Source organism: Bufo gargarizans, chromosome 3, assembly GCF_014858855.1.
Source record: "Bufo gargarizans isolate SCDJY-AF-19 chromosome 3, ASM1485885v1, whole genome shotgun sequence".
Lineage (NCBI taxonomy): Eukaryota > Metazoa > Chordata > Amphibia > Anura > Bufonidae > Bufo > Bufo gargarizans.
This window is the reverse complement of record NC_058082.1, coordinates 93,944,117-94,001,702: the sequence shown is the minus strand read 5'-3', so window position 1 is coordinate 94,001,702 and position 57,586 is coordinate 93,944,117. Positions and strand designations below refer to the sequence as shown.

The window sequence follows — 57,586 nt, the reverse complement described above, 5'->3', positions numbered from 1 at the left end:
AAAGCGCTCAAAAGCTTTGTGTGTCGCCAAATTCTCTATTTTTTTCATTGCTGCATCTGTGAGGGGGCATATTTTTTTGCAGAACGAGACCACATTTTTATTGGTACTATTTTAGGGTACTTTCACACTAGCGTTTTCGTTTTCCGATATGCATCAGTTCAGTCCCTCTTACGTTTTTTCGATGGAGAAAATACCGCAACATGCTGCAGTGAAATACTGAACACTTGCCGGAATGCTGGATCCGGCATTAATTTACAATTTTACATTGAAGTGTATTAGTGCCAGATCCGGCATTAAGTGTTCTGGCAAAATGGATCCGGCTTTTCGGTCTGTGCATGTGCAGACCTTTAAAAATGCCAAAACAATTAATACCGGATCAGTTTTTCCGGATGACACCGGAGAGACAGATCCTGTATTGCAATGCATTTGTCAGACGGATCCGCATCCGGATCCATCTGACAAATGCCATCAGTTTGCGTACGGATTGCCGGAATCCTCGGCCGCAAGTGTGAAAGTAGCCTTAGGTACATACAACCTTTTCATCGCTTTTTTAATCTTATAATTTAATGAGGGGTGAACAATAAATAGCAATTCCAGCAACAACACTAGCAGAGTACTAAAGGAGGAAGACCTGGGGGCCATTGTTACACCTCCCCCAGCTGCCAGGAAAACCCACTGGTGCCCCATAATCGCAGGGGATGGATGGGACTTCCTGATAGTGTGACAAAGGGAGCACCCTCCATCTGTCTAACAACTTTAGATGCCGAGGTCGCTATTGACCACAGCATCTAAGGGGCTAAACAGTCAAAATCTGTGTTATCTCTGATCCCAGCCATTGCAGCAGGAGCACGGCTATGTACTTCAGATATGATCTTGCTGCTGATTGAGCAGCTACAAGGGACAAGTGAACAGAACCCCATAATAGTAAGGCACTGGACCTCTGAGGACACGTGCCAGTGCTATACTATTGCCGCACTGATCCTTTAAGGGGGTTTCGAACCAGTTGTGAAATCTGCAAGGGATCAGCCAGTTTACAAACCAAAGAAATGAGCTGAGCTCACCCACTAAAGGTCCCTCCATTCGCAGGGGACCAGACCTGCAGCGCCAAAACGGAGAGACCATTAGCAGGTGAGTTCGGCTTTCTTTGCTTTATAAGCCAGGCTTTACAAGGAGTAGGACAACCTTTTTAAGGGGTTAAAATAATAAAGATGGGCACTGTCCAGTATCATACATTTAATATGTAGCAATAGTGCAGACTGAAAATCCCTGCACACCACATAAGTCTTGTTATTCCGATAGGCAGACATTATTTCCAGTGAGACCATGCCACCTAGTGTGCGCTGAGGGACTTGCATCATGATCACATCTCTTTATTAAATTGCAAACATGATAAAATATGTACAAAAATAAAATGCTGACAACAGTCCAGAACCCCTGTGAAGCCTGAAGGCGATTTTCTCCTTCCACTCGGGTCATAACTTCTCTATAATGACGCACCAGTTTCCCTGATCGTGGTAACTGTGCCGGACGGCGACACCGGTGACTTTTCTACACAACTTTTCCAGCTCCCCTTCGCGGAACACATGATAATACCGGTGATACACTGGGCCTGACAGCAGCTGGTTTTCTTCCTTGGCACTAGTGAATTCATTATTTCTAACTTGATTGCTTGATTTCAGATGCCAAGGAACTAGAAGGTCCTGAGAATCAAATGCCGTCCTGTTCGTGTGTACGGGGAGACTGGCGACTGGCTCCCGATGAGGCTGATCGCACGTGGGATTCTGGAGGATCTGCTCATTAGGAGTCTTGCCTTCCTTGAGGTACTTTGACTTGTTCTTCTTGTACTCCTGTTCCATAGCCCAGACGTAAATAAGAGCTTTCCCTCCTCTCTTAATTAGATGGAATAATTCTCGTATGGCTGCCAGTCTTCTTTCCTGCATGTAAATGAAAAAAATAAAAATCATATACCTCTGTGTGTAACTGTAGATGCATATTAATACAGTGCAGGTAGAAATGCTGTGTGTAGCTTGTGTATTTCGTTTATTTTCCTCTACATTATTTTTGTAAATATTAATGTGAGCTCTGACTGACCAGCAGCCTCCCCTTGCAGCTCCCTCTCCCCTCTCACAGCATCAGTCTCACACACAAAGAGACTGCAGCATCATCCCCTCCTCCTTCCTGTATGCTTTTAGTTGTCAAGTTAATCAAGATGTGCTTTTTAGTGACCGAGGAGACTTGTGAACATAAACAGAAAGCCCTCCGTCTTGGGCAGACCAATGAAGAGAAGCATACTAAGGCTACTTTCACACTGGCGTTTTGGCTTTCCGTTTGTGAGATCCGTTCAGGGCTCTCACAGGCGGTCCAAAACGGATCAGTTTTGCCCTAATGCATTCTGAATGGAAAAGGATCCGCTCAGAATGCATCAGATTGCCTCCGTTCAGTCTCCATTCCGCTTTGGAGGCGGACACCAAAATACTGCCTGCAGCGTTTTGGTGTCCGTCTGACATAACTGAGACGGACGGATCCATTTTCTATGACACAATCTGGCACAATAGAAAACGGATCCGTCCTCCATTGACTTTCAATGGTGTTCAAGACGGATCCGTTTTGGCTATGTTAAAGATAATACAAACGGATCAGTTCTGAACGGATGCATGCGGCTGTATTATCTGAACGCATCCGTCTGTGCAGATCCATGACGGATCCGCACCAAACGCGAGTGTGAAAGTAGCCTTACCTGCTTCCCTGTGCTGGCTCCCCACATGAAGCAAGGGGATCACGCCCCCGCTGTAGCTAGCAATTGGCAGCAACATGGACATTTACATCCTGGGAACACGGCACGGCAGCCAAGCCCGGGGTGAAAAGGAGCGAGGAACAGCACCAGGATGGAGATAAGTATGCTTCTCTGGCTAGAAGGGGGGAGAGGGTTGCCAAAATTCTCCCCCAACAAAGGTGCACAAAGCATTTGAGAATCTAAACCAGACAAATCCTCCCATTCCTGTAAGATATGCCATAACTGTCTGATGCAGGTTACAACCATTTCCAGGACGAATGGAGGTCCCTTAATCACCATTGTGCAACAAGTTCGCTCAGTTGCTTCTGTTACCGCCGCATTCTCCTAATGGATGGAGGAAACCTCCAAGATGTGGGACCTACCCCTATCAGACAATGTAGACACATACTATGGAATACTTGGTACATCTGATGTAGATGTTAAGTGTGAAACGTAGTGAATTCCAATTTAAGCAAACCTCAGTGGAAAAGTGGTGAATCACGGCTATGGAGATACATGCATCAAACGAGCCATTTCTGAAAGGAACCGACAATGCATCACAAACACAGGCCTCAAATCTTCTTTCTCCACAGATGTCCACAAGGTTCTTGCTGCGGTCACAGCCGACCTGAGAAAAGAAAATTCTAGTATTATAATCCACACTGAAGGATTCACCCATGGAGGATGTAGAGTCTACAAAATCACCTCTTTTTCACTCAATCCCTGAATATGTTGTGGACCACTTTCTTCAGCATTGCCTGCTTTTCCGTACTGAACCCTTAGGACACTGCTACGATCAGGGACTGCGGTATAGATACACTGCCCATTGAAACGCACCTCCTGTCTCACCAGAGGCTCAGACTGCTGTCCTGTCCCTCATCCATGCTGCTTGTTCTGATTGGCTACTGAGTACCAGCAATGCTCACCCGGAAATTAAAGGGGTTGTCCCATCTTGCTGTTTCTAAACATTCTTACCTGCTCCCTCCATCTTCCTGTTCCTGCGCTCTTTACATCCGGGTGGCTATGGGCATGGTCATATGCACTGCTTCAGCGGTCATTTCACTGTGGAAGCCAGTCATTGGCTGGAGTGGTGTGTGGGACCATGTCCATGGCCAGCCGGATTTAATCAGTGCTGGCACCGGAAGGTAAAGAGAATGGAGGCAGCACAGAGGACCGGAGCGACAGGTAAGTATGGATCATCTGTTTCAGGGTCATGCTGCAGGCACTTGACAAAAAATAATTCTTACCCGAAAACCACTTTAATGTGGAGTTGCAGGAGAACTGTAGTATTACATGCTAGGAGGTCCCAAGAGCCCCCCCCCCATGATGTCCATGTGCCCTATTAGTCTATTAGAGATATTCTGCAGGATCTGCTCCTTAGATGTCCAGTGACTTAGAATTCCTGGTCTAATGTCATTTTTTTTATCAGAGGAAGGTCCTAATGGGCTTTTCTGAATCTAATCGTAAATTATACGCTATATTACAGTTTTATTGGGGCAGTTATGTGGTCAGATCACGAGCCACAGACGCTGCCCGGTACTTCCATAGTGTCCTGTTACCCTACTGACTCTATGCCGCCATACAATGACAGTATTACCCAAACCTAGATATTCCCTGATGAGTCCTGGCCACGGGTTAAATGTGGTGGGAGCCAGTAACTGACCTCCTTGGGTAACCCAGTGTAGGGGCAAGATCTGGACTTGGCTGCCCTTCTCAGGGTGGGTACTCGGATTCACCCATAACCCATACTTTACCAATTCTTGCTCTACCGGCACCATAAGATCAGTCAGATTATTCTCCTCCTGGCCTGTTACTAGGGCAGATTTTGGTACGTTGACACTACTTGTTGCGTAGTACTAGGCTATCATCAAGGTCTGGGGGGCCGCTTGGTGTTATAGGATCTAGTAAAGGTTACATCTTAGGCGTGATTCAGACAGCCATTTATGTTGGGACATACATCAATCCGTGTGGACGTCTGTGTGCGTCCATTTTTTTCCTGCACCCATACACTTGAATAAATGAGCCTCGGATGGAAAATGGACTATAATGGTACGTGCTCCTGGTTCCTACGTGTGGACCAACAGTCTCACAACAAAGATGGATGTGCAAATTAAACCATTGACTTTAATGGGTCTGTGTGCTGTTCGAGTGCGGTCCGTTACCCACACGGATTGAAAATATGCCAGTCTAAATCAGGCCTTAGTTTGTTCTCACCTGTGCATTGGACTACATGGTGAGCTGGGCCACACACCCATACATATCCCTAAGATATTGAGAGAAGAGATTCACTAATAGAAATGTGCCAGAATTATGACTCCATATGATCTTATGAGTGCGGGACAATAGCCCCGCGGGCAGGCCGATGCGCGCAGCATCATAGTAACCTATGATGCTGTGCGTTCCCGTGCGCACGATGTATGCCACTCCGGGACATATGGCCCTAAATGTGAGGCAGGATTAGTAAATCTGCCCCATAGTTGCTGCCTTATTAGTTCTGGGCCAGATCCTCGAACTCTCTGGGTTATCGGATGCCGGAGTAATGGAATTCACTGCACGTGTTTTAATAAAAACTACAGAAAGCGAATCGATGACCTCAGCTGTCAGGAGCACCTTGGAGCAGAACTAAAATAAGAATCCATGGGTGCGGGACAGGAACCCGTCAAGATTATTTACAAGAGAAAAGCCACAGAATGAAGGCAGGCAAGGCTGAGCATTTAACCAGACGGTCATGTGGAAAATGTACTTATTATGTGAAACAAGAAGGGAGAGAGAAACGACCTTGAGAGTGATCCTAACACACAGAGAAATGTTAATGAATTGTAAACTAATTGAAGGGAACAAAGCATATTACTTTGTAATTTGCATCTAAATTGCATGAAATACATTTCGCCTCAGACTTGGTTTCTGTCCTTGTCTCTGACCACATAAAAACCAGAGAAAATGACAACGTGAGGGGGGGAGGTTGAGTTATGGGCCTCAATTATAGTTTACGGTAGCTGTTAATTATGGGTTAGTGGCGCTCATTTCCGTGCCCGCTCCTCAGTTTTATTTATTTAGAAGGGATTGAATTGGCAGCAAGTGATGATAAGGGAACGGAGAGCCAACCGGACAGGTGACAATAAATCCTCCAGGGTAGAGATGAGCAAGTACATTCATATGAATCGATTTGTTCATCAAACAGAGTTCTTGAGCAGCGGGGACAGGTCCTCACGGGGAGGGGGGGACCTCTTGAGCACAGGGACAGCCCCTCACAGTGGGGGGAGCCTCTTGATCAGCGGGGACAGCCCCTCACAGTGGGGGGAGCCTCTTGAGCAGCAGGGACAGCCCCTCGCTGCTCAAGAGACTGCCCTCCCCCCCGTGAGGAGCTGTCCCCGCTGATCAAGAGGCTCCCCCCACTGTGAGGGGCTGTCCCTGTGCTCAAGAGGCCCCCCCCCCTTGAGGAGCTGTCCCTGCTGCTCAAACGGCCCCCCACTGTGAGGGGCTGTCCCCGCTGCTCAAGAGGCCCCCCCCCCCACGAGGAGCTGTCCCCGCTGCTCAAACGGCCCCCCGCTGTGAGGGGTTGTCCCCGCTGCTCAAGAGGCTCCCTCCCCTGTGAGAAGCTGTCCCTGCTGCTCAAGAGACTGCCCCCCCCCCGTTAGGAGCTGTCCCCGCTGATCAAGAGGCTCCCCCCACTGTGAGGGGCTGTCCCTGTGCTCAAGAGGGCCCTCCCCCCCCCGTGAGGAGTTGTCCCCGCTGATCAAGAGCCCCCCCCCACGAGGAGCTGTCCCCGCTGCTCAAGAGCCCCCCCCACTGTGAGGGGCTGTCCCCGCTGCTCAAGAGGCCCCCCCCCCCCACGAGGAGCTGTCCCTGCTGCTCAAACGGCCCCCCGCTGTGAGGGGTTGTCCCCGCTGCTCCAGAGGCTCCCTCCCCTGTGAGGAGCTGTCCCTGCTGCTCAAGAGACTCCCCCCACTGTGAGGGGCTGTCCCCGCTGCTCAAGAGGCTCCCCCCACTGTGAGGGGCTGTCCCTGCTGCTGAAGAGGCTCCCTACACCTGTGAGGGGCTGTCCCTGCTGCTGAAGAGGCTCCCCCCACCTGTGAAGGGCTGTCCCTGCTGCTCAAGAGGCTCCCTCCCCCTCGTGAGGGGCTGTCCCAGCTGCTCAAGAGGCTCCCCCCGCTCCTCCCTGCTGCTTGATTGCCAGGGCTAGACATCTTGCCCAGCCCTAACAATCCCGCGCCACTGCTCCAAGTACCGGTGCAAGTGCTCAGGCTCTTCTGCTTCTACCGAAGACGCAACTGTGCATGCGCCACTACACTTCCGGTAGCAGCAGCAAAGCTACTTTAAAGGGGTAATGTCATCTCAAGCATGGGTAATATATCGCTAGTATATGCCACCAATGTCTCATAAGTTCGGGTCCCAGAGGTGGGACCTGCACCTATCTCTAAAACACAGCCAGCAAAGTGAAGAGCATGGACAGCGCATGCACAGGTGCCCTAAATTCTGAGCGTGCGGTTGGCTATTTCCACCAGCCCCACTGAAGTGAATGGAGTGGTGGGCGTGCTTGCCCGGTGCGCTTCCCATTCATTTCTATGATAGCTGATCTTAGGGAGACAAACTACAAAAAACACCATGGAGCCTCACTTAAGTCTCAACACAGCAATCCAAAGTGCAAAGCTCCCTGGGAAACAGTAATATGCAAAATAACTGTGGAGCCCCAGTTATGGGTCTTCAAATTTGCTTTGCTTGGTTTTCCTTCCCCAGAGGGATATCTGGCTTTCACTGTGTTGAATGCCCATAACCGGGGCTCCACGGTATTTTGCATATTACCATTCATTTTTATGGGACCTCTGAAAATAGCCGATTGCGCCACTCCACTATTTTCAGCATTCCTATAGAAATCAATGCAGGGCTTCTGCATGTGTACGGTCCGCTCTCATTCACTTTGCAGGCTCCTTTCTAGAGATAGGTGTGGGACCCCCATCTTTCAAGATATTGGTAGCATATCCTAGCGATATACCACCAATCACACAACTCCTTTAAACTCCGGCGCAGGTGCGAGATTGTCAGGCCAGGGCAAGATGTTCGGCCATGTCAATTAAGAGGTAGAGAAGAGCCTCTTGAGGAGGGGGGACAGCCCCTCGCTGCTCAAGAAACTGAAGAATTTGCTCATCTCTACTCCAATTCTGTGGCTTATTTTAGGAGAGAGATAGATGGTATCTATGGTACCTTGCTTCCGAATGCCCTTTACTAACATTACAGGCTGCCTATTACCAATGGGAATTCTAGACAGTAACGCAAGGAGTCAGAACCACCATTCAAAATTCTACTTACATTTCCAATGACAACAGTTCTTATTCATTTTTTGGAGGACAATGGCTGATGGCTATGTAGCAAAAAATAACGAATTGGCTCTATTCTACAGGCCAGCATACAAGGGTACAGTGTTATTTCAGCTTTTTGTATTTTTACACAATAAATAGGATGAGTTTTTGTTTTTTATTGGTACCATTTCCGGGGTATAAATAATTTACTGAATCATTTTTACTTTTGTTTTGCAGGAAAAAAAAAAAAAAGGTTATTTCATAACTATTATTATGGCATACATCCAGCCATATGAATAATAGGTTAACATTATTCTACAAGCCATTACAATGGCAGTGTGTTTTTTTGCTCAAATTTATTAACCTTTATTTTATTTTCAGTTGTCATGGTAACACAAAAAAACAAAACACAATCACAATGCAGGGGGCAGATCAGACCGAGTGAGCCCCTGTCTTTGTCAAGCTCCTTACATGCTGTGGTTGCTATTGATAGTGGCATAAAAGGAGTTAAACGGGAGGCCATGGGGCTCCGCTGAGCGCTGCTGTCTCTTCCTGGGCCTGTGAAGTCACATTCATCGGTCACATGGCCTAGGCTCAGCTCAGTCCCGTTCAAGTGAATCGGGCTGAGCTGCAATACCAAGTGTAGCCACTATCTAATGGACGGAGCTGTGAGCACCAAAACCTCCTCAAACAGCTGATAAGGTGTCGGAACCCCACTGATCTGATATTGATGACCCATCCTGAGGATAGGTTATCAATACCAAACACCCAGAAAACCCCGTTAATGTATGATGATCCATAATGTACAATTACGTCATGCAGGGTGTTAAACTGGTTAGGCAAAACCAGAAGCCAGCCAAACATCTGATTAAATGTTTTGCGACGGTAGCTTCTCTCACACTGGGCTCAGACGGGAGTGCATGCCTATTTTAATGGGGGGAAGGGAGACTGCAGAACCCTCTTAAAGTGAACTTACCCTCTACATTTTTTGTGAAGATCACTTACCATGTACAAATTCTTATTGACGCCAATATATTTGCCGTTGCCACAGCCTACGTCAGCCACGAGAGAACCGTCTGGTAGACTCATAAGGAAGTCGACCACCTTGGGCCACGGACTGTGTCTTGTGCTGCTGAAATGGCTAGCGATATCTTCATAGACCTTGTGAACGTATTCCTTTTCCAGGGATTCAGGCTCTAGGTCACTGACCAGAGGAGGGGTTTTCTTCTGTAGGACTTGCTGGCTATCACATACTAATGGAAAAGCTGTAAGAACACATAGAGAACACATAAGTATTAAGGCTCCATTCACACGTCCGTGGCTTGTTGCAGACCAGCAAATTGCGGATCTGCAACACACCCGCCCGGCACCCCTATAGAAATGCCTATTCTTGTCCGCAAGCTGTGGACAAGAATAGGACATGTTCTATCTTTTGCGGAGTTGCGGACCTGAAAATTGGGGCCGCGCTCCGCAAATGCGGACAGCACAATGTGTGCTGTCTGCATCCATTCCGCCCCCATAGAAAATGAATGGGTCCGCACCCGTTCCGCAAAATTGCGGAACGGATGCGGATCTATTTGCGGACGTGTGAATGGCGCCTTAAAGTGATACGATGTCAATAAGGTTTTAGGCTTTTACAGGTGTTGTCCTCAGGATAGGTCATCAATATCAGATCGGTGGGTGTCTGACAGCCAGCACCCCTACTGCAGGTGGCAGCGCCATAACACAGAGCATGAAGCCAGGAGCAGACAGCTCCTTCTGTTGTGTAGTGGCCATGCCGGGTTACGGACGCTCAGCTGTCAATCAACTCCCTTTCATTGCAGCTGCCATAAAGCACCTGAAGACTATTGTAATATAAATACAGACAATAAATACAGACAATGCAATGCACAACATCTGCCATTGGGACGTCCTCATACATATTAGACAGTCGGCTAGTTACACCAAAATCAGAGGGTCAGTGTCTATGACTAGTATAAGATCCAAAGTTATCCTGGTCTGCCACACTGTAAAAATGATTTTCAATTGTTGAAATGATGGAGGATAAGCGACAACCAACATGCCCACCATTAAAACGTCCACTGGAGTTGTTACCCAGCTAGTTACTGTATGTAGAGATTTTCCCACACTCCTGAATTTAACCAGCAGGAATCCGGGATCACTGGGTCGCAATTACAGTGGAAACTATACTTGTAGCCATAATGGTCGTCAACCAACTTTCTCAACTATCTATAGGATAGAAGATAAAGGACTGAGCTGCACACAGGCTTTGTGATTAAAGGAGTTTTCTGAGATTTTTATACTGATGGCCTATCCTTAGAATAGGTCATCAATATGTGATTGGCGGGGGTCCGACTCCTGCACCCCTGCTGATCAGCTGTTTGAAGAGGCAGCGGTGCTCACCAGCCTATTCCTAGGCCTGTAACGTCACTTTCATCGGCCACATGGCCTAGGCGCGGCTCAGTCCCATTCAAGTCACTTGGGCTGAGCTGTGATACCCAGCACAGCTGCTATCCAAAGGATAGACCTCTGTGACCTAGTCAAACAGCTGATCGTGGGGTGCTAGGAGCTAGACTCCCAGTCATGTGCCAAAAAACTGGTGTGTCATCTTAAAGGGGTTGGCGCATCTGCGCCTCCTGAGTATCAATATTTTACTCTTGGAAAAATTCCACACCCCTAGCATACAGCTACTTATGCCGAGATGGTGGTGAGGCAGGCAAGGTGCTTTAGGGGAAGATCCCTAGGGAAAATTAAAGAGGTTTTCCAGGCTTTCAATATCAGATGGGTGGGGGTCCGACACCCGGCACCCCCGCAGATCAGCTGTAGGAAGAGAAAGTACGTGCCGTGCACACTTGCCATCTTCTATCTCTCTTCCTGCTTGCCACAGACATAGCAGCGAGCAAGAACAGAGACAGGAGACGGCACATGCGCACAGCACGTGCCTTCTCTTCATACAGCTGATCGGCGGGGGTGTCGGACCCCCACCCATCCGATATTGAAAGCCTGGGAAACCTTTTTAATTTCCCCTAGGGATCTTCCCCTAAAGCACCTTGCCTGCCTCACCACCATCTCGGCATAAGTAGCTGTATGCTAGGGGTGTGGAATTCTAAAAAAATCTCTTGACAGTTTTTTTTAAAGGGGTTTTCCAGGAGTAAAATATTGATACTCAGGAGGCGCAGATGGGCCAACCCCTTTAACATGACACACCAGTTTTTTGGCACATGACTGGGAGTCCAGCTCCTGGCACCCCACAATCAGCTGTTTGACTAGGTCACAGAGTTGGTCCTAGGTCAGTGAAGTCACGTTCATTAAAGGGGTTTTAGAGATTTCCCAGGATAGGGCAGGGTTTGCGTTTTTTCATTCAGACGGGAGACTTACCACATTTACACGAGCCGGCTCTTATTTTCCTAAATGTAAAGGATGTCCTCGTACCCCTCTTGCTCAGGGTTAGCTCTTCTGTGTTCCCGCTGACCGTCCCAACTTTCTGTCCTTCTGATACTTGAATAACATCAAACTTTCTTGGAGTGATGCTGGAATGAAGCAAAGTTCAGTAATTATAGGGCAAGGATACGGCAATCATGAGTGTGACAGTGAAAAGCGCTGACTCTGGACGATCCCTCGGCGCCACTGACATTACTCAAAGGAGGAGAAAATTGCTTTGCTATTGAAAAGCAAATGAAGTGGAAATATCCATAAACAAGTAATGAACTGTCCAGTCTACAGGACGCTCAGCTTCTGGGAGAACCTATACTTTGTGTAGCTCATGACTGGTGTCTTCAAGGCGTTCCCCATCAAAACAGTCATTTTATTGTCATCCATAAAGCCAGCATTATCTTTACAGGGGATGGAAACTCTTCATTTACTCACTGGACTGGAGTGCAATCTGGCCAAAAGTTGTAACCAGGAGAGAACAATGAGGAACATGGAAAGAGCAATAAAGCCCCCCTACAGTGACGCCTAACCAAGATACATAGTAAGGAGCTGAGTCTTGGTCCTGCAGCATCCCAACAACTAAAAGCTATTGACATCAAGGGCTAAGAGTAAAATAAAAAATTTTGCTAATAGTTTTGATTATGAATATTCTACCGTTTTGTGTCCACAGCTTCTATGCAGACCTTTTTGCCTCCATGGTTACAGAAGACTGGAAATTCTAAGAAACATTGATTATCAAGAAGTAGGGGACAGATGGAAAGATTTGAAAAAGTAGCGCAAACCATCGTTCATCATGACTGATGGCAGACTGTCTGCCAAAAATGTAATCAGCCCTGCTGGAAAATTCAGGCCACCGTTGGCCGAAAATGCATATTTTTTAAAAATGATCAGCCAAATTCGTCCGATCATTTGCCACTGTGCTCAAGGATCAGGGAGTCGTTTTTTTTTTTAAAGGGCCTCTGTCAGCAGATTTGTACCTATGACACTGGCTGACCTGTAACATGTGCGCTTGGCAGCTGAAGGAATCTGTGTTGGTCCCATGTTCATAGGTGCCCGCAGTGCTGAAGAAAATTATATTTTAATATATGCAAATGAGCCTCTAGGAGCAGCGGAGGCATTACCATTACACCTAGAGGCTCCGCTCTCTCTGCAACTGCCGCACCCTCTGCACTATGATTGACAGGGCCAGGCAGTGAAAACGTCATCACACTTGCCTGGCCCTGTCAATCAAAATGAAGAAGACCCGGAAGAGAGCTGAGACTCTAGGAGTAATAGCAATGCCCCCGTTGCTCCTAGAGGCTCATTTGCATATATTAAAACATCATTTTTCTCAGCAATGTGAGCACATATGAACATGGGACAGACACAGATGTCTTCAGCTGCCAAGCGCACATGTAACAGGTCAGCCAGTTTTATAGGTACAGATCTGCTGATAGATGCGCTTTAAAGACTGACTTGATGCAGGTGGGATTATTCCTATGAACTATCCCATGGAAGAATGACTGTCAGCAGTGCGGCCAATCATTGTCTGATTTATATGAGCAGCTATAGGTCTGCATAGGAGCTGTAGACACAAAAACTAGATTTTTGTACTTACCGTAAAATCTGTTTCTCTTCCGTTCATTGGAGGGGACAGGCTTGACCATGGGTATAGCTACTGCCACTAGGAGGCGGACACTAAGCACAAAAGTGTAAGCTTCTCCCTTCAGCTACAGTCAGGTCCATAAATATTGGGACATCAACACAATTCTAACATTTTGGGCTCTATACACCACCACAATGGATTTGAAATGAAACAAACAAGATTTGCTTTAACTGCAGACTGTCGGCTTTAATTTGAGGGTATTTACATCCAAATCAGGTGAACGGTGTAGGAATTACAACAGTTTGCATATGTGCCTCCCACTTGTTAAGGAACCAAAAGTAATGGGACAATTGGCTTCTCGGCTGTTCCATGGCCAGGTGTGTGTTATTCCCTCATTATCCCAATTACAATGAGCAGATAAAAGGTCCAGAGTTCATTTCAGGTGTGCTATTTGCATTTGGAATCTGTTGCTGTCAACTCTCAAGATGAGATCCAAAGAGCTGTCACTATCAGTGAAGCAAGCCATCATTAGGCTGAAAACACAAAGCAAACCCATCAGAGAGATAGCAAAAACATTAGGCGTGGCCAAAACAACTGTTTGGAACATTCTTAAAAAGAAGGAACACACCAGTGAGCTCTGCAACACCTAAAGACCCGGAAGACCACGGAAAACAACTGTGGTGGATGACCGAAGAATTATTTCCCTGGTGAAGAAAACACCCTTCACAACAGTTGGCCAGATCAAGAAGACTCTCCAGGGGGTAGGTGTATGTGTGTCAAAGTCAACAATCAAGAGAAGACTTCACCAGAGTGAATACAGAGGGTTCACCACAAGATGTAAACCATTGGTGAGCCTCAAAAACAGGAAGGCCAGATTAGAGTTTGCCAAACGACATATAAAAAAAGCCTTCACAGTTCTGGAACAACATCCTATGGACAGATGAGACCAAGATCAACTTGTACCAGAGTGATGGGAGAAGTAAAGGAAATGCTCATGATCCTAAGCATACCACCTCATCAGTGAAGCATGGTGGTGGTAGTGTCATGGCGTGGGCATGTATGGCTGCCAATGGAACTGGTTCTCTTCTATTTATTGATGATGTGACTGCTGACAAAAGCAGCAGGATGAATTCTGAAGTGTTTCGGGCAATATTATCTGCTCATATTCAGCCAAATGCTTTAGAATTCATTGGACGGCACTTCACAGTGCAGATGGATAATGACACAAAGCATACTGCAAAAGCAACCAAAGAGTTTTTTAAGGGAAAGAAGTGGAATGTTATGCAATGGCCAAGTCAATCACCTGACCTGAATCTGATTGAGCATGCATTTCACTTGCTAAAGACAAAACTGAAGGGAAAATGCCCCAAGAACAAGCAGGAACTGAAGACAGTTGCAGTAGAGACCTGGCAGAGCATCACCAGGGATGAAACCCAGCGTCTGGTGATGTCTATGCGTTCCAGACTTCAGGCTGTAATTGACTGCAAAGGATTTGCAACCAAGTAATAAAAGTTAAAGTTTGATTTATGATTATTATTCCGTCCCATTACTTTTGGTCCCTTAACAAGTGGGAGGCACATATGCAAACTGTTGTAATTCCTACACCGTTCACTTGATTTGGATGTAAATACCCTCAAATTAAAGCTGACAGTCTGCAGTTAAAGCACATCTTGTTTGTTTTATTTCAAATCCATTGTGGCGGTGTATAGAACCAAAAATATTAGAATTGTTTTGGTGTCCCAATATTTATGGACCTGGCTGTATACCCTTCCTACAGGGACTATGCTAAATCAGTTAGTGCAAAAGCAGTAGGAGAAGCAAGACAAAAACAGGAAAACCAAACTACGGTATGTACAAACCCAGAACCACATAGGCCAAAGGGGCCCGTAAACGAAAATCTACTTTTCTCATCCGTACAATTGGGGGACACAGTCTTGACCATGGGACGTTACAGAGCAGTCCCAAGGGTGGGCATAACAAGAAACCCTCCTACCAATCAGAGAACCGCCGTCTGCAAAACTCGACGCCCCAGAGAAGCATCAGAAGATGCAAAGGTGTGTACTCTGTAAAATTTGGAAAAGGTGTGCAAAGACGACCAGGTAGCCGCCTTGCATACCTGAAGGGTCGAAGCCCCATGTTGCACTGCCCAAGAGGCCCCGGTCATTGATGGGGTATGCTTCCACAATGGCCAAACAAATCTATCGGGAAATGGAAGTTTTAGACGCAGCCAGCCCTCGTCTCGGCCCCTCTAGAATGACCAATAGAGAATCCGTGCGTAGAAAAAATGACGTCAGGGACAGATAGATGCAAACGTTTCGTACAAAATCCAGAGTGTGGAGCGAGTGTTCACGAGGATGAGACGGGCAGGACAAAAGGAAGGCAGAATGATCTCTTCTTGTCTGATGGAGGATCAGGAAGGGTGACTGACAGGAAAGAGACGCGAGTTCAGACACCCTACGGATGGAAGTGATTGCCACCTTGTAGGACAGGAAGCGAAGGGACACCTGCCTACTGCAAAGGCTCAAACGGTGAAGACTGGAAAGCGCTGAGCACTAGATTAAGATCCCAAGGATTTAACGGAGGACGGTAAGGGGGTGCAGCGTGTGCAACTTCCTGCAGAAAGTTCCTCACCACAGAGAGGGAAGCTAAATTCTGCTGAAAAAGAATAGAAATAGCCGAAATGTGCCCTTTTTGAGGGAGCTAAGAGCCAGCCCCAAGTCCACGCCCGAATGCAGGAAAGACAAGAGTCGCGGCAACGAGAAATGAATTGGACACAGCTGGTGATGCTCGCACCAACAAAAGTAGGACTTCCATGTCCGGTGGTAAATTCGGTAGGATGACAGCTTCCTGGCACGAATCATGGTCTGGACAATCACGCCCGAGATATCCTGAGCCCTTAGTACGGTGGCTTCAATGGCCAATCGGGGGCCACGAGAATGATGGGCAGACCTTCGGACATGATTTTCCGGAGGAGACGCGGAATGATGGGAAGAGGGTGGAACACGTAAGGAAATGTGAACTGACTCCACGGTATCACAAGGGAATCGTACGCCAGGGCCATGGGATCCTTGGACCACGTGACGAAGTTCTCTACCTTGTGGTTAAAGTGGGAGGCCATGAAATCCACCTCCGGCCGACGTTCGCAGAGGGCTAGAAAAACTTGCGGGTGAAAAGCTCATTTGCCGGGATCGAGACGCTCCTCGGCTGAGGAAGTCGGCGATCCAGTTGTCAATGCAGGGGATGTGAGCTGTCGACAGCGCTGGAACATGGCTGTCCGCCCAGCTGAGAATCAGTGTGTTTCTGACATGGCTGCCAGGCTCCGGATGCTGCCCTGGTGATTGAGGTATGCCACAGTCATGGAGTTGTCGAACTAAACTCAAACTGGACGACCCCAGAGATGGTCAGTCCAATGAAGCAGAGAGAGACGAATAGCCCTCAATTCCAGAATGTTGATTGGGAGGGAGCGCTCCTCATGTGACCACATGCCTTGAACAGAGATATTTTCCAACACTCCCCCACCAGCCCCGGAGGAATATGTGTAGGCTGTCCGCTGTTGCTCGGAATGCCGGACCCTTTATCAGGATATCATCCAAGTATGGAATCGCCACTAAACATGGAGCAGGGCCATGACCGCCGCCGGAATCTTCGTAAAGACTCTGAGAGCTGTGGCCAGGCCGAACGGGAGGGCCACAAACTGGTAGTGAAAGGGACCCATTGCGAACCGGAGAAATTTCTGGTGACTTATGCAAATGGAGACGTGGAGATAAGCGTCCTTGATGTCTATCGAGGACAGGTACTCCCCCGGTTCCAAATGACCGATCTCAGGGACTCCATCCGGAAGTGGCGGAGCCGAAGGAAGCGGTTGAGTGCTTTGAGGTCCAGAATGGGATGGAACATACCCTCCTTCTTGGGGACCACAAAGAGTAGAACCCGCGAAAACGGTCTTGCGCAGGAACCACGATGATCACTCCCTGCCGCAGAAGTGTGTGGATGGCCTGAAAAAAGTAATTTGCAGCGGAGGGAGAGGTCGGGGGAGACGAGAGAAAAAACCGGGAAGGAGGAGGGGACCTGAATTCCAGTTTGTAACCCTCTGAGATGACCTCTCTTACCCAGGCATCCGAAACGTGAGCCAGCCAGACATGACGAAAAAGATGAAGATGGCCGCCCACTCGATCAGAGGGTGGTGAAGACCGCAAGTCATGCAGAGGAGGTCTTGGGGTTAGAGGACTTGAAGCCCTGTTGACGGGGATGCCAGGAAGGACGGTGTTTGAAGAAAGGCTTGCGTTTCTGATCCGGGGTGGACTTGTCAAGTGTCCGCTTGGGGCTGGAAAAATTATGAAAGGGACGAAAAAGAAGTCTACACTTTTTTTACTTGTTAAAACGTGCCCTGTTTTGTGGTAAATGAGTGCTCTTACCACCTGTAGCATCAGAAATGATCTCGTCCAGGCGTTTGCCAAAAAGTCTGCTGCTGGTAAAGGGGAGGACTTTCAAGGCCCGCTTTGAAGCATTGTCTCCCACCCAGCAGGAGAGCCATAGGGTACAGTGAATAGCCACAAAAAGGGCTGACAAGCGGGTCATTCATCTGTCTGCATCCAGAGAGGCTTCACAAATATACGAACTGGCATGGGAGAGCTACAGGGCAATATCGGAAAGTTCCCTGACGTAGCTTGTTTGCCCGCTCACCCATAGCTTTGCTCACCCATGTAGAGGCAAAAACTGGTCGCAGTGCAGTGCCCACTGTTTCAAAGGATGATTTTGCGAAGGATTCCAATTTGTTATCCCTGATATAAAAGAAGGAAGCCCCATCTGCCATAGGCAAAGTGGTATGTTTTGCTAAGCAGGATAATGCCGGGTCAACTATAGGAGAGGATGACCACTTCTTAGCCAGATCCTCCAGAAATGGATAAAGGACATCTAAGCGTTTTGGTAAAGCAAAACGTTTATCAGGAAAATTCGACTCCTTGAAAAGAGAGGAATCAAAATCCGGGTGGTTGGGGAAATATTTGGGCGAGCAACGGGACCACCTGAAGGAAAAACTCGAAACGGCGTCCTCTACCTGTAAGGTTTCTATAACCGCTGTAATGAGATTGTCCACCATGGAGGACAGTTTGGAAGACTGGTCCTCAGGAGAGACAAAGTCTGCATCTGACAACCTTTCCTCGGAACATGCCTCTTCCAATGAGGACAAGTCGGAGTGAGACTCTCTGAAAGGTGTCGGAGAGGCAGAGGAAATGGGGGACGCAGACGCCCTTCTGGGAGAGGGTGGCTTGGCCCGTTTAGTGGGACGGCCGTGATGGGAATGAGCCCCAGGATCCCAAGAGTCGGACTGGTCAGAGGATGGCCTTGCAGACAAATGCCCCAGTAATTCCACAATGGCTTTGTTGGTATGGGAGACGTCCTGTACCATCTTTGACAGGGAGTGTGCCCACTCCGGTTCTACCATGGGCTGGGCAGCAGGGACAATTGAGTCAGGGGCAGAGCCACTTGGCGGTGGAGCAGAGCACGAAGAGCAAAGGGGATCTAACACAAAATTTTGTGTGACAAGAAGAACAGGCAAAATGGTGCACAGAAGTTGCCGCATGTTTTGGGGCTGGGGTCTGGGTTCGGACATAGTGCGTACCCTGTAGTGACAGGTAGAAGGATGAGGGTGGTAGGTTAAACCCCGTAGGAAGGGAAGATGGAGATTACCCGGCCTGTGTCCCTCAATGTAGCTTGTCCAGAGGTTCCTTGAATCAGCGTCCTGAAGAGGTCTTTCTGAAGCAGAAAAACAGAGGAAGGAGGGGGAAGCAGAGGGAACTTCAAGCCCCGCCCCCAAAATGGAGTCGGCCGCGGGCAATAATTCGAGGAAGCGCAGGCCCGATCCCTCTGTTCCTCAAAAGAGGCCTCACCCGTCCCCCCACTTTACATACGGCGGTGCATGCGATAGAAACCTCGGCCGAACGGAGAAGCCGGCTGAGTGTGAAGAGCCCGCAGGGAGCCAGAGCGGGAGTAGGCTGCAGAGAAGCCGGGGCCTCAATTACAAGTGGCCCCGGCAGAGGACGGGATCAGAACGCCACAATAAGTAGAGAGGGGCCGGGAGGAAAAAAGGCCTCCCTTCACCCTCACACCCCCACTAAAGGTAACCTGAGAAGGGATGGGAGGAGGAAGAAGGGGGTGTTTGGAGCCAGGAATACTTACCCGTCTGGTGTGTTCTGCCCCCCCTGGTTCAAGCCGGGTCACCACCTTCGGTGTGTGGCCCCTTGGGGAGGGCAGCTACACCGCAAACAGAGGGGACTTATCGTGGCGGCCGTGGTGACCCGAAGGCTGGTGGGATGCAGAGGCTTTGGGGACCTCTGATCCTCCTTGTCTTCTGGAGACCAGGAACGAGCAGAGGGCTTAGGGACCCCCTGGTCTCCCGTCTCCTGGGTGGGGATGCAGGCAGCTAGGACTGCCTGTAATCCAGCTGGAAGAAAGAAAAAAGGAAAAAAGCAGGGAGGTCTGCCACCTACAGAAAGTGAGCTAAAAACTGATTTAGCTTAGTTCCTGTAGGAAGGGTATAGCTGAAGGGAGGAGCTCACACTTTTGTGCCTCTTGTGCCAACAGCTATACCCATGGTCAAGCCTGTGTCCTCCAACGATACGGATGACAATTGTACTATATTGTAATGTGGTTAATGACAATGCATCTAGGAGATATAAAGCCCATACTTGCCTAAACCTTAAGCAGTTGTCCTGCCACCACAGCAATTTTAGTTATAGCTTCCACTGTGGCTAAAAAAAACTAAGCCACTTTCCTATTCAACAACACTCCACTCTAGCACGGACAGCTCAATCCCTCCTGCTTCCAATCCCTCATAGACCGGAAGAGTGACGTTCCATCCGTCTGCTGCAGCCATTCACTGGCCTCAGTTGTGACATACCTCTTGGGAACACATCACCTCTGAGGCCAGTGCCTGGATGCAGTGGTGCACACGATGACGTTCCAGTTTTTTAGCATACTGAAATCTATGCCAGGTATTAGATGGCGCAGAGATTAGCTTCTGGCGCACAGACCCGCCGAGATGCACTTTTTCAATAGTTCTGGCACAATTTCATGTCACTGCAAGACTGGGGTTAGACGTGCCAGCCTTGATAAATTCCCCCTCAAAGAATATGGATTAGTAGGCATGATCAAGAAACACAAGTTAGAAGTAAGTCTCATAGCTTGACACAAAGCACTCAATAGTACAGGTGCAGCGTGGGAGAAGTGTCTTACATGGAAGCAAGAAGCCGTATGACACACGACACCTCAACCATTTCACATACGTACCCATGTGTCCACAGATATCTAGATTCTCCACTCATCACCAGCAAACTGCGCTGGGGCACCATAACGGGGACATTAGTGCCATCCGGGTGCCTGAAGTCCATGACTATCTGCAAAGAAATAAGGTTGCTATTACTTAACAGATTATACAGTGATGAATAAATCCACTCAAGTGTTTCTCTGCTCAGCTTTCAAGGTCTGTCCAAACAGAAGATAAACGAGCAGAAATTAAGAATTTGGTTAATTTACCTAAGAACAATTACCTAATATTTGACTAAAAGATGAGAATTTTTTTTTGCAGCTAGTAACTTTTTGTAACTTTGATTAATAATATTGAACGGCGTCTTTTTTTCCCTATACCAGTAAAGCCTCCTGCACATGACCATATCTGTTTTGCAGTCTGTGTGCATCCCACAGGACCCACTGTAAAAAAGCCTATTCTTGTCTGTAAACGAACAAGAATAGGGCAGATTCTAATTTGCAGACAGCACGTGGATGAAATTCGGGTGCTGTCAGTTGCCTTTGCGGACCCACAGAAATGAATGCAATCTGCAAAAAGTGAGGATTGGACATGGATACAAAATACGGTCTTGTGCATGAGGCCTAAATGTGTGCAGTCCAACCCTGGTAGGCTTTGACCGTTTAACCATCCAGGTTCCCTTTTGCTAGGGCTCTACAAAGAGCAGACAGAAGTCACTGAACCCCCAAAACCCAGGCTATTAGCAATTCAGTAAAACCAGAGACAACAGGCATGAGCTTGGTGAGACTACTTACCCCATAGAGCTATATAGCCTGTACTTCACCTTTCCTTTTCTTTCTATCACTCTATACCTCAAGTCCTAAGGTTGGGTTCATACATTCATGCGGCTGAAACCATTCCCACCTGCAGTAGTCAACAGTCACACAATTTAGAAGGTAAGACCTCAGCCATACCCATAAAATGGGTCTTGTGGGCAAGCCTTGGCCGCCAGTAGCAGCCGCAAGGTGTAAACCTGGCCTAGTGGTAATTTCAAGTCTTCAAAGGGTATGGCTGATGCTGGAGGATTTCACATGTTATGAACTAATTAAGCTTTTTAACCACTTTCTGATATACACAAAACCTAAAATATATAATAAAAAAAAAAATCATATTACATCCCCCATAACCACAGCTTTGATGCTTGCCAGGGCTGTGCAGTACATATGACTTCAGCCCAGCAGGCATCAGGGCTGTACTGCGCATGCACAACAACACAGGGCCAGACAAGAGCATATCGCCTCTGCCTGGCCCTGTAAGTTAAAGTTGGGGAGGTTCGGACAGCGATAAAGACTGGAGCTTTTGGTGCAATGAAGAGTAACGGTGACGCCCTTGTTGTACCAAGCAGCTCATTTGCATATCCCAAAATCTAAGATTTCTCTGGAATGCTGGAACCAGTCTGCATTGGAATCATGGGGCCATCTAACACTGCACTTACTATTGAGGTACGTGGTGACAAAATCTCTTTTTGTAGATTTTACTGGCACTGCATTGAGCTGCACACTGTATAGTTTGACTACTTTTTATTTAAAAAAATTGAGGGGAATGGAAAAAAATTCATATCCCAGAGCGTCCCCAGCAATTTGTTTGCACATTTGTTAAAAATTGTAATGTTTAATTCATCAAGTTGTTACATTTGGGATACCATATAATTTTTTTTTAAGGTTTACTATATACAGTCATGTGAAAAAATTAGGACACCCTTTGAAAGCATGTGGTTTTTTGTAACATTTTTAATAAAAGGTTATTTCATCTCCGTTTCAACAATACAGAGAGATTAAAGTAATCCAACTAAACAAAGAAAACTGAAGAAAAGTCTTTTCAAGATCTTCTGTAAATGTCATTCTACAAAAATGCCTATTCTAACTGAGGAAAAAGATAGGACACCCTCACATGTATTCCCTCTTAAATTGGCTCAGATCTCACACAGGTATATCACACCAGGTGCACATAATTAGTAGATCGTTACTCTGCATGTTGAATGAGGCTTGCCCTATTTAAACCTCAGACATTTAGTTTGGTGTGCTCCTGACTGTTGAAGTGAGAGTGAGCACCATGGTGAGAGCAAAAGAGCTGTCAGAGGACTTCAGAAAAAAGATTGTAGCAGCCTATGAGTCTGGGAAGGGATTTAAAAAGATCTCAAAAGATTTTGAAATCAGCCATTCCACTGTCCGGAAGATAGTCTACAAGTGGAGGGCTTTCAAAACAACTGCCAACATGCCCAGGACTGGTCGCCCCAGCAAGTTCACCCCAAGAGCAGACCGCAAGATGCTAAAAGAGGTCTCCAAAAACCCTAAAGTGTCATCTCGAGAACTACAGCAGGCTCTGGCTACTGTTGATGTAGAAGTACATGCCTCTACAATCAGAAAGAGACTGTACAAGTTTAACTTGCATGGGAGGTGTGCAAGGAGGAAACCTTTGCTTTCCAAGAGAAACATCGAGGCCAGACTGACATTTGCCAGAGATAAAGTTGACAAAGACCAGGACTTCTGGAATAATGTTCTTTGGACAGATGAGTCCAAAATTGAATTATTTGGACACAACAGCAGAGGACATGTTTGGCGTAAACCAAACACAGCATTCCAAGAAAAGAACCTCATACCAACTGTGAAGCATGGAGGTGGAAGTGTCATGGTTTGGGGCTGCTTTGCTGCAGCAGGACCTGGTCAGCTCACCATCATAGAATCCACGATGAATTCTACTGTGTATCAGAAGGTGCTTGAAGAACATGTGAGACCATCAGTTAGAAAATTAAAGCTGAAGCGGAACTGGACCATGCAACATGACAATGACCCAAAACATACTAGTAAATCAACCAAAGATTGGCTGAAAAAGAAGAAATGGAGAGTCCTGGAATGGCCAAGTCAAAGTCCAGATTTGAATCCCATTGAGATGCTGTGGGGTGACTTGAAAAGGGCTGTACGTGCAAGAAACCCCTCAAACATCTCACAGCTGAAAAAGTTCTGCATTGAGGAGTGGGGTAAAATTTCCTCAGACCGATGTCGAAGACTGGTAGATGGCTACAAGAACCGTCTCACTGCAGTTATTTCAGCCAAAGGAGGTAACACTCGCTATTAGGGGCAAGGGTGTCCTATCTTTTTCCTCAGTTAGAATAGGCATTTTTGTAGAATGACATTTACAGAAGATCTTGAAAAGACTTTTCTTCAGTTTTCTTTGTTTAGTCGGATTACTTTAATCTCTCTGTATTGTTGAAACGGAGATGAAATAACCTTTTATTAAAAATGTTACAAAAAACCACATGCTTTCAAAGGGTGTCCTAATTTTTTCACATGACTGTATATATATATATATATTTTTTTTTTTTCTAATAATTTTTTATTTTCTTTAAAAAGGGTTTTTCTGGTACTCAATCAATATCAGATCTGTGGGGGTCCGACTCCTGGCATTCCCAATGATCATCTGTTTCAGCTGGAAACTATACAGTGGATGGAGCGCATCTACTATAGTGTCCGGCACCATGCTGCTCAGCTCACAATCACTTGAATGGAAGCAGAGCTACAGTACGCCAGCGTGACCACTACACCGTGGACAGAACCTTGTGCTTCTGGTTCTGTTTCATTGTACAAGAAGCACAAGGATATGTTATCAGTAAAATTTACGGGATAACTCCTTAAATGAAAAAGTGGTTGTAAGTGGATACCATTGGCAGACCTCGGGGCAATTATTGGTTCCTCGGCTGCCATGGTAGCCCATCTGCCCCCTGCAATCAGGTCGCAGAGCACTGATGGGTTGACAGAGGCAGCTTGCCCGCTGCCAAGCTACTCAGATGCTACAGTCGCTATTGACTGCGACATGTAACGTTTTAAACAGAGGTTTCTCAGACCCCGGTCATTACAGCAAGAACAAGACTACTGCTATATGGCAGATACGGCCTCTGTCCATCAGGTTATACTGTGATCGCATTGTTCGGCCAATGTTTTCTCAAAACTGTGGCAAAACTACAGCTTTATGCTACGATTTCTTGAAAATTTTGGCATCGAATGAAATGACTGTAAAGTCTGAATATCCACTTACAATAAATGGGAAATACAGAAATGACCACAAGAGTCATGTGCATCTGGGGCTCAGTCAGGTGACAGATGTCCTTTTAGAACCAGATTTCTCGATTCTATAAAAAGGACATGTTCTGCATTTCGCTTTCCAAAACCCGGAGCTCAAGGCATCAGGAACAACACAGCAGAGGAGGCGTAGAGCATCCGCATAAATAATTTACCGGCAAAAATCTCTACAAAGTACTAGTGAAATATTCATACCTCTCCGCTCACAGAGGGTCACAGCACTGACACCACGCTCCTCTGTGGAATATGGACATATAAAAAAGCCACAGAAATAAATCCCAAAATTGTCCTGTAAACCCACTGGCAGGAGTTTTTTTGGTCTTCGCCCCCATGTGTCAGATGTAAGGCCTCTATGGCTGCCTGTATGGGATTGTTATTGTTCGGAAAGGCTGCAAATCAGCCCCAGGATCAATTCTGTTTTCCGCTAGTCAGCAGCAGGCCATGTCAGTTTTATATACAGACGTGGACAAAATTGTTGGTACCCTTTGGTCAATGAAAGAAAAAGTCACAATGGTCACAGAAATAACTTTAATCTGACAAAAGTAATAATAAATTAAAATTCTATAAATGTTAACCAATGAAAGTCAGACATTGTTTTTCAACCATGCTTCAACAGAATTATGTAAAAAAATAAACTCATGAAACAGGCATGGACAAAAATGATGGTACCCCTAGAAAACACAGAACATAATGTGACCAAAGGGACATGTTAATTCAAGGTGTGTCCACTAATTAGCATCACAGGTGTCTACAACCTTGTAATCAGCCATTGGGCCTATATATATGGCTCCAGGTAATCACTGTGTTGTTTGGTGATATGGTGTGTACCACACTCGACATGGACCAGAGGAAGCAAAGGAAAGAGCTGTCTCAAGAGATCAGAAAGAAAATTATAGACAAGCATGTTAAAGGTAAAGGCTATAAGACCATCTCCAAGCAACTAGATGTTCCTGTGAGTACAGTTGCACATATTATTCATAAGTTTAAGATCCATGGGACTGTAGCCAACCTCCCTGGACGTGGCCGCAGGAGGAAAATTGATGACAAATCTAAGAGACGGATAATCCGAATGGTAACAAAAGAGCCTAGAAAGACTTCTAAAGAGATTCAAGGTGAACTTCATGCTCAAGGAACATCAGTGTCAGATCGCACCATCCGTCGTTGTTTGAGCCAAAGTGGACTACATGGGAGACGACCAAGGAGGACACCATTGTTGAAAACGAATCATAAAAAAGCAAGACTGGAATATGCCAAACTACATGTTGACAAGCCACAAAGCTTCTGGGAGAATGTCCTGTGGACAGATGAGACAAAAATCGAAGTTTTTGCCAAGGCACATCAGCTGTATGTTCACAGACGAAAAAATGAAGCATATCAAGAAAAGAACACTGTCCCTACTGTGAAACATGGAGGAGGCTCTGTTATGTTCTGGGGCTGCTTTGCTGCGTCTGGCACAGGGTGTCTTGAATCTGTGCAGGGTACAATGAAATCTCAAGACTATCAAGGAATTCTAGAGAGAAATGTACTAGCCAGTGTCAGAAAGCTTGGTCTCAGTCGCAGGTCATGGGTCTTGCAACAGGACAATGACCCAAAACACACCGCTAAAAACACCCAAGAATGGCTAAGAGGAAAAAATTGGACTATTCTAAAGTGGCCTTCTATGAGCCCTGACCTCAATCCTATTGAGCATCTTTGGAAGGAGCTGAAACATGCAGTCTGGAAAAGGCACCCTTCAAACCGGACACAACTGGAGCAGTTTGCTCATGAGGAGTGGGCCAAAATACCTGCTGAGAGGTGCAGATGTCTCATTGACAGTTACAGGAAGCGTTTGATTGCAGTGATTGCCTCAAAAGGTTGCGCAACAAAATATTAAGTTAGGGGTACCATCATTTTTGTCCATGCCTGTTTCATGAGTTTATTTTTTTACATAATTCTGTTGAAGCATGGTTGAAAAACAATGTCTGACTTTCATTGGTTAACATTTATAGAATTTTAATTTATTATTACTTTTGTCAGATTAAAGTTATTTCTGTGACCATTGTGACTTTTTCTTTCATTGACCAAAGGGTACCAACAATTTTGTCCACGTCTGTATATACACCTCCTGCTTCACACAGTGTTCCACCGAGGGTGAGAAAGGCAATTTCAACACAAACATACAAAAAAAAGAAACAAAAATGGTTCCTCGTTACTGTGAGCAGCCAGAACATTAAAGAGATTGTCCCATAAAAAATATTCTAAATTTTTTTAACCCAGCATCTGGATCTGAATATTTTTGTAATTGCATGTAACTAAAAGTTTAGTATAGCCAATGAGCTATTCATTGAAGTCTATCTGTATAGCGCCACCTTCTGTTTGCTATTTTTCAAAATTCTCTGTACAACTCACTGAGGCGGAAGCACGTGCTCAGTTCCATCTCTTAAATGCCACTAGCTGCAGCAGAAAGAGCAAACCTCCTAAGAATGGACGGGCAGCTTGGAATAAATCTAGCGGAGCAATTGGAGCAATGAACGGGGAAATCTCTGGATCCATGTGAGGTACAGGACTGGTTCTAAGTTTGCTGGAACTATATTGTCATGGACTATATGATATCTGATGATAATTTTTCACATTATTCATGGGATCACCCTTTTAATTGTGTGTGTCTATACAGCAGCCTGCAGCCATGTACAACTCTCAGCATGCTTTAAACACCCACAGGGTGCCTGATTTAGTCTCAAAAACAGTCTAATTTTCCATTATCCCAATTAAAAACACGTCCACACACTGACGAAACTGAGCATGCATGTGTATTGGGAGTCAGAAGGGATAGCTATCGGCTGAATGAGCATTTGGCTGACAGTGACTGGAGGTGCACTCTAAAAGGGTATTCCCATTTCAGCTATTCAGGGCTCAGGCTTAAATACCCATATCTTATGTGAAAGCCTGAGGTTTCCGGATATACGAACACAGTCGAATGGCCTGTGCTCCAACGTTTCCATAACTCCCAAAGAAGTGAATAGGGGTTGCAGAAACAGCAAAGCACCTCTGTCCGCCTCACGGTATTCCGATTTCATCCATGAATGTCTCAGATGGGAAAACTGGGGGTCTGCTCTGAGATTCGATGAGGATTGAGGGTCTGATCTGAGGTCTGATGAAGATTGGGGGGTCTGATCTGAGGTCTGATGAAGATTGGGGGGTCTGATCTGAGGTCTGATGAAGATTGGGGGGGGTCTGATCTGAGGTCTGATGAAGACTGGGCGTCTGGTCTGAGGTCTGATGAAAATTGGGGCTCAGATGGGAAAACTGGGGGTCTGCTCTGAGATTCGATGAGGATTGAGGGTCTGATCTGAGGTCTGATGAAGATTGGGGATCTGATCTGAGGTCTGATGAAGATTGGCGGTCTGATCTGGGGTATGATGAAGATTGGCAGTCTGATCTGAGGTCTGATGAAGACTGGGGGTCTGATCTGGGGTATGATGAAGATTGGCGGTCTGATCTGAGGTCTGATGAAGACTGGGGGTCTGCGCTGAGGCCTTATAAAGATTGGCAGTCTGATCTGAGGTCTGATGAAGACTGGGGGTCTGATCGGATGTCTGATGAGAATTGGGAGTCTGATTTGAGGGTCTAGGTGCTAAACATTTTTATAAGAAATATATAAACCCAGACATCACCTTGTCCCCTTTAAGTCTCTGCTCTATGAAGCACTGGCAGAAACAACTTTTTAATTCTGATGAAAGTTAATTAGTTTGCCAATATTAAATGGGAGAAAATGAGGAAATGGTATTTATCTTTCTCTGTGAAGCTAAGCCGTGTATCATTTCCCAATTATTGAAATTAGCTGGCAAACACAATGATAATTTCCCGTTCACACGCTGGTAATAAACAATGTATTTGCTGGAGCATAGAAAGTCATTTTAACTTTAAACCGAGTTCAAGCAAGGAAAAAAAAGGATAAAGTTTGGATAAAACTGTTCTTGATGAGATAATCTGCTGCAAACTGCAGGGGGAAAATACAATATAAATACCCTGAAATTATTTGTAAACTATAAATGTTTTGGGAGAAAATAATACCCTCCGCCCTCTTGACCTCCATCGTTGGTTAGAGAGGTTGGTCCCACAGGGCCGGGTTGTTATTTGCTTGGTATCCAATGATGACAGGGTAGTGGGTCAACCAAAGTCCCACACCTTTTTCCAAACTGCACTGGAGGGGAGGGGATCGGGAGAGAAAATACATTACTAACAAATGAAAAAAAGGTAAACAAAAAGGCTATTTTACAACTTGTCAATGCTGGAGTCTGTTACATGTAGTCATCAATAAAGGATTTTTTGTGCTTACCTGTAAAATCCTTTTCTCGCTGAGTTTATTGGGGAACACAGAAGACCATGGGGTATAGCTGCTGGCACCAGGAGGTGACACTAAGCAAAAAGTGTAAGCTTCTCCCCTCAGCTATATCCTTCCTGCAGACTCTGTATGAAAGCAGTAGGACCAGCCAGGAGAAGCCAACAGAAAACAATAACAAGGAAGAAAGGTGGAGATGGTTCAGAATCAAGAACCGGAGGGACCCATCAAGGAGCCCCAGTAATGTACATACGGGTGAGGGAGCTGTGTCCGCCAATGAACTCAGCGAGAAAAGGTAAGCCTAAAAATCGTATCGAATCCAAGGCCAGTCATAATGCCCCACACAGAAATGTATGGGAGGACTCACCCGGAACCTTGAAAAGGGCAGGTAGAACCATTCCTAGGAAGGCCAGCCAGAGAGCAGCTGAACACGCAGAGGCTCCGGCTGGGCAGAAGAAAAAACAGCCCAGGGAATATATGTCACGGCTTAGGAGACTCCAGAAGAAGTGGAGAGCACACAACGTATCCACAAGATGGACAAGAATGAAGACAAGTCAATCACCAGCACAAATGGAGCGGAGAGAGAGACCTAGCCTGTATCCAGAAGACTTCTAAGGAAGTGATATCCATGGGTCAGAACCCATGGAAAAAAACACCCAAGAGCCATCAACAGAAACAACATGGTGTGAGAAGAAAAAAAAGGAACCACTCAGTGGAGAACTGATTGGAAGAAGACGAATTGAACATGGCGTCTGGACAGCAAGGGCAAGAGAAGTGCAGATATGACCAAAACTTGCCCCCTACAGGGGACAAAGTAGGGGTGCCAGAAGGCAGTGCCCCAAAACCATACCAGGCTGCCAGAAGGGAAGAACACTCCAGCGGGACCATGACGAACAAGTCAGGGCTAGAAAACCTGGATGTGAGGCTTGAAAATGGCCCACAAGAAAAAAATCTTGAGGGAGTAAAGATACTTAATGGCAACAAGGCAGTGAAACCGACCCAAAACCCACTAACAAAAGTGGGGAGTAACCTGGCAGGAAAAGAGTGCCCTCCGGAAGCAACAAAAACATCCCCTTCAGACCTATGGCCAAGGAGTTTGCTGCATAAGAGGGTTTTCCAAGGGGAACGCGAATGTGATAAGTAGAGGTAGGTAGAGGAGGACTTTAAATTCCAGAATTAGAAAGGAGGGAAGCCATCAGATACTCCATGGAAGGCTGCCTGAACTGGCAGAGCTAACCTGGAAGCTGAAGAACCTAGGCCAAACGGACGAAAATAGGAGGGTAAGGTAAACTCATCAGACACTATTGAACAACCACGCCTAAAGAAGAGAATGGGGTTATCTGAGGAATGCACAAAATGGCCAGACAGGAACCAGAATTGGTAGAAATACTGCGCCAGGAAGGGAATGTGGACACTGAACGCCACAAAGTCCCAGAAAAAAACTGGTAACAGAACCAATACTACCCGGTACTACAGGCACTCTACAGCAGAAAGGTGGCATACGAGAACCCAATGGCTATGGAAACTAGCAGAGCAGGCAGAAACAGTATCTGGCAAAAGTGCAACTACTCGCCCTGCGGAAGGGGAGCAATAGAAGGGGCTGAAGCGGCTCAGTAGGGAACCAGCATTTAGGGGTGACAACAAGGACAGTACGACCACTCTACCTGGTGAGGGGAGCAATGCAGACAACTCACATTGTGCATACCCAAACTCCACAAGGAGGTAATGCTTACTGTCACCGCAGTAGATGGTAGAGGCAATGCACTACATGTAAAGGGAAGAAGATACTAGGCCAGCGACATAGAAATCGGCAGGTCATACCAGGCACAGAAAACTGTACTAAGACCCACCAGAAGTGAGCAAACCCATCAGCCACAGCATGTCATGGTATGGGCAGATGACAGCGCTTTAGGTAATAAGAGTACCTGTCAGCCAGTGCCTCAGGTACACCATAAATACAATGCCAGGAGGTGTCACGGACATACCGAGACATACGGACGTCCCCGCAAAAGTGAGTGGCAGGAGATCTTTGAATTTTTCGCGCTCTGATAGAACAGTTCCCTCTCCTCAAACAGTCCTGAAGATGTGGCGTATGTAGGCCGCAGAGCCGGGGCCTCGAGTACAGGCGGGGCCAAACGGAAGAACTTCCGGTTGGGGTGGCAGGCAGGGAGGGAACAGGAGCACAAGCAGGGAATCAAGGAGGCCAGAACGGGAGAACCGATGGCCCGAGAAGAAAAGTGGCGGCCGCCAGGATACATACGACCACCGGGAATGCAACGCAGGGCCTAGATGGGGCTGGGTATCAGAGGTGGGACCGGAGAATCATCTGATACAAGGAAAAAAGGGGCTAAGGGTTATCTACCGCACCCAGGAAGAACCAACATATATTCCTGTGTTCACTAAGAGAACACAGGAGGTGGCGGGCGGGCTGGGGCTCAGGCACAGGGGGGCCAGCGGGGGGAGGCAGGTAATATACTTACCCAGACGGTTTCTGCCTACCCTGGGTCCAGCAGTGCCACCTTCCTCAAAGTGCTGCACGTTGGGGATAGCGGCTACACCGGTAACAGGGGGGACTTCCAGGAGTAGTAGATAAGGTGACACTGTAGCTGGCTGGTAACAGTGGATTTGAGATCCCCTGTTCCTTCTTGACTTCTAGAGGTGGGGAATGAGCAGCGGGCTTAAGGACCCTGTAGCCCGAATCTGAAAAAATAAAAATTAAAAGGAAAAAGCTTTGGCAGACCTGCAGAAAAAAATGTCTGCCTCGGATTAAAATGGATTAGCTCTGTGTCTGCAGGAGTGGTATAGCTGAGGGGAGGAAGTAACACTTTTTGCTTAGTGTCCCCTCCTAGTGGCAGAAACTATACCCCATGGTCTTCTGTGTCCCCCAATGATACGAGTGAGAAAGGTCCTTACTCTACATACAGATGCTCCACAGACTTTTTTTTGTCTGGCATTACTGTTGTTCATCTTCTCTCTTACAGGACTGCTGTTTGTATGTTGTTGACTATGGCTGCTGAATGAAGACATGCACCATTTGTGCACTCCAGTAGCTTATTTGCCACTGACCTCTCATCATCTTCAAGAGCGCCTGCACTGGTGCCACGAGGAACCACACAGAGGCATGAATGGCAAACAATAGTGTTCAATGATGAAAGCGGATTCTGCCTTGGTACTAATGATGACCGCATCAGAGCTTGCAGGATGGCTGGAGGGCACCTACTGCCATCATGCATAATCTGGAGACACATAGGACCAACACCAGTTGTCATGAGTGGGAGTAATTAGCTGTTCTGGTATTCATGGAGGGACGATTGACCAGCCTTCGGTATGTCTCAGACAAGGAGACGTGGTGTTCCAACAAGATAACATCCGTCCACATACTGCCTGCCCTACACAGCGTGCTCTTCAGGGTATAAAGAAGCTCCCCTGGCCAGCTTGATCCCCAGATCTCTCCCACATCAAGAATGTCTGGGTCTGGATGGAGCCAGAGAACTCCCATGTACAGCAGCCAACAACCACCTTGGCAGAACTAGAGGTGCAAGCTGAAAGAGCTTGGAATAGTATACCAAAGGAGGATATCCAGCATCTGTATGAAGGTCAACATGCCATAGTGGCCGCCTGCCAGTATTAATGTGGCCCTACCTTAACATATACCCTGCTGAAGAGCCCAAAATAAAGGGTGCACTGTTTTGGTTACCTGATTGATCAAATAGCAACAGTTTATAGTTGGTCAATCTCAGCTGATCTGCACAACAATATAGAATGATGGTTCCCCCCACAATCAACTTCCTAGTGGGTGATTAGTCTTGCATAAAAATAATAGCTCCTTTCACACGAATTCATGTATGATAGAAAACATTTTCTTGTTACAAAGTGGATGTGAATCTGCTGTGTCTACTGAACACATCTGACTTGGGTCTAATTGAAAGGGTGTTATCTTAGTGGCGTCCTTGGTCTTCACCCTTTAACCTTACACAGGGATCTGGACTTTATTGCAAGGGAATCACCAGGCTGCTACCTTTTGGAGAAGTCTCTGTCTAGTGGATTGCTGACCCATTAGGTGCGAAACTCTGAGGGGTCCAGCAAAACAGTAGTCAGGGTCAAGCCAAGGTCAGGCAGCTTACTGTCAGTACGGAGACTAGACAGCGGTCAGGTCAGGTAGTGAAGGGTTAAGACAAGTATTGCACCTTTTCAGCTAACTAAACTACTAGAATCCATTGCTCAGACACCCTCCCACAGGTGCTTTAAATTAGATTAAGGTGCACATGCACTGGCCCTTTAAGAGCCACAGACAGAAAAAGAGAGAGAGAGCCCTAAAGGCAGTGAGACGCAGCCTGTGTGAGGATAAAGAACACAGGGATGCTGGCGAGCACGGGCAGCCGGGGGAACATACCAATAAACAAGGTGAGGACTCCAATAGCCATGCCCAAGTGGAAGATGGCGGCAGGCTCAGAACGCCGGTACAACAGTTCTGAATAGAAATACAATTTTGGTTACCTCAAAATAAATTTGTTACCTCTGATCCCAAGCTCAAAGAGACAATTTCATCTTCAAACGCAGAATGGGTATCGATATGTGGTGGGATACCTAGGAGACAGTGAGACAACCACATGACCACTCTTGAGCAATCAGTTTATTTGGCATCTTCCGTTACACCAAGGGTAAATTAGGGCTGCGAATATAATGCACTAACACAATAGATACAAACATTATATATGGACTAAGCCCTCACTCAAATTATTTTGATTAAAACACATCTGTGCCCGCCTACCCGCGCCAAGGTGGTCTCAGTCAGGCAGGTCCTACTCTAAACCTACCTATGCCGTTGGGCATCTATATTCAGGAGAGCAGCAACCACTGAGGGTTTTCGCAGACTTTTCCTCTGGATAGATCATTAGTATCTGATCGGTGGGGATCCGACAACCTAGACCCCCTCCAATCAGCTGTTTGAGCAGGCACCAGTGCTTGCAGTAGCACCGCAGCCTTCTCACAGCTTAACCTAGGCCATGTGATGTCACGTTCATCGGTCAAATGGCCTAGGCGCAGCTCAGCCCCATTCATTACAATGCATAGTGCTGTGCTTGGTGAGCTGAGAGATGGCTGTGACGCTACTGCGAGCACCAGTGCCTTCTCAAACAGCTGATCAGGGTCCCGGGACCGATGACCAGATGATAGGTCATGCTGACATACAACTGCCTCCATAGCTTCTTGTACAGAAGTATTTGACGTCTTACCTTGCCCGGGCTCATACTGGTTTATTGTTAATTGGTCTGGCATATTCTTTATCAGCTTCTGATGCAGACATCTTTCCAGCAACACGTTACAGAACTCTGGAAGACCTGCAGAAAGAAATTAGGAAGAGATTAAATGGTGTTATCCAGTCTCACTTGTACAGAGATGAATCAATAAATAATGACAAGTTCTTAAACTTTCTAATATATTTTGCATTTCAATTCTCCATGAATTTCACAGTCTCTTCTTAGAAACATCCTCATTTCCATTCTCTGACAGCTACACAGATTTTTAAATGGTATGGAAATGAAACAAAGGTATATTAGATGGCTATATAACTTACAGAGATTAAAGGGGTATTTCCGCATGTTATAAATGTCTGATAGGTGGGGATCCCAGAGTTAAGACCTGCATCTATGTTTAGAACCCCCATCTGCCTCACCCTATATCCCACTGGCTGCCGCATTCAAGACGCAAGCAGTGGCTGGGTTTATAGAAACAGCCAAGCATACCGAGACATGATTTTTCTGTAACTCCTATAGAGGTGAATGAGAGTTAAAGGCCATGTACACCTTTGGAGGATTATTTTTTTTTAATTATTGCATTGTACTTATTTTGAGCTAAAAATCATGTTTTCAATTGATCTTAATTAACCCTTTTCTCTGTGCAGAGCTGACATGCTCTAGCAGTAGCCTGTAGATTTTCTGTCTTTTGCGTCATCTGGGGAGCTGACGGACTCCTTATCTCTGATCTCTGACCTCCTAAACACTCATTATAGCTCAGTTCTATCTTACTGATTAGAATGTGGCTTAAATAAGTGTTTATGACGTCTCAGTAGTTTAGAGATAAGGTTTATTAGATCGGCACAAAGTGAAAGTACCAGTCACACAGTTAGGCCTCTTTCACACAGGCATCGCGGGTGAGGGCCGGATGTGTTCATGGTGCATTGTGGGAAACCCACGCAATTGCAGTCAGTTTTGTCTGAGATTGCGTTCCGACGTTCAGTTTTTTCCGCGCGAGTGCAATGCGTTTTGCGCGCACGTGAGAAAAAAATGAATGTGGTACCCAGAAGTTCGGGGTTCTGTAGATTTTATCATTTTCCATTATAACAATATAGAATGCTAAGTATAATGTCAATTGAGGGTTAAAAAATAATAAAAACATAACTCACCTCATCCAATTGATCGCGCAGCCGGCATCGTCTTCTTTCAGGACCTGCAAAGGACCTTTGATGACGTAATCGCGCTCACCACGTGGTGACATCAGCACAGTTCCTGCTGAATTAAGATAGAAGGATTACGTCATCAAAGGTCCTTTTGCAGGTCCTGAAAGAAGAAGAAAGAAGACGATGCCAGCTGCCCGATCAAGTGGATGAGCCGAGTTCATTTTTTTTATTTTTTAACCCCTCAAGGCACATGTTACTAAGCATTCTGTTTTAAGAATGCTATTATTTTCCCTTATAACAAACAATGTTATAAGGGAAAATAATACAGTAAATAGACTTTAATGGGGTCCGGGGTTGCTCATCCCTATCATCTCCTAGCAACAATGCGTGAAAATCGCACCGCATCCATACTTGCTTGCGGATGTGCAGATGCTTGCCATTTTCAGGCAGCCCCATTCATTTCTATGGGGCCTACGTTGTGTGAAAAACGCAGAATATAGAACATGCTGCGATTTTCACGCAACACACAAATGATGCGTGAAAATCACTGCTTATCTGCACAGCCCCATTGAAGTGAATGGGTCTGGATTCAATGCGGGTGCAATGCGTTCACCTCACGCATAGCACCCGCGCGGAATTCTCGCCCGTGTGAAAGGGGCCTTAGAAAAACAGCTGTGACAGAACGGCTCAATATTTTTAATAAAGGCCAAATGAAAATATGATTTTTAGCCAAAAATACAAGGTGCAGGCGCGGGATCTGGCAGAGGGACGGGGAGAATTGCGGAGGCGGCGCTGAGCTTAAGAAGGCGGCGCTGAAGAAAGGGAAGGTGGCGCTGGGCACCGGACAGCAAGGGGTGTGGGCGGGCACCCTGTATTAACAGACCTCCTCTTGGGCACCTTAAGTAAGTGATTGACAGGTTATAAAAAACAGTTTTTTGGGCAAATAGAGCCACAGGTTTAATAAGGCCTGCTTAGGATTCTTCTTATTAGTCTGGACATGAGCATATGTTTAGGTTATAGGAGTAAAATCTGAGGACAGAATCCCTTTAAATTAAAAATCATTTTGCCGTTTGGTCTTTATTAAAAAATGTTTTTAACAATTTGTCTTCTACAGCCTTTAGTTTCACTGCCTCTGCAGACTGTTATTTCTCCTTCAACTGCTCTGGGAAAACGGTCTGTAGCCCTTATTTCTGAGCTCATAAACACTCATTTAAAGGGGTTTTCCCGTAAAAAAAAGTAAATTGATCAAGTGCTTGCAGCTGCTCCCTGACACTCTAGTCCTCCGTGCTGCCCCCACGCTATATATATCCAGCTGGCTATGGGCATGGTCAGATGTACCGCTCCCGCCAATGACAGGCTTCAGCGGTGATGAGGGCACAAGCAGCATTTCACTGCGGAAGCCAGTCAGGACCATGCCCATCGCCAGCTGGATGTAAACAGAACAGGGAAGATGTAAAGAGAGGGGGCGGTGCAGAGGACCACAGCGGCATGGGAGCAGGTAAAAGTGTGCATCTTCTGTTTCAGGGGCATCCTGCAGGAACTTGATGAAAAATATTTTTTACTGGAAAACACCTTTAAGCTAAATTTTTATCAAACTGATAAGAATATTCCTTAAACAAGTGTTTATGAGCTGTCAAGGAACTAGAGATAAGGGCTACAGATCGAGCAGTCAAAGCAGCTCTCTGATGGGTTTCACTTAGAAGGAGAAATAACAGTCTGCAGAGGCGGTTTAAACTGAAGGCTGTGGAAGACACACTGTTGAGCATTTTTAATAAAGACCAGTTGGAAAAATGATTTTTAGTCCAAGATAACCTCCCAAAGAGGTCCATAGCCCACATGAATTCAGTTTTTTAACCCAGTCCTTCCATGTCACCCACACTGACCCCTTCAATAGCCTTTTCATCACCAGATAGTTTTCTGGATGTTGTTTCTAGGTTTTAATAGAAATCAAATAAAGATTGATTTTAGTCTTTCTCATTGAGCTATTTTACACTTTAACCCACCACAATCTCCTGGCCAAAACATTCATTTTTATGTCTACTTAGCTACTGACACCAATTTTTTTGTTGGATCAGTTGTAGATTTTTTACACATCATTTTGGAGTAAAAATAAGTTAACATAAAATGTATACATTATTTAAAAATTATGCAATGCAATGCAAAAGGATAAAAGAATGGGTACAGAACCAATTTAGATAAAAACTAAATATTGTTCAATGCTGGGCATTTATATAAAGCAAAGTGTACGTATCTAACAGGAGCCATACTCACTGCAACCAAATTTCCTTCTGCTCCCAGGTCTTTAAAACTCACCTCCAGGTAACGGCTTGTCCTTATCTACATTGTTATTATCATATCGGAACTCATATCCATAATGCTTCACCCTCCGATGTTTTAGTGACTTCTGGTCTGCAAGTAGATTTAAGTGAAAAAATAGGATTTTTTGTGCTTACCTGTGAAATCCTTTTCTCGCTGAGTTCATTGGGGGACACAGGAGACCATAGGTATAGCTGCTGCTGCCACTAGGAGGAGACACTAGGCAAAAAAAAGTGCTAGCTCCTCCTCTCAGCTATATCCCTCCTGCAGACACTGAGCTAATCAGTTTGTACTAAAGCAGTAGGAGCAGCCAGGAGAATCCAACAGAGACCAATTGTATGAAAAAGGGCTGGAGATGGGTCAGAACCAAGAACAGGTGGGACCCACCAAAAAGAACCAGCAATGAACTTACTGGGTGGGTGCTGTGTCCCCCAATGAACTTACTAAGCACAAAAAATCCTATTTTCTCGCTCGTATCATTGGGGGACACAGGAGACCATGGGACGTTCCAAAGCAGTACCATGTAGAGGTAAAAAAAGAACAGAACAAATCTAAGGATGTCATAAGGCCCCGCACAGAAATGTGGGGAAAGGATGCACAGGAACCCTGAAGAGCATGAACCAGGAAGAACGCACGGCGCAAAAAGAGGAAAACCCAGTTGAATAAAGCCCAAGGGCTCGAGAGGCTTCGGAAGATGTGGATAGCAGCACATAATATCCACAAGAAGGATAAGCATGTCTGACGACTGAAGATGATGTGCGGAAGGTACTTCCGGATAACGAGGACCATAGAATTGCTGTGGGGCCGGACTTGAAACCCAGGATGTCTTGCATGGCAATGGGCCCCATAGAAAACCGAGAGGTGTCTACTCAAAATAAATGAACTAGTAGAATCTGGATATGTTTACCAAATGTGTAAGTATCAGGATGGGATATATCAGGATGGGATATTACCAAATGTGTAAGTATCAGGATGGGATATTTCAACCCAGGAAAAACTGGAAGGAATTACTGGGCAATTGGCAGAGGACTAGTCCTGTAGGGATCTCCCAGGTACGTGAGGACACCCCTGTGGGTCAATTTGTAAAAGAAAATAGCGAGTAGCCACTCCCTTGTAAAGAATCAGCACGAGAAGAGACTAAAGAGTATGGAATATGATCCCTCATCAAGACAGAGAAAAGAGATGGCCAAGGGGGACAAAAAGCAACAATGGGAACCAATCAGAGGTAGAAAATGAAAAACCATAGACAAATGGGGAGTAGTCTGAGAGGAAAAGACTGTGTCCTCGGGGATCAATACAATCCCAGCCGTGCAGCAGAGAGCACTGCGGCGGAAGAGTGCAGCCAAAGCAATGTCCACCACTGGACAAAAGGAAGACTGCGAGTGATGCTGGAACCAGGACCATACGACTGGCAATAGACAGCCTGAGGAAACTGAGCAAACGTACTCCGTAAAAGAGAGCAGGCTACAATACATGAGAGAGAGCACATACACTCGCCGGAATACACTCATGGAAGCCAATCCAAAAGGTAAGGATCGCAGCATACATCCCTGCTTAAGAAGAAAAGGCCCCCTAAGAAGCAGGTACTGTGGAAGACAGATGCCCCCAGAGCCGTAGAGGCTTGTCATGAGACTTCTAACAAAAGAAGCTGCTTGATACTCCACAACCTGCCTGGATCAGGCAGACCCAACTGCAGGCTGAAGAACAAAAATACCGTAGTGATAGGCAGAAGCAAAGCTGACGCCAAAAATATCAGAGGTGTGTAGATTCGTCAGAGACCATCTACTATCGCCGTGTAGCGACTCTGCCTGAAGGGGACAATGCGGTCATCAGCGGAATGCACAGATTGGTCTGAGATAGGAGAAATGCTTCTCCAGGAGAGAATATGATGACTATGTCCGACGCCACAAAAACACCAGAGAAAATCTGGACAGATAAGAAAAAATAGTGCAGGCGTTCCAGAGCAGTAAGAATCCAACCTCAGGAGTATGGATACTGGCCATGTAGACAGAAACATAATCTGGGGGGAGAGCAATTACTCGTCTTGCGGAGGGGCATAATGTAGAAAGGGTGTTGCGTTCCAGCAACGAAACATCTATTAGCCTAACAACATGTGACAGCACCATAGTCCGGTGAGGGGGTAAAAGCAGTTGATGCACAGTATGTGCTCTGAATAGGTGTGTCCCCTACATAAGGACATCTCAACCCTATTACTCATCTCTTAAAAGAGGCAGTGCTGATGGTGTCACAGCGTCAACAGTTAGCGCCAATGTCCCACTTGAAATGAGAACCATGTGGTAGACCAATGTCATAGAAACGAGGGGGTTATACCAACCAGGGAGAACCCTGCAATAGTGCGCACTAGAAGTAAATGGCTCATAGCACGCCCTAGCATGCATACTAATGCAAATACCTGGTCAGAGAATGGAAGTGCTGCAGATGACCATGTCATCAGGAATGAGTGGACGAATCAGCTAAAACTGCAAGCGCCTGTATAAAGACTCCATCTATTTGTGCAATGGCATCCATTGGTTGCGTAAAATGAGCCGGAGATCCACCTAAGAGGGAATGTAGACACAACCACCACATCTAGGACCAGTGTGAGGGTTCCATCTATAGAAGTAGAGAAGCAGTAGAAACTACCACATACAGAGCCAGTGCCAAAACAGGGAACGGAACAGAGAGCAATGTGGTAGAAACCACAGAACCATATCCAGTGCAAATGCAAGGAGTGAGAAAGAAAGCAATGAGGGTGCCACCATGGCTTGCAGGGGGTACGTAAGCACCGAGCCTGAGATGGGAAACACACCGTGGTAGACAAGGCACTTATGGCGAAGGCAAATTCTCCACCTGAGAATGGGGCCAGACAGAAGTAGCCACAGGAACTAGTGCTGGCGCAATACTCCACCTGATGAGGAGGTCATACTGTAGAAGCCATAGTATACAGTGATAGCACCATACTCCACCTGATGGGGAGACCATACAGAAGGAGCCATGGTATGTGGTTGTCATGAATAAAGGGGAAGGGAGGGACACCAGAATAACAACAGAAGGCGGAAAGACAAAGAACTAGGCCTCAAGGCTAGGGAGAGGGGTACGGTCACCTCCTAGGAAACCCCTAAACCTGGCCCTGACTTCTATCAGCATATATAGACCCTGAAGGCGGGAAAATACATACGCCGTAACCTAATCCCTAGGAGCCTTGAAATGCCCCAGGTGAATGAACCAGCGTCTCCCTGAGGCCTAGTAACAACAAGGACAAGGGAACAACCAAATACAAAGAGCAGAACAATTTATCTTAAAGAAAATGAAGGAGCAGGAACACAGGAAAGGTCCACACCAACTCTTCCAAATGCAAGCAGAGAATATCAACCGCATGGTATGAAGTGTGAGACCAAACTAAATAGGGAATGCAGTAATGACCACAAGCTGCACCTGACAAGGGGTGTGGTCATTACCAAACAACAACACTGAGAATTGAGAGACTGTCAGTTAAAGGGGTTATCTCCCATCTTAGACAATGGGGGCATATCGCAAGGATATGCCCCCATTGTCTAATAGGTGTGGGTCCCACCGCTGGGACCCGCACCTACAAGGAGAACGGAGCAGAGAAAGTGGAGGAGGGCGCACTGCGCATGCGCAGCCGCCCTCCGTTCATTTCTATGGAGCCGCCAAAAATAGCCGAGCGCTGGCTCGGCTATTTCCGTCGGCCCCATAGAAATTAATGGGAGCGTTGGCCGCGCATGTGCGGTGCGCTCCCATTCACTTCAATGGGAGAGGCGGGGAGCTGTGCCTGGTGGTGGTCGGACCCTGGGAAACCCGGGGTCCTCCAGCCACAACTCTCCCCGGCTCCGTTCTCGTTGTAGGTGCGGGTCCCAGAGGTGGGACCCGCACCTATCAGACAATGGGGGCATATCCTTGTGATATGCCCCCATTGTCTAAGATGGGATAACCCCTTTAACCTCACGTGCAGCAAGTCTCTCAGATCTTCTAACCACTGACATGAGGTACCGTGACAGTAGTACTAACGCAAATACTCCACCCAAGGGGGAGACTATTCAGTAGGAGCCATGGCATGAAGTGCTAACACAAATTCTTCCCCTGAGAAGAAGCCCATACAGAAAGTAACCACCGAAACAAGGGCTAGCGCAATACCCGAGAAGGACATACAGTAGTAGCCATGATATGTAGCGCTAGCGTAAATACTCCACCTGAGAAGGAGGCTATACCATAGTAGCCACAAAAGCCAAGTCAGGGTAGACACGCCACCTGGGAAGAAGGCCCTACAGTAGTAGCTATGATCTCTGGTGCTAGTGTAAACACTCCACCTGCAGAAGACAGTAGTAGCCATGGAATGGAGAGCTAGCCTAAATACGCCACCTGAAAAGGAGGAGAGCTAGAAGAGGAAACAGTATTCAGAGGCAGTGTAATACTCAATTCGCTTGGTAGTAACCACCGAATTCTCTTCCAGGGCAGATACACCACCTAAGAAGGTGTTGAGTATCATGACCAACCACGTAGTGTGGAGTCCCACTGGGACTTAAAGCACTGGGAGGACAGACTGCCATGTCGGCACTCAAAACCAACCACCAAAAATTAAGGGGATAATGCGGTAGTAGCTGCAGTATCCAGTGGTTGCGCCCGTATTTCTCTTGTGGGGGAGGACCGGGTAATAGTAGGTACTGTCTGTTCGCATGCAGCCCCCGTGGAAGAGGAAGAATATGATAGAAAATATAGTATCTGGTGCTGTGGCGTAGTAGACATAGTATCCAATGGTGGTGCAATTACTTCACCCGTTCATGTGAATACTGAACCTGTGGGAGTAGGGAACGCAGGATATACTATCCAGTGATAGAGCGATTACCCCGCCTATGGAAGGGGGTAATGGAACCGGCAGTGCCGTATCCAGGGGTTGTGCGATTACGCCACCTATGAAGGGGGGTAATGCGACCAGCTGAACAGTATGGAGTGGTAATGCGATTACACCGCCTATGGAGGGGGGTAATGCGACAGGCTGTACAGTATGCAGTGGTAGTGCATTTACGCCACCTAAGAGAGAGGGGGCAATGCTACAGAGTGTGAGGCATCCAGTAGTAATTACTACACCCGAGGAGTGAGTAACATGACAGGATGCACGGTTTACATGGGTAGTGCAATTAGTCCGTCTATGGAAGGAAGGTCATATGACGGGACGCACAGTATACATTGGTAGTGCCAATGGGAATATGGATGTACGAATGTACAGCAACCAGTGGTAGTGCAACTACTCCACTTATGGAAGGGAGAACGAAACAGAATGTACAGCGCCAGTGCGTGTCCGTGGAAGGGGGGTTGCATGAAAAACATCCAGTGGACTTGTTGCAAGGAAGTGCGGCAGTAACCGCATGAGAGTGAGCGCACCCACATTAGAGGGGGTTAATTCTGCAACAGACACCACACTCAGCACTTGATAGTGTCAGGGTAACTTATTATTTATTTATCTCAATATAAACATATAGTCGTGTATTCGAAAACTGACACCCCAAACCCTAACTGGAGGCAAGAAGGGGTAATTTTAAACTACACAGCCATGTAATAGGGAAGCCAGCCTCAGTAAGATGGCAGGCAAGTAAGGGTTTTTATTTATTTTTTTGACATAGAGGCCGGGGGCGGAGCTCAACAGGCTCCTGGAGAAGGGGAATGTCTAGGCACGACATTTTGCACCCGTGGGACAGCCCCTGCCCACCAAACTCCAAGATGGAAGTTTCGGCCTAGTAGGCCACAAAGCCTGGGACTCGTGTAGCCGTGCGCCGACCGGAAGGACTTCCGGCTGGAACAGAAGGCCGGGAAGAACGGCCATGGGATTCCCAACCACAAATCGAGGAGACCTGGGTGGGGGGTACTCGACGCCTGGTAGCTGGATGCAGCGGTCGCCCCAGGAGGGGATGTGACCGCTGGGAAATGGTACCGGTAGGCCTCAGAAGAAGGGGGTGGAGGGCACAGGGAGAGAACCCGGGCCGGGAGGGAATGCAGTAGGAAAACAGCACTTGGCTGAGGAATAAAGGGGTGGAGAGGGGAGGAATGGAGAAGGGAGGTGGGGGTGTGAGATTGGGGAAGGAGGTGGATGGAGGGGGTTATACTCAACCTGTGTTCACAATACTCATCCTATCTTCATCCTCTTCTGTTCACCCCTTCTCGTGGTACCAGCAGGGTCACCTCTTCAGCCACTAGCACCGAGGCGGTAGTGAGGCTGGAGTGGAGGGGGGGACTGCAGAAATGCAGGTGACCCCATGGCTGGCGGGATGCAGGGGAGTTGAGCCGCCCTGGTCCACTTTTGCCTTCTTGGGGGAGGTCGGGCGGTGATGGGAACAGACACCGACCTTCATCCCCGGGTAAATAGAGAGGCCAGGCGTCTGTTTCCTGTACTTAAAGGGGAAAAAAGGAAAAAAAACAATAGAAGACGGGAATATAGCTGGGACTTTTATTGCTTAGTGTTGCCTTTTAGTGCTGTAACCTGAGTGCTGTTGCCCTGAGGAGGTTGATGATCCCGCAGGCGGCAGCAGCAGCTATACCCATGGTCACCTGTGTCCCTCAATGATACAAGCGAGAAATGTATTAGTTAAAAAACACAGTGTATATTCATATTTAATCACCAATTCAAACTTTATCCATAGACATAACTACAGGAATATTAAACACAAAAAATGTCATAAAATAAAAAAAATATCCCAGCACTTCCTCCTTTCCTTTGGTCCTATTTGTCTCATATTACGCCTAAAATTGAGGAATATAAAAAGAAATCTCCCTGGGAATCTTCCTGTCTTACTGCCAGACCCGTGTTCCTCCACCTCACTGCACTGGGTCTGGCTGTAAGACAGCTGGCTACAGCAGGAGCCTCCCCAACCTGTCTGCATTACAGAAAATGATAATTTAGCCCCACCTCTTAGCTGACCACCAGCTAAAGACTCAGCAGATCGGCAGGAAGTTAAAGAGCTGTGACAAAATCTGCTGCGACTGGACAGCTCACAACCAGGGAGAAGGGGACGCCCCATGAGAAACACAGCCGTCTCCTCCTCCCTGTACCGATGGTATGAATTAGCCCGAAATCAGAAAGGGGGCACAGAGGGGGAAGGGAGCAGCCCATAGGAAAAAAAAAAAAGCACAAGGACATCTCCTTAACATGCCCTACAGTGCCAGGTACTTATAATGTAACGTCAGAACCAGTGAATGGTCCTCTTTAAGCCCTATGCCATGTACAGGATCTATACAAGGCTGTTTATTATAGTGATTCTTTAAAATCGAATCACTTCCTAAACATATTACATTTTGCACTGACCCAGAGTTACAGCCTGTATTATAGTCAACAGCTCCGTTCACACTTCTGGAGGCTTCAGAGCTGAAATCTCCCACATTGCTGGCTCAATGTCAGCACAGAGTGTGTTTTGCTGATTTGAAAAACTACTTGTCCCATCACATTATACAAGAAGCTTGTTAAGAACAAGTTCTCAACAAGCTTGCTGGCGAATTTCTAGTAGCAACCAGCTAAAAGCCATTAGAAAGCGTCTTTACACAGAAAACTGGGGCAATTCTTGTTTGCATGAGGTAAGAGCTGCCTCCTGCACCTCATATAATACTTACTGGAATTATCTGTCTCCCAATTAATATTTTCCAAAAGTACAAGTTCTTCTTCTGGAGAAACAATGTTTTCTACGATTAGTAGGCCGGGGGGCAGCGCCGGAGAGGACGCCTCTTTTACTTCAACTGAGAATAAGAGCAAAAGAACATGAAAAGTTATGGTCCACAATGCAAACCTATAAAAGCTATATTTCACATTTATATACTGTATATCTTAGTAAAAAATTCTGAGTTAATAGGATGGAGGGAGGTCTCCTGTTCAGGGCCCTCATCTCTTAGACAGAGTGGAGATCAGTTACAAAGAGCATCTCTCTCTTGAAGGACCCGTCCTACCTGCATTACACAGAGAACCCAGAGATATGAGAAAGCCCTATTTAAAGGGGTATTCCCATCTGGGACCTTGATGGGATATCACTAGGATATGCCATCAATGTCAGATAGGTGTGGGTCCTGAACTAAAGGAGAGCACACCATGCATGCCCGACTTTCTCTCCATTCACTGCTATGGGAATTCCCAAAAAATAGGGTGCCCCATTCTGGAGATAAAAACGGGTCCCAGAGGTGGGATCCATAGTTATGTGACATTGATTGTGTATCGATATGCCATCAGTGTCCCAGAAGGAAATACCCCTTTGAAGCCTTTACCACCAATAGTGAACAAAAATTCTTTCATGCTGTACCACCAGCTCCACACATGGTCGCATGGTAGGTCATACCAATTTAAAGGGAATCTGTCACCTGCTTTTACCATTTTAAGCGGTCACCATCGCTATGTTCACTAAAGTAGCTTATTTCCAGCAGTCTTCTTTTTACTTTATTTCGTTTTGTCCTTTTGATATAAAAGCGCTTTTTATGTTATGCTAATGAGGCTCCAAGGTGCCCAGAGGGGCGTTTTTTCCTTCTCCGGTGCCTAGTGACGCCCCCCTGCAGTGCCCAAGAACGCCTCCTGATCCTGAAATAACCTCCCACAGCCCCGGCAAACGGTTCCGCCCCCTCCCCACGTCATAGTCTACCTTCTAGAAATGCCCCTTCCTCCTTCCTGTCGGCGGCCAGAAAACTCGCGCAGGCGCAGTACCGCCTGCGGCCTGCGCGATCATCAAGCCCCTGAGGGCAACAGCCTCAAAAGTCTCACTGGGCATGCGCTGAGCCCAGTGATGTAACCTGAGCGCTGTTGCCCTGAGGAGGTTGATGATCGCGCAGGCCGCAGGTGGTACTGCGCCTGCGCGAGTTTTTGGGCCGCCGACAGGAAGGAGGACGGGGCATTTCTAGAAGGTAGACTATGACGTGGGGAGGGGGCGGAACCGTTTGCCGGGGCTGTGGGAAGGTATTTGAGGATCGGGAGGTGTTCTTGGGCACTGCAGGGGGGCGTCACTAGGCACCGGAGAAGGAAAAAAACGCCCCTCTGGGCACCTTGGAGCCTCATTAGCATATCATAAAAAGCGCTTTTATATCAGAAGGACAAAACGAAATAAAGTAAAAAGAAGACTGCTGGAAATAAGGCACTTTAGTGAACATAGCGATGGTGACCGCTTAAAATGGTAAACGCAGGTGACAGATTCCCTTTAAGCTTTGGAGACCATAATGTTTTTTTTGTTTTGTAAAAACAAACAAGGACTACAAGTAGCAGCACACTGCCATGCTCAAAGACACATGGAAACACTGGAAACATGGATACATCTGAATTGCATTACTGCTATACTTACTACATGAAAAAATTGTGAGCACATTTTTGAGCAAAATTGTGTCAGGCCCATCTACTAGCGACAAGGTGGCTTCCAACAGATGGGACCTACACTATCCGACTTGCCTCTCCTGGGTAGAGTGCACCTGAACCCCTTTTTCACATTGTTTGGAGGTGGTAGTCTAACTTTGTTTCTTGCATTGAGATTTCTTGTTTTGTTAGAGGTTGTCCAAGCTCTTAAAAAAGGCAGGCATGCTATTAGAATACAGAAAAATTATTATCACTGTCCCCAAACATTTCTATTCCAGTGCCAACACTCCTCTTCCCCTTACTGCTGCTGCTACACATTTGGCTGTAGTGATGATGTGTCCATATACTGCACATAACTGCCCTCAGCAGTATATGGCACAAAACAACTGGGGCCAATGATTGGCTGCAGCAGACAAGCACTTCCTGCACTTCAGGCAGGAAAACAAAGCACTGTAAGGAGGACGAGGCAGTGGTGAGGGAACAGAAGGGGTTGAGACCGTCAGTATACTTTTTTTTATTATAACTATAGTGTCGCTGCCTTTAAATATATATAACTTAGATAGCCCCTTTAAGGCTCTATGCACATTGCATCTGAGCCCTACGCTTGGAAAAGCTCCGGGTTTATGCATTAAATGTATCCACTGCGGGCCAAAAGGGTGTATTTGGTATCTGTTAGACCCGCACCTTTTTTTGCTACTCTATAGGAAAGTGCAGTCTTCCGCAGGGTATATACTTTTTAACATTGTGGTCAATGGACAATGTATGCACTGTATGGCTATATGGTGGCATATATCCGGTGAAGATATATGTTGGGAAATCTTCACAACTAGGGATGAGCGAACTTGTGTCTTCAAGTCCGTGGTAGCAGAATCCATAATGGAATTCTTAGATAACCTGAACCTGAACCTTGAAAACACAAGTTTGCTCATCCCTAATCACAAAATATTCCTCAGATAGAAGCCTCTAATGTAATGCAGTGTGATCAGAGGGTTCACTGAGAACGCCCGGTATATAGTTCCAATACTGTTATTTATGTGTAATAAATTGGACCATATGCGCCCAGCTCTCACAGCTGCTCATATACTAACTGCATATCAGGAGTCTATTGTGTGGTGGGTAATTCCAACCATTCATTCACAGACCTCACTGACCTACAGCAGCAATGAAATTGTCCGGTTTTCCTGCCCTGGAGTGCAAGGGAACACGGCAGCAGGAGGTCTCCTCTCATCCCATACCCCGTTCCGCAGTCATAGGTAACACAAATGACTCCTATAGAAGAACAGACATTAAGAAACCCATACCTTTATCCACAAAACTCAGGTACAGAGTGATCTTCTGCTCCACGTCCACAGACGGGATGTCTTGTCCACTGATTGCTGAGTAAGCACTGATGGCTGCCTCAGGGGACGCATAGGTGACAAAGGAGTAGGGCTTGTTCGGGGGCATCACCAGTGACTCCACCAGTCCATGGGGCTTCAGGACATCAATGAGCTGTTGTCTGCTCACTCCGTTCCCCAGACCTCCATTGGCAACTACCAAGCTCTGAAGAAAAGGAGAGAAGCCTGTAAACCCCAAATGTCTGTTTTATTTATATCGCCACTTTATCCCTAAAGGCCACTTAATATGTTTCTAACAAAGAGCGAGGAGGAAGATGAGCGCCATGTTGTACCAAATGAACATGGCTACATGTCAGCCCCTTTAAATGAATCCTATGAGGCTGTATATTATAGTGCTCTGCGGCAGCTGAGGCGTGTGATAGGAGGTTCTGCAACAGCTGAGGTGTGTAGTATGATGTTCTGCGGCAGCTGAGGCGTGTGATAGGAGGTTCTGCAGCAGCTGAGGTGTATAGTATGATGTTCTGGGGCAGCTGAGGCGTGTGATAGAAGGTTCTGCAGCAGCTGAGGTGTATAGTATGATGTTCTGTGGCAGCTGAGGTGTGTGATATGAGGTTCTACAGCAGAGGACGGTAGTATTATGAGGTTCTCCAGAAGCTGAGGTGTGTGATATGAGGTTCTACAGCAGAGGACGGTAGTATTATGAGGTTCTCCAGAAGCTGAGGTGTGTGATATGAGGTTCTACAGCAGAGGACGGTAGTAATATGAGGTTCTACAGAAGCTGAGGTGTGTATAAGTTTGGGTTAACATATAGGTTTAGTGTCATTTTTCTACCGTACATTTTTGCACCTGCATTTTTGGTGCACGCTGAGAGAGGTTTCTATGGCGTTTTTTTTTTTTTCAAGGTGGAAAAACTCCAGACCAGATTCATGTCTAGACCAGATATCCTCTGGAGAGGTCATCAGTATCTGGTTGGTGGGGGTCCAACACCCAGGACCCCCACCGATCAGCTGTTTGAGAAGGCATCGGCCCTTGCAGTAGCGCCGCAGCCTTCTCTCAGCTCAATACATTGTATAGCGCCTGTGCTTGGTATCTCGCTCAGGCCCATTCACTTCAATAGAGTGGAGCTGCTCCTAGGTCATGTGACCGATGTGAGTGACGTCACTTGGTGTAGGGAAAGCTGTGAGAAGGATGCGGCACTACTGCGAGCACTGGTGCCTTCTCAAACTGTTAAACGGCCGGGGCCCCAGGTGTCGGACCCCCACCAATCAGATACTGATGACCTGTCCACAGAATAGGTCATCAGTAAAAAAAAACATTTGGAAAACCTATTTGATAAATCTCCTCTATATGTGTTAGTCATTCAGTGGTTGGGGCAGGAGAATAAACTTCATCCATTTATGGTCTATGGCTGACTATTGTCTATGTTAGGCCTGTGCAAGATTTCCAATGTATACCTCTGAAGAAGGCTCTCCCATATACTACTGTATAGGCATACTGTAGCAAACGTCTCCTGTGTGATCCCATAAAAAAAATAAAAAAAAAAGGTACACTGCACGGTATATACAATAACAGCCCATTGCATAGAAAAGCAAAGTCTGCTGCACTTTCCCTCTCCTATAGAGCTGAAATGAAGGTATGGCAGCACACGGAAGCAAGGCACTGTGGAGCTTCATGCATACGTTAGAGTTATACGCCGGGAGTGTATGTGCCAAATGTAAGGCTGAGAAGCACCCCGTTCATTTCTGTATAATGTGAGGCTTATATAGTTATAAGTCCATCAAGTTCAACCAAGGGATAGGTGGGGACGCGAATCCCAGAAGGAAGTGAGACTCAGATTTCTACATATTTTCATAACCATTAATGTAATTTTCTTTTAAGAATTTATCTAAACCCTTTTTTTAAATTGTCCACTGTTCCTATTGTGACCACGTCCTGAGGAGTCTATTCCACAGCTTCACCGTTCTTAGGCCTCTTTCACACGGGCGTCATGTTTTTTGCCCGGATAAGAGCCGGGTGCGTTGCGGGAAAATGCGCAATTTTCCCACGCGAGTGCAAAACATTGTCATGCGTTTTGCACTCGCGTGAGAAAAATCGCGCATGTTTGGTACCCAAACCCGAACTTCTTCACAGAAGTTCGGGCTTGGGATTGATGTTCTGAAGATTGTATTATTTTCCCTTATAACATGGTTATAAGGGAAAATAATAGCATTCTGACTACAGAATGCATAGTATAATAGGGCTGGAAGGGTTAAAAAAATAAAAAAAGTTAACTCACCTTATCCTCTTGTTCGCGTAGTTCGTTCCCGGTCTGCTAGCTGTGTGCTTGGGCTGAATGACCTGTGGTGACGTCAGATCACATGCTCCAATCACATGGTCCATCACCATGGTGATGGAGCATGTGATCTGACGTCATCAAAGGTCCTTTAGCCCAAGCCCACAGCTAGCAAAGAACAGACCGGGAACGAACTACGCAAACAAGAGGATAAGGTGAGTTAACTTTTTTATTTTTTTAACCCTTCCAGCCCTATTATACTATGTATTCTGTAGTCAGAATGCTATTATTTTCCCTTATAACCATGTTATAAGGGAAAATAATACAGTGAATAGACTGTCACCTAGAACCCATGGGTGAATATCGCACCGCATCCGCACTTGCTTGCGGATGCTTGCGATTTTCACGCAACCCCATTCACTTCTATGGGGCCTGCGTTGCGTGGATTATCGCACCGCAACGCACAAAGAGGAGCATGCTGCGATTTTCACGCAACGCATAAGTGATGCGTGAAAATCACCGCTCATGTGAACAGCCCCATAGAAATGAATGGGTCAGGATTCAGTGCGGGTGCAATGCGTTCAACTCACGCATCGCACCCGCGCGGAATACTCGCTCGTGTGAAAGGGGCCTTACAGTAAAGAAGTTTTGACGCTTCCGGAGCCTGAACTTTTTCTTCTCCAGTCGGAGGCAGCGCCCCCTTGTCTTTTGAGGGCATTTGACGTTGGACAGTTTTTCACCGTATTTTTTGTATGGCCCATTTATATATTTGTATTGGTTAATCATGTCCCTCCTTAGACGTCTCTTCTCAAGACTAAATAAATGTAACTATTTTAATCTTTCTTCATAACTAAGACCCTCCATGCCCCTCATCAGTTTAGTCGCTCTCCTCTGTACTTTTTTCAGCTGCAGAGCATCCTTTCTATGGACTGGTGCCCAGAACTGAACTGCATATTCCAGATGAGGCCGCACCAACGCTTTGTAAAGTGGTGATATTACATCCCTGTCCCGCGAGTCCATGCCTCGTTCAATGCATGACAATATCCTGGTGGCCTTAGAAGCAGCTGATTGACATTGTGTGCTGTAATTTAATCTACCATCCACAAGTACACCCAAATCCTTCTCTATAAGTGACTCTCCCAGAGTTACATCCTCTAGGTCGACATATGAAGCACAGAGATTATTACTACCAAGATGCATAACTTTACATTTGTCCACATTGAACCTCATTTGCCAAGTTGATGCTCAATCACTCAGAGTGTTCAAGTCAGCTTGTAGTACATGGACATCTTCTATAGACTGTACAGTACTACATAGCTTAGAGTCATCTGCAAAAATAGAAATGGCCTTACTTTACCTATTAAACATCTATGAGGGACAGTGTCAAAAGCCTTTGCTAAATCCAGAAACACTACATCCACAGACCCCCCCTCTGTCCAGGCTACTACTCACCTCCTCACAAAAACAAATCCGGTTAGTCTGACAACTTCTGTCCTTGGTAAACACATGCTGGTTATCACTTATTATTTATAGTCACATACTCCTGTATATAGTGCCTTAAGGGTCCTTCAAACTTTGTTCCCACAACTGGTCTATAATTACCTGTGGAGGACTTAGATCCTTTTTTTAATATAGGCACCACATTTGCCTTGCGCCAATCACTTGGCACTGTACTAGTTCCTAGAGAACCTTTAACAATTATAAACTGGGGCAGAGCAATGACTAAACTGAGCTCTTTAAGCACTCTTGGGTGTAATCCATCTGGACCCGGAGCCTTGTTCACATTTATCTTATTTAACTTCTCTTGGAACATATCTACAGTTAGCCAATTGAGTATATCACTGGATGTACTAACAGCCCCAGCACCACAGATATCGGCTCCATTCTCTTCTTTTGTATATACAAAGCTAAAAAAACATTTAGTAACTCTGCCTTTTCCTTATCTTCAGTGACTATCTTCCCTTTACCATTATTTAGGGAACCTACCTGCTCAGGGCGTGTTTTTTTAGCATTTATATATTTAAAGAATTTTTGGGGGATTTGTTTTGCTCTCTTTTGCCACCTGCTGTTCGTTTAGTTTTTTTGCTAATTTTATCTCCTTTTTACAGATTTTATTAAGCCCTTTGTAATCTTCAAACACTACAGCTGACCCCTCAGATTTTTATTTTTTAAATGCCCTTTTTTTTGTCTTTTATTGCCCTTTTTACAGTAGCTGTAAGCCATGGGGGTTTAATTTTAGCCGTTTATACTTGTTAACTAAAGGGATAAAAAAAAAATTTGTGAAATTACTCAATGTGGATTTGAAGCTCTCCCATTTATCCTCAGTATTATTATGTGACAGTAGCTGTTCGCAGTCTATGCCCTGAAATGCTGCCCTCAACCCAGGGAAATTAGCCTTTTTAAAATTCAGTGTCTTTGCTCTGCCTGACAGAGTTTGGTCCTTATAGTTCAGGGGGAATATAATTATATTGTGGTCACTATTACCTAGTGTTGATCGAGCAGTAACATTTCCAACAAGCTCTGCATCATTAGAATTCACCAGATCCAACAGAGCATTGCCCCTAGTGGGAGCTTCTACAAACTGGCCCATAAAGTGGTCCTGCAGCAACTTGAGGAATCTTCTCCCCTTTGTGGTTGAGGCAGAACCATGACCCCAGTCAATGTCTGGGAAGTTAAAATCTCCCATTATGACCACTGTACCAGCCTGTGCAACCCGCTCTATTTGGTTATACAGTTGCGTTTCTATCTCTTCTGTGATGTCAGGGGGTCTATAGATTACAAAAAGTATTATTTTTTCAGTGTTTATATCCCTTTGAACTTCCACCCATAAGGTTTCCACATCTTCGCCATCCGCACCCACAATTGCCTCTTTCACACTTGTCTTCAGATCACTCCTCACAGGCACACACCACCACCTTTTCTATTGACCCTGTCTTTCCTAAATAGTGTAAAACCCTCAATATTAACAGCCCAGTCATGTGAAGAGTCCAACCATGTCTCAGCCACACCAACTACATCTATGTGTTCTTCTAGTACCATAGCCTCCAGCTCCCCCATTTTTCTAGCTAGAATTCTGGCATTTGTGAAAATACATTTTAAATTATTACCTGTAAAGTGAATATCCAGGATTTTTGAGTTACCTTGGCTGATGTTTGTATGTAACAGGTTCTTGTTACCAGCAGTTCTTTTTTTTCATCGGTGTACAGTTCTGCCCAGTCTGCTCCGTACTTTCCTCACTAACCCCAGCCCCCACTAAATCCCTACTGTCCCTCTATATATCCCACTCTCTATCTACCCCCTTATTAGTATGACCCCCCCCCCCCGCCCTCCCCCAGATCCTAGTATAAAAGCTCCTCCAGCCGTCTAACCATTTTTTCCCCTAGAACAGTTGCACCCTCCCCATTGAGGTGCAGCCCGTCCGTACTGTAGAGCCTGTAACCGACCGCGAAGTCGGCCCAGTTCTCCATGAACCCAAACCCTTCCTTCCTGCACCAGCCTCTGAGCCACTTATTTAACTCCCTAAGCTCCCGTTGTCTCTCTGGTGGCGCTCGTGGCACTGGTAGTATTTCTGAAAACACTACCTTGGAGGTCCTGGACTTTAGCTTCTCTCCTAGTTCCCTAAAAACATTATTAAGGACCTTCCATCTCCCCCTGACTTTGTCATTGGTGCCAATGTGTACCATGACCACCGGGTCTTCCCCAGCCCCACCTCGATCCGCAATATGCCAAACCCGAGCACCCAGAAGACATCACACTGTTCGGCATTCACGGTCTCGGCGACAGATGACCCCGTCTGTCCTCCTAATAATAGGGTCCCCTACCACCAGCATCTGCCTGACCTTTGCTGCACTCCTTTTCCCATCCTTCCTGCAGCAGTCATCCTCCTGGTTGCTCGGAGAAACGCCCTGCTGCAGTGTTGCTGGCCCTGGGCTTTCCTCCCTAATATCAACCAAACAAGCCTATTTATTAGGGCATGCCAGCTCAGGACTAGCCTCCCTGTATCATTGAATACGTATGAATACAAAATGTCCCTCTAAGCACACAGCAATACTATCAGCAATACTATGGACAGGGCCCCTCAGCCACCTTTGATGGTCGTGACACGGTCTCTATGCCTTCGTGCCGCAGCAGAATATTCTTTGCCTTCGCTTCTTTCTTCATCAGCTTCTTCTGCTCTTTGGTCAGCCTGGCTCTTGTGTCACACTCCGGCATCTGCTCTTCTATAGACTACGGAATAAGACAGTAAAGAGGAGCGTTAATACAACCACACCGTGCACTAGATCAATCCTTGTGCGGACTGCGACTCACACAGCCACAGATCACGTTGCTTCACTACTTAGTCAGTGGATTTAGGCGCTCTTCATAAGGAGATATAGTATCCCCCACATCCAATCAAAAGGGAGAATCTGCCAACTAAACTCTAATGTCTATTGCCAGATTTAGGAATAGCAGTAATTCTAGATATGAAAAAATTACCATCTGCTGCCACATGGTGGCAGTATACAACCATTCATAATACTGTAGTACAGAGACAGCAACCTCCGCATTCCAGCTGTTCTGCAACTACAACCCCCAGAATGCTTCATTCACTTCTATGGGAGATAGAGGAACGGACAAGTATGTTTACATGCTGGGAGTTGTAGTTTCACGGCAGCTGGAGTGCCGAAGGTTGCCAATCCCTGCTATAGTACTAAATAATATGCTCCTTGGGTCATGTCACATTTGCGATGTCCACAACCGTATGCGTTTAGCGGCCCGAAAACCACGACTCCACAAAAATACGGCTACTGTCCATGCGCCACGGCAATTATAGTGGTATGTCTGTTATGAATTGGGGGCACTGTGGCTGGCACTGTTATAGTGGTATGTCTGTTATGTTATGGGGGCACTGTGGCTGGCACTGTTATAGTGGTATGTCTGTTATGTTATGTTATGGGGGCACTGTGGGTGGCACTGTTATAGTAGTATGTCTGTTATGTTATGGGGCACTGTGGCTGGCACTGTTATAGTGGTATGTCTGTTATGGGGGCACTGTTATAGTGGTATGTCTGTTATGTTATGGGGGCATTGTGGCTGGCACTGTTATAGTAGTAAATCTGTTATGGGGGGCACTGTTATAGTGGTATGTCTGTTATGGGGGCACTGTGGCTGGCACTGTTATAGTAGTATATCTGTTATGGGGGCACTGTTATAGTGGTATGTCTGTTATGTTATGGGGGCACTGTGGGTGGCACTGTTATAGTAGTATGTCTGTTATGGGGGCACTGAGGCTGGCACTGTTATAGTGGTATGCCTGTTATGTTATGCTGGCACTGTTATAGGGTATGTGAGTATTATTATAGAGCATTGTGGATGTCATTGTAGGGGGGTCTGTGACTGACACTGGTTGTCATTATGGGGAGCACTTTGGCTGGCGCTGTTATGGGAATCCTTGCTGTTATTATGGGGCACAGTGGCAAGACCAGTTATTGGGACACGATGACTATGATCTCATACTTCCCAACCGTCCCGGATCCTGAGGGACAGTCCTGGATTTCAGTGGCTGTCTGTGGTCCCAGAATGGCTGGAGGTATGTCCCACTGTCAGCTGATTGTAATGGTGAAGCAAGGAACCGTCCGCTGGGATTATCGGAGGAACCAGGTGACTAAGTATTTACCGTTTTTTTTTACACATGTGGGCATAACTATTTTGAGGGGGACACTTATACTGTGAAGAGGGCACATGTGGGCAAAGCTGCTGTGAAGGAGGCACAGTGAGGGCATGACTAATGTGTGCTGGCACAAAGGGGGCATAATTACCATGTGGGAGTGTACAGTGAGGCTCTTTGCGGGCTGGGAGGTGTGTGTGATGTGTGACTGGAGCTGCCATGTATGGCTGTCATTTGGGGGCGCTGTGCCAGGACACGGGTACATTTCACTCCATGTCCACATTCTCCTTGTTATAATTGCATTAGTTACCATCTGTGCACCCCCAGCCCCTGCACCACAAGTACCAGCATACTCTGCTCTCTGGCACACAATACCGTCCCCTGCACAGGGAGACATCACTACGTACACGTTACATCCTCAGCATGCACAACCAATGCACGTTACCTCACTGGACGCCGCCATGTTCAGGAAGTCGCCGCAAAAAGACTACACTTCCCAGAATGCAGCGGCCGCCCTGCCTATCCCGTGAGCCTCCGCGCCCTGTACCTAGGTATTACTGCAGACTGCTGTTGTCATGGCGACTGGAGAGCAGCGGCTGCAGTCACCAAGTATACGTCAACTGCAGAGCTTGGTCTGTACAGCTGCCAGGAGGGCATGCTGGGATTTGTAGTTTTGTAACTGTAGAAATTACTAAATAATAGTGTAACAATAATAAAGAATAGAGCGGCAGATTTAGGGTTTTTGTAGTACAATAAATATACTTTATTAACTATAAATCCCCAAACTTAAACGTACACATATTTGGTAATGCCATAACCTGAAAATAAATAAGGTTCTATGCGATGATCTGTTTACAGCCCAAAAAAATTATAACAACTACTCTGGAATTTGTTTTTTTCTGCATTTTCACCAAAATGAGACTGAAATATACAAGTACAGAAAAACAAGAAAGAATCTTGTGTATAGGAAAACTGGCTTAGTTAGCCATAGTAACCAATCAGATTGATCCTTTCATTTTCCAAAGGCACTCTGAAAAATGAAAGGTGGAATCTGATTGGTTGCTATGGGCAAGTTTAACTTTACACAAGTTTTGATAAAACCCCGCTATATAAAATAAGGCCTGGAAGGCAAAGGTGCAATGTCTGCTAGGCCAAAGCTAGCTGTTCCTCAATGTGTCAGACCTGTCATGCTTACCAACATTTCAGTTGGTAAAATCTGGGCATCTAAGGCTACATTCACACAATCACAATTTGGATACCAGCCCATGTGCAGTCTGCAATTTGCGCACCGCACATGGCCGTCGCTACCATAGAAAATGCCTATTCTTGTCCGCAATTGCGGGCAATAATAGGACATGCCTAGGGTTGCCACCTTTCCCAACAAAAAATACCGGCCAAGTTCAGCCACACCCCAAAGGGGGTGTAGTTTTGGGGACATGGCTTAACACAATTAATACTCTACACATTAGTGCCCCCCCCAGTAATAGTAATGTCCCCATTAGTGT

The 57,586-nt window shown here is 46.4% G+C and overlaps 1 protein-coding gene across 1 annotated transcript; it reads right to left on the bottom strand.

Annotated features, from left to right (window-relative positions):
- Window positions 1-1,354: 1,354 nt before the first annotated feature.
- On the bottom strand, window positions 1,355-56,590 carry ALKBH8 (alkB homolog 8, tRNA methyltransferase). Its single transcript, XM_044286077.1, has 12 exons — window positions 56,527-56,590; window positions 54,521-54,661; window positions 48,127-48,367; window positions 45,118-45,240; window positions 37,498-37,593; window positions 34,022-34,126; window positions 33,304-33,374; window positions 20,375-20,481; window positions 11,449-11,600; window positions 9,076-9,335; window positions 3,252-3,401; window positions 1,355-1,934 (listed from the first exon to the last, which is right to left on the bottom strand). Exons 1-12 carry the CDS (start codon window positions 56,542-56,544, stop codon window positions 1,473-1,475), a joined length of 1,926 nt encoding a protein of 641 aa, XP_044142012.1. The 5' UTR covers window positions 56,545-56,590; the 3' UTR covers window positions 1,355-1,472.
- Between the last annotated feature and the right edge of the window lie 996 nt (window positions 56,591-57,586).

Coding starts and splice junctions, on each gene's coding strand:
- ALKBH8 (XM_044286077.1), bottom strand. Junction 20,482..33,303: donor CTTTGAGCTTGGGATCAGAG/GTAACAAATTTA, acceptor ATTTCTTTGCAG/ATAGTCATGGACTTCAGGCA. Junction 11,601..20,374: donor AGATATCTGTGGACACATGG/GTACGTATGTGA, acceptor GCTTCATTCCAG/CATCACTCCAAGAAAGTTTG.